The sequence below is a fragment of the Mustela lutreola genome, chromosome 9 (assembly GCF_030435805.1).
Source record: "Mustela lutreola isolate mMusLut2 chromosome 9, mMusLut2.pri, whole genome shotgun sequence".
Classification (NCBI taxonomy): Eukaryota; Metazoa; Chordata; class Mammalia; order Carnivora; family Mustelidae; genus Mustela; species Mustela lutreola.
In genome coordinates, this window is record NC_081298.1 from 136,766,467 (window position 1) to 136,838,555 (window position 72,089).

Below are 72,089 nucleotides of genomic sequence, written 5' to 3' on the forward strand. Positions count from 1 at the left end.
AGGTTTAATAAGCAAGGGGACTTCTATAGGAGGCTTGTCTCAAGTGTTTTGTGACACAAAATGAGTAGATCTGTACATCTGCCTATCAGAATATTAACATTATATAGAGGCCTAAATGGGATTCTGTCCATTAAGGTGGTTTCAACAACAACGTACTCTCTCAAAGCCATGTTCTTGACTCAGTTCCAGCTGTGGGAATGGCAGGTGGAATGTATATTCCAGGGACAGAGAGGTGGGAGAGGAGCCTGAATTATCAGAGTCCGTCCTCCAGGTCAACCAGGAGTCACATTCTCTCAATGATCTCCTCCAGCATTTACCCAGAAATAGAGCCAAAATTGAAATATTTTTCATCCTTGTAAACGCTATTCTAGATACTTTTTTTAAAAGATTTTATTTATTTATCTGACAGAGAGTGAGATCACAAGTAGGCAGAGAGGCAGGCTCCCCGCTGAGCAGAGAGCTCGATCCCAGGACCCTGAGATCATGACCTGAGCCAAAGGCAGAGGCTTAAACCACAGAGCCACCCAGGCGCCCCCAGATACTTCTTTGACTTACAGATGCACCGGTAGAATAAGCTGATACAAATGATTACACAGATTGGATTCTGTATCTTACTACATTTTTCTATTTTTAGAATATTTAATGGAATAAAATGAACCAGAAATAAAGTGATAGGGTAAGTAAGCTTTAATATTCTGTCAAGAGAGCTTTTAGTTCAGAAACAGTTCTAAACTAACTGTTCTAAACAGTTAGTTCTAAAAGTTAGTTCTAACTTAAGAGCAACAAAAACATAAGATGATAAAGATAAGTAAGGTAATATTTTGAGATTTTTGAGATTTTTTTTTCCTTATGGTTTAACTTTAAATGTGTCTCCTCAAATCCCTATTTAACAGAAGACATTTTCCTTTTACGTAACTCTATTCTCCATATACATTGATATTTTTGGTTATGTTATTAAGCTTATGTTGTCAACGCTTTACAACATTATTTTCTCTTTAACTATCATTTACACAAAGTTTGTTCTGTTTTAATTTTATTTCCATATTTATAGAGTTCCTGGCATCATTCATTTTTACTGAATCTTCACATTCTTTGGTCTTTTCATTTCTGTCTGGCTTGACTAGCTTTCATCATTCAGTAAGGTTTAAAAGTAAAACCCATGGGTGTTTTATTCCATTACATTTGCAGGAACACATGAGTGGTTTCAGAATTCTAGGGTCCCATTTCTTTCAGAGTTTTCTACTCATTGCCTCATTGCCTTTTGGTGTGGAATCTTACCGTGGAGAGCCCACCCCAGAGGCATCAAACTTTGGCTATTTCCTCTAAGAATATACTAGACTTCCAACTCTTCTTACTGAATGTTTTGTTAGGAATTGTATTTCTTAATTTTCAAAAAGTTATTTTTTAGTTTCCCCTACCTTTGAGCTGTACATGACGCCATATAGGACACCATCTATTTTCTCTCTGAGGACAACTGCACATCATTTTCTGATATTTTCTTCTGTTCCTTCCTTACAGTGCATCTTTTATTATGAGCTTATAAGTAATAAAGTCATTGTCCAATCTTGTCTGTCTGTTCATATTTAGGAGAGGGCATCAACAATGCTTGTTGGAGGGGCTATGTGTGGGAGATATCTCAGTGGAGAAGTTTCTAGATGGTTTTAAAATTTAGTAACCATAAATGTTAGTACTTTGGCATTTCGACTCAAGCATGGAGGTCTAATGCTTACCACCAGCAAATGGAAGTTGTGAAGGTGGAATACAGTTAGCATCAGTACAGCGTACACCCTTCTGCTTTGCAGACTGGCATCTACTCTTGTGCTGTTCGAATTGTGTTGTCAAGCCTAGAACTCTCCTTATTAAATTCTTCTGGAGAATAAATATTCTATACGTGGTTCTGCAAAGAACAGGCACTTGACTTCCTGGGGCATGGATGGAAAATGGAAGATCTTTCTGCCCCTTAGATGGACTTTCCCACCAAGCACCCTCAGATGCAGTAGTATCTCACTCCTAAGATTTGTTGATTCTGCAGGGCTCACTCTCTTATAACCATAGACATCTGCATTTGTTCTTTCTGATCCACTAAATAAAGATTTATCTCATCGGGGTTTGCCTCTCATAAATTAGAGATGGTGTTTAGCTGCCTCCTTGATATTGTGTGTGTGTGTGTTTAAGATTTTATTTGAGAGAAAGAGAGGGAAGAAAACACACAGGGAGAGTGAGAGGAAGAAGCAAACTCCCCAATACACAGACAGCCCAGTGGGGGGCTGGATCCTAGGACCATGGGGTCATGACCTGAACCAAAGGTAGATGCTTAACTGACTGAGCCACCTAGGCACCCAATACCTTAATGTTTTCTATGCTTTTTGAGGCCAGAAAGAGGCCCAAAGTTCTTTGCCATCATAAGGTCAGATACTCTTATTTTGTTCTGCTATTTTCAAACTTAACAAACTTGAGAAACACAACTTTGATTTATTATCCTTCCCTTTTGTAATGCATGGTACGCAGAATTCTAAGATGACCTACAAGCTTCCTGCCCGTACGGTACATGTAGGACGTAATCCCCTTTCCTTAAGAGAGGGCAAGGCCTATGAATATGGGAGAGTCACTTCTAAGATTACATTCTGCAAGACTCTTTTGTAACATTTTCAGAGAGCTTCTCCTACTGGCTTTGAATAAACAAATGCCCAGTTGTGAGAGGGCAGCCTTCAGGAGCTGAGAATACCCATGGTCAGCATCTGGCAAGAATCAAGAACCTCTGTGTTAACAGCTCTAAGGAGCTGAGTTCTGCCAACATCTGGCTAAGAACCATGGTGCCACTTGAACCTTGACTGCAGCCTGGTGAAGTCTGGGGCAGAGGGCCTGGTTAATCCAGGTCTGGCCCCTTGACCTACAAAAAGAGGCCACTGTGTTTGTGGTCATTTGTTATACAGGAAGAGAAAAAGAATATATGTATATATATATATATATATATATATATATATATATATATATACATATTTTTTTTTTTTTTTCTTTACTTCAGTACTATAGCTCACAGCAGGATGTCTCGTGCTCGTGGCTTACTCAGGTGACTTTCATCTCTGTAATGGTTCAATTCCATTTTTGTTTTCAAACTTAGTATTTACTTCTTCGGTAGTCTGATACTTGTTTTAAACCTTATCTTTCTTCTTCCAACTTAAATTGATATAAAGTTATCTTTCATTTTCTCACAGCCATGAGGAAGTTTTTGCTGACTTTTCCCTTTATTTCCCAGATTATTTCCATTTGGAATATGTGTTCTTCCTTAGTCTATTGATTATGTTCCTTCCTCATCATTGCTACCGCCACCAATCAGCCCTCTCCCTGCCCCCCCGACCTCCCCACCCCCAGTATTTCAGAGCGTGTCTTAGGCAAACATCCGAAAAGAAATCCTCTCTTTAAGTGGAGTCAACTATTTAAATAAAAATAATATCTGAAGGGGTAGTGAAGGGAGTTGGGGAAATCCAGAGATGTCTTTCAGGTTTTGTTTTCATCAGTAGGAAACAATCTTGTCAAATGTTATTCTCTCCCTCGAAGGTATGTCTCATCTAAATTTTAATACATTCAGTTGTTTAATGCATCCTGTATCCAACCAAAAAAGATTTGTTGCTGTGGACTAAAGTACCATGAACTTACTAGTTTTACTCTTCACATACTTTTATTCTCTCTATCTGAAGGTCTCTAGTACTTGATGGCTGCATTAACAGTACTTAAAAATGATGCTCTATTTGTGGATTTGGTTTCTAAGTCACTTGCCTTTGGTTATCCACCCATAAGGAGGCAACCTTTGAAGCGGTTGACGATTTCATACAAAATATTCTGAAGGGCAAATTGTAGCTTATTTTCTTGGGCGCACTGATTCATCCTTTTAGCTGATCTCTGAAGGAATCTATAAAAAAAATCCTTGTTATTATTTTTACCCACAGCAGCATAATTTAAATTCTAGTTATATAGGCTTGTAAAACAAATCCATATAACCATAATGGGAAATGATCTTCCCGGGGGTATAGCTAAACTAATAAAGCAATTATAGCAGGGATGAGCAATTAGAGCCCAAGCCATGTAGACTCAATTCACATGTATAAAACCACAGAGGAAGGGATTGTAGACTGTAGTAAGATCAGAGAAATATGAGGGTGCTAGGAGTCATGCTTCCATATTCTACTGCCCACTTTCCCAGGAGCCCACAGTGGAAATGCCTTCTCTTGAACTCATTGTGATCAAAGATGCAATGATATTTTATGCAAAAACTTTTCTTTTGAAAGGCAACAAAAAAAGTTCTGGGACAGAGGGAATATTTGCTTCAGCAATATTTACAAATGATTTATAGATTTATTTACATAAAGTTTAATCAGTGAATATTTTATGTTGCTTTAGCTACACTACTCTAGCTTACATACTAAGTCAAACACCAAAGTTTAATCCATTTAACAACTTTCAACAAACATTGATTTAAGGACTCATATGTTTCAGGGACAGTATTAGTTGCTGGGGATACCGAGGGAAAAATCCCTGTCTCTACCTAAAAAGTACATGGTCTTTAAAGCTCAAGATAATAGAGCCACAGAGTGTTTTAGAATCAATTTACTCATTATTTTATTCAATAATTACTTTGTGTCTACTATGTGCAAGTTACTGTCTATAGTTTGGTACATGCTCAAATTCTATGCATGTATGTTTCACATTCATTTTTAAAATAAACACGTTTGTTTTGCAATATCATGTAAAGCTTATTTGCACTATTACTCTTTAAGGTCATCACTAGCACCGATACTTTGTTGTTTATTCCCTCATACAATTTTTTTTTTTAATGACTTGGCATCTTTCTGAAAGCTAACTCTACACATGGGTACTACTTATTCTTTAAGACACAGCTCAGTAGCCACCTCCTCCTCCCACCATCATGCCTATGCACATATATACCTTTCTATTGGGAGTAATCTGTTCCCCTTACCAATTCTCATAGCATTGTCTCTGTCTCTTCAAATTTGCCTTGTATTAGAGTGTGTTGTGTCTGGGCTACAGCTGCCCTTTTCATCAGCAATAACACCATGTTGACATCTGACCAAGGACCGAGAACTTGTGTTTCTCTACGGAAAGGCTCATATGTAATTGTTTTTTTCATGTTTCTTGAATGGGGACCAGTTTTTCATACATACTAGAATTCCATTAAATTCTTTTTTGTACATGTATTTTGTGTACAGTTGAATCTTAGGTTGAATTTATAATGTCTTTTAAAATTTTTGACCTAACAATCATATTTTCCTTATATATCCTTTATATACTTAATGATCAAGTTGAAGTGAATGAATTAAAAATGACTATTCACCCAAATTGGCCCTCAGTTCTTTTTGGAAAATATTTGATTAGTAGACAATGAGACTTACCTAATACTGCATTTCTGGACCTCAAAAATCATGAGGGTGCTTAGTCACTCTAATGTCATTAATGTTGTCACAATCCTTTCTTCTTCTAGTCTGGTGTTGAGCTCCTCTAGTGTAGTTTCCAGCTCAGTTATTGCGTTCTCTGCTTTGTGACTTCTGTTTGGTACTTTCTTATATTATCCATCTCTTTGTGATGTTCTCACTATATTCACTTAGTCTTCTCCCCAGTTTGGTGAACATTTTTGTGACCGTTACTTTGAAATCCAGTAGAGAAATTTCTGATCTCTGTCTCATTAAGAATCCACATCTCCTGCCTCCCAAGGTTTTTTATTGTTCTTTCACTGGTAACCTATTCTTTTGTCTTTTCATTTTGTTTGACTCCTGATGTTGGTCTCCACATGGTAGATGAAACAAGCACCTGTCCCCAGGATGCTGTTCTAGCAGGCTTCTAGGTGTGTGTGTTAAATTAGATGCCTGTCCCTCAGGCTCACACATTAATATAAGCAGGTATACCTTTTCCACTTTAAGTCTGGCTACTATTGGCTGCCTCTGAGCCTAGCCCGGGGGGCAGGTGAGTCAGAGTGGACACTCCTATAAGAGCCATTTCTCAGATCACTATAGGCTTGTGGGCCTCAGGACATGAGACCTGTTTGTTTTCAAAATTAGATGCTTTGGAGGCCTGTATGTATCTTAGGTTCAGGTCTTAAAAGTTGGGGTGCCCAATGTAAATACTGAACTTTTAGCTTCTCAAAGAGCAGCTCTGGATTTTGAGTTCCCTCCCAGTTGTGGGTTGCTGCCCTGAGGGTTGTGGTTTATCCCAGCCTCTTACATCTGCTTTGATGTGGTTTTCTCCTTGTTTGTCTAATACGTGGTCATCACTCAGCCAGCCTTTAGGTTTTTGTTGTTGTTTTTGTTTCTTTTTGCTTTATTAAGAGGAAATTCTTCCATATATAGCTGTAGCTGTAAATTTACAGTATCCAGAGGAGGAGGAGAAAGGTTCAGGATATTTTGACATCACCATCTTGAACTGTTCTCCAGGAAAAAAGGAAAACCAAAACCAAAACAAGCCATTATACAATACTATAGAAGTCTACAATAATGTTAACTTGGAAAATTTATGAGTGGTTTCAAAATTTGAAGTGAATATATAATTAATTTTTATATTACTATATTATTATAGAGTTCTCACTCACAATATTACCTAGCATAAATATAGTATATTCAATCCATGCTAATATTCTTTCTCTGCATACTTTAAACTATTGGATGGGAAAAGGTTAATTTTATTTATTTATTTATTTTTAAAGATTATTTATTTATTTATTTGACAGGCAGAGATCACAAGTAGGCAGAGAGGCAGGCAGAGAGAGAGAGAAGCAGGCTCCCTGCGGAGCATAGAGCTTGATGCGGGGCTTGATCCCGGGACCCCTGAGATCATGATCTGAGCTTAAGGGAAAAGGTTAATTTTAAAGCATAGTCCTAGACCATTAGAACTGAAACAGATCTTGGAGATCAGTCTGTACAGTACATTTGTCTGCAGCTACTGAAGGAAAATGGTGGCTCAGGGAGTTACACAATGAAATCAAGTGACAAAGTAACGGACATCTACCATAACCCAATGAGATCTTGGTTCATAGTTTACTGTTGGTTCCAAAATATCATTTTGGAACATAAAACTGTGGACAGTTAATGCCTACCTAACCACCCTAAACTTTCTCAATCTTATTATGACATTTCTTCTTAAATTCAAAGATTTTATGTGCCATAATGATATTTTAGAACTAACAGTGAGCCTGGTGGTGGGTATTATGGAGGGCACATATTGCATGGAGCACTGGGTGTGGTGCATAAATGAATTTTGAAACACTGAAAAGAAATAAAATAAAATGGAAAAAAAAGACATAGATTATGTTTTAAAAATTTAAAGTAAACATTGGGAAGAAATCAATGTAATGGAATTTTAGAAACACTTATAACACATTTATATAATTGATCACATGCTACAAAAGGAAAGTTGGACTCACATATGTTAGCATATTTTCTTATCCCAGGAAACATGGAGGACAAAGCTCTTTATTTTCATAAAAAGATAATTTATTTTTTGTTAATTTTTCATTAACATATAATGTATTATTAGCCCAGGGGTAAGGTCTGTGAATCGCCAGGTTTACACACTGCATAACACATACCTTCCCCAATGTCCATAATCCCACCACCCTCTCCCTCCCCGCCAGCAACCCTGTGAGATTAAGAGTCTTATGGTTTGTTTCCCTCCCGATCCCATCAAGACAATTATCATATGATTTCCCTGATATGAGGAAGTTGAGAGGCAACATGAGGTGTTTGGCGGGTAGGAAAGAATAAATATTTTCATAAAAAGATATTTTAAAAGCATTGAGTGGTGATTCTTTTTTAATAAAATGATACTAATCTTCCTACAGAATTTTCCCCAATAAAAATGATCAATCCCAGAATTATGGAAGGCTCCCCCCTCTACAGCCCAATCATTCCTTTCCTCTAATTCAGGTCATTTACTCAAGAGAAACAAACAAACAAAAAATAAAACAAAAGCAAAAACAACAACAAAACAGTAAGATACAGCTTCAAAGTTGAAATCAACTTTGTTAACCATCATTTTTTTAAAATGAAATAACATTTCTTCTACCAAATTTTCAGTGCAAATGTCTCAAATATATTTGAGATCTAGATTTTTCACGAAAGAGATTTTTAAAGTTTTTCCAAACATTTTTCAATATATTCCTTTAAACTGTAAATACATAATTTACTTTGAAACTGGGAAAATTAATGCTATGGAAAATCTTTTCCTTTTTCTTAGTTTTGATATCACACTGAATGCAAATGTTATCTTTTTTTTTAAATTTTTTATTTATTTTCAGCATAACAGTATTCATTATTTTTGCATCACACCCAGTGCTCCATGCAATCCATGCCCTCTATAATACCCTCCACCTGGTACCCCGAACTCCCACCCCCCGCCCCTTCAAACCCTCAGATTATTTTTCAGAGTCCATAGTCTCTCATGGTTCACCTCCCCTTCCAATTTCCCCCAACTCCCTTCTCCTCTCTATCTCCCCATGTTATCTTTAACTGATATAAGGTTATTATTTAGTATTATTTATCATATAAACCCCAGATTTTTTAATAATTTGATAATACATTCTCATTTTATATAATTTATGATATAGAACTTTTACTGTACAGAAAAATCACTTTCTGATATTTTCTTGATATTTTACACAAATGCCTTTTAATTTGAAATGTCTACATGAAATCATTGCATGACACATACTAGACATTATCACAGTAAAGAATCTGCACTTCACTCTTTACAATACAGGAAGATAGACTTAATTTTTCTAAATTTTTTTTTTTTGCCACTCTCCAACCAATTGAATACAAGCCAACCAAAAAAGAACAAATGAGAAATTATGACAGTGCATTCTGCTCAATTTCTAGAGCAATAAAACGTGACCATATTTGTTTATTAATAATTTTAAGATCCTTTTATGTGCAAGTCAGTATAATAGAATATAATCAAGGAAACAGACATGGTCTTTACATTCTCAAAAATTCAATTATTCTTTCACAAAAGGTATATATGTAAATAATCTGTATGTATAATACTAATTCTTTGTGGTGTTCGGCCAAATGTAAATGACCTTAAAATGTTTTGGCTTCTAGTTTATATGATCTTATTGAGCATGTCCTCAAAAATGGAAGACAAGCAAATATCTAAGAACAACAAAGCAAAATACGGAGCTCAGGTTCCATTTTTGAATTACATTATAGTAGCAATAACGTTTTATTGCTGTTTAAAATGATTTCAGTGTTGTAAGTAATGTTTAGTTTGTGACATGCAATTAACAAATCTATCATTTATATTTTAACAATTTGTTGAGTATAGATAACAAACCCCTGTGACATGAATCTAGTAAATGTGCCATCTTTATAAATTATTCTCTCTCTTCTATTTTCTAACTTTGTTTAGTCTCTCTATCTACTAAAATATTTTTAGCTTTATTTTCTGCAGTTTATAGTTTCTAAAGGAAGATTTGATTGTAGAAGTATGGAATAAAAGATTCTTGGAGGCACCCTACACATATTTTTTGAACACTATTTTTTTTTTAAGCTTGCAAGACATAAAGGGAATATAAAGTGACAAAAATAATTGAGTTGAAACTGAAATGAGAAGTAAGCATATATGAAATCAAGGAGTTAAGCTGAAAACAAATGCTTATTATTCACATTATAATCTGTAAACTATGTCTTTATAAATTATAGTAGTTATAGCTGGAAATCCCAAATTAATCCAGAGACACTGGGAAAGAATAAAATACTTCAGTTCAGTTATGACAATGTTATCCACATATTAGAGAAAGATATCTTATTTTTAAATTTATACTGAATAACCTATTTAAACAGGCCAAGGTATTTTTAAGGAAATAAAACAAACTGAAAATAAATGACCAATAATTTTGGTAAGCAAAGGGCACTAGAGTTTGGAACAGTCAGAAACCAATGAAAATGATAACTAAAAATAGTTAAATAAAATACAAAAACACGAGAATGCAAGAAACTTAAATATCAAAATGGATTTTTAAAAACAACCATATACAAATTTAGAAATGAAAAAAATATTTTTTTAAATTTTAGTATCTGAATGGTATAACAGAAAAGTAATGGGGGAAAAATGGAAACAAAATCTGCTTCTTTGAAAATATCAGTGAAACTGATAAATCTATAGGCTAACCACCCCAACCATCCAAAAAGATTACTGATACCAGAAGTGGAAGACTGGGCATTTTTGTTGATTCCTTTGGCGGTAAATGAATCATCAATGTAACAAAAGAGAATGAAGGAATACTATGAAAAAACATGCTTGACACTGTTAAAATTTATATCAAGATAAATTTTATTTGAAAAAATATAAATCTATGGATCAATAATTAGACACCTTCTTAAGGAAAGCTTGAGAATCAGAAGGTCTCATAGGTGAACTGCTATGGTCTGAATGTTTGCATCCCTGAAAACTTAAACATTGACACCTAAAGCCCAAGGTGATAGAATAATTTTAATAGGGAATGTGATCTTTGAAATAACCATATAATTGTCCCAAAGACCATTGCTTAAAAAAGATAGGTTTTCCCTATGTTTAAATAGAAAACTTCAGAATAGTTAACGTCCATTATAAAAAGATTTAGTAGCTAACAACTACATAGCTCTTACTATGGGCCCAATATGATTCTAAATATTGCTTATACTATAACTCATTCATCCCAACTATTGCCCCAAGAAGGTTGGTAAATGTAATTATCCTTTTGAAAATGAGACTGGGGCACAGGAAAATTTCTCAATTTATACAATTAGGAAATTGCAGAGCCTGGTCAAAATTGGACAGATGGCTCCCAAGTCCAGTTCTTAATTGACTTGGAAAGGCTGGGGCCACATAGGAAGATGGAGAAAACAAAGAAAGCTATGTTTTTACACACATGAACTAATATGGCCCCAGTAGACTCTCTTCTAGTAAGTTCACTGAAGAGAGTTCATTTTCCTTGATCCTCCTGGTATACCATTTTGGCTTTGTTCCATAATTTTGAGATATACATTATCAGTATTGTTTAGTTTTAAATATTTTTTATTTTCCTTTTTAGCACATTGTTTAAAAATTTGTATTTAATTTCTTCTAAAACTATGAATATTTTTTTTATTGTTCTTTTTTAATGATCTGTGAACTTTGGCTTCCTAAGTAGAGTTGTATGGGTCTGTGTTATCTTTTATAGTTTTGCTGGGTGTGCATACTGCACCTTGACCACAAAAATTATCTTTCATATATTTGAAACCTGGTAACTGTTCATTAACTAACAGGTAAAATAACTTTTATTAAAATTTTTTTTTTTTAAGCTTTTGGTTAGAAATGAGCAGATCCAGCATGTGTTCTATGGTGTTAAAAGCAGACATTAGGAAAATTGTTTAAGCCCGTAGAATGCAGTGAATGTCTTTTGTTGCCTTCATACAAGCGACTGACAACTTGGTAGGGTGTAAAATTCTTAGAACACAGTTTTTCTTTTAAACCTCTGTATATGTTGCTAAAATCCTGACATCTGATCTCCTGACTATTTTTCATCTTTTATACATAGTCTCCCGATGCTTACAGTTTCTTTTTCTCTTCATGTCAAGACATTCCTGGTGGTGGCCTGTTTTTACAGATAAGGGTCTCTCCATTAAAACAAAACAAAACAAACAAAAAAAACTATGCATTTTCTGCTTGAAATGTCAATAACTAAGAGGGATGTGTTAATATTTCCAAAGTCAGCTGGGGTTTTGGACACTTCTTATCTTTGACTAGATTATTGCAAAAAAAGAATTCCTGAATATTTTTCAGGTATCAATCATGTATTAGATAAATTGTCAATATAATGTAGATTGACACAGTTCATGCTGTTTCATATTCTTTTACTTATGTTTCTATGACATAAATATTACTGCCTGAACTGTATTTGATTTTACCTAGTGTATTATTGTTTTACTATTTTTACATAATTGTATAAATATCGTGTACCTACTGAAATCAGCATAGAATTTCAGTTTTAAATTTCCTTTTTGACTAGCTTTGTCAAATGTTCCCAGGCTCTCCAGTCAATGCCATAAGAACTGTGGAGCAGAAAGCCAATATTGTAGGAAACAGCCAATAACTAATTAGATTTGGGCATATCAGATTAGTGACTGCCTTTTACTTGAACAAAGAATGTGATTTTGCTGATGTTGAGATTGGCTTTTTGTACATATTTCCTTAAATAGAGAAAATAAGTGCATAGTTAGCTTGTATGAATCTTTTTTGAATGATGATATAAGCTAAAGCATAACAGGACTGTGGCACAGCAAAAAATTAAGCATGTCAGAATCAGCAAGATCACCCTTGCTCAGAATAGACTAATACCAGCTGTAGAGTTCTATTACGGAGTCTGGAGAACTTTGGGAAACTAAACCGGAATAAGCCAAAATCATTTCTGTTCTCTGTGGTGGTACAGTTTAGATGCATTTCTAGAATCATGGTTAAATAAACTGGGATAGAAGTCTGACTTTGCAATAGTCAGCCTATGTTTGCCCTCATTCACGTTCCAGTCTAATTATTCTCTTTCTACCAGGCATCCAGCCAAGAGAATTGGCCTATTTATCTGGGCATGGATTAAAAAGTAAAAGAATTAACACTGTTACCATGCCTCTCCACCTACCTCCTACTCAGAATTATACATCACTTAGATCCCCGTTGTCATCCAGAAATTCTTTGTCTCAAGAGTGTTGAAACCAAAGAGATGTTGGATGGTGAATTTTTGGAGACTTCCTGAAGTGCTCAGGAGGTGTGTGTTTGGGAGGCACACTTGAGTTGAGTTTCTGAGTTGGTTTCAAGTATAAGAATTGTGGCAAAGGATAGAGGCATGTGAAATTCATCATCGCAACTGTTAAAAAAAAAATTATGTTGATGGTAAGACAGACCTTACTTGAATGGTCACATAAAAGCAAAGAAATGGAGCTCAACTATGAATACGAGAAGAGCAAGGAGGGCCTAAGAGCTAACTAGCAGGGTGAGGGAACCAGTGGATGGAAAACTTACTAAGAGCAGCCATCAAGGGATTCTTGCAGAATTCAGGCCAGGGTGATCCCGTAGAACCTGGGTGATGGTGGGGGATGAGGAATGTGATCAGATGTGGAAGGTTATCATGTATTGAGGCTGTCTTTTGAACTAACACTGTAAACTGTATCTTTGAAAGTTATGGTAGCTCTGTAGTTGAGAATGCATTGGCCATTTTTCTATTATGAAGTGATTATATTTAATTTTCCCAATTTCCTATTGTTTTTTTGAAAGTCTTATTTGTTTGAATTTATATATTCTGGAAGCTTGAACTTTGTCGATGATGTATGTTGCACGTAACTTCACTTTGTCTTTCACATTTTTGGTAACTTTTGATGAACTGAAATGGTCAATTACGGATCTTTTCTTTTATGGTTGATCATTCCTGTAATTTAAGGTTATGGAGATAATCATTCAGTTACATTAATTTACAAAAGCTTTATAGTTTTACTATCTCTGTAATCCATTTAAAATAGTTTTTTAATGCCACAAAGTACGATTCTATTACTTTTTTTTCTCCCTCAATTGCCCTACCATCATCACCCACTTCTTGCTTATCCACACTCCCATTTCTGTATGTCATGTATGTTTGGAGAATCTTGGAAGCCTCTACATTATATTCAATTTGTAAGTTTGTGCATACAAATACCACACTATCTTAATTATTCAGAGCTTTACAGGAAGACTTCATAAATTCTGAACTCCTCCCTCTCCAGTCTTTTCCTAGAACATTGTGCTAGATTTTTGTTGTTGTTGTTTCACTGTCACTTCATATTAATTATAAAACTATAGTGAATCTATAAGTCTGTATTAAATAACATTGAATCTGTAAGTCTATATGGGGAGGATTGCGTTTAATATATATTGACTCCTCCAAACAGAACATATTTTACCTCTCATTCATTTAATAATAAATTTTCATAATACGTTTTCTTCATGTATCTTGTGAATTTTTAGTTTCCTCTGTGCTTCATAAATTTTGATATTTTTTAGAAGTATATTTAATCTTTGTCTTCTAACTTATTTCTAATGCATCAAAAGGCAATGATTTTTTATGCATTGATTTTACTAAAAACATCTTACTGTTCTTAGCTGTAAATATATATATATATATATATATATATATACCATAAGATCTTATAAATTTTCTATACAGTAACCATATCACCTACAAATCAGTTTTGTTTTTACCTTTCCCATCTTTTTTTCTTGAGAGAGAGAGAGAATATGTATGCAGCAGAGGGAGAGAGAGCAGGATGGAGCCCCATATGTGGTTCAGTCTCAGGACCCTGAGATCATGACCTGAGAGCTGAAATCAAGTCAGGCACTTAATCGGCTGAGCTGCCCAGGTGCCCCCTTTCCCATCCTTTTTAATTGTGACCTTTTATGCCAACTAGGTATTCTAAACCAATATGAAACTCATGACACCAGATATCTTTGTCTTCTTTTTCTCATAAGAAAGGTTAACATTTAATCATTGAATCATTAAATATAATCATTTAATGATTAATGATTAAGATTAATCATGAAATATACTTGCTATACATTTCTATAAATAACTTTTATTAGATTGATACTTTTCTTAAATCATAAATCATAAATAGATCTTTAGTATTAATTATTGACTTCTCTGTGTTTAAGAAAATCTTACTTTTATAATATGGAGGAAAATTAATATATAGTAATATATTATATATTATATATATAATATATATATTATTAATATAGTAATATATTATATATTATATATTATATATATTTATTTATGTAAGTAATGTTAAACACAATATTTTCAGGGTACAGGCAGATCAAGAAGTATTTTGTTAGTTTTATGCTGCTGAATCCAGTTTGCTAATAGTTTATTCTGATTATTTATACCTATTTTCATGAATAATAATCTGCCATTTTCCTTTCTGTTACTGGCTTAAAGAGTTTTCTGGTTTCAAGTTATGCAAACGCTAGGGACGCCTGGGTGGCTCAGTCAGTGAAGCATCTGCCTTAGGCTCAGATCTTGATCCCAGGGTCCTGGGATTGAGTCTGGCATCAGATCAGGCTCCTTGCTCAGTGGGAAGCCTGCTTCTCCCTCTGCTTGCTGCTCCCCCTGCTTCTCTCTCTCTTTCTCTCTCTCTGACAAATAAATAAATAAAATCTTAAAAAAAAAAAAAAAAACTTATGCAAAGCTCATAAAACAGTTTGGGTTTTTGTTGTTGTTGTATTCTTTTCCAAGCCTTGTTTTTCTCAAATAACAGATACTCAGAGGACCAAATATCTGTCCAAAAAATAAAAAAGGACTTTGATTAAAAGCATATCTTCAAAATGAACCAAAAACCAAAAGAACTTCAAGGAGAGGTAGACAAAATTTAGTATCATATTAAGCCTTTCTTCAATAACGGAACAAGTAGAAAAACAGTGGGAATAGAAGAGACTCCACAAAAGGGCTGTTTTTAGGTGCTCACAAGTTTAAGCTTATTACTCTTGATGAAATGAAACACTTCATCATTAGCAAATGATCTTATTTACTCCTGGTAATTAATCCTTTGATTTGAAATCTTTTGTGTAATATTAATAAAGGAAACTCCAGCTTTCTCTTGATTTGTGTTAATATGTGCATGAGTTTTCTATGGCTACCTTAACAAATTACCACAAATTTAGCTTTAATGCAACACCCGTCTGTTTCACAGTTTTGTAGGTCAGAAGTTCAGACATCCCATGGTTCAGCTGGTTTTTTGCTTTGGGTTTCACCAAGCCCAAGTCAAGGCATCAGCCCAACTGTGTTCTGTGTAAGGGCCCAGACTAGAGATGAATCTGCTTGTAAGCTCATTTAAACTCTGGCGAAATTTGGTTCTATGTGGTTAGAGGTCCTCTTTTCCATTTCAGTTGTTGGTGAATTGTTCTCACCCTTAGAGGTGCCTCCATTTTTTGGCTTGTGGCTTCTTCCATCTTAAGACAGCAACTGAAAGTTGATTTCTCAGCTTGGAGTCTCTCTGACCACCCCCTCCACATCTCTCCTTTCTCTTCTTCCTACTCTCTTTTCTACTAACAAGGGACTCAGGGAACAACATTGGGCCCGCACTGATACCCAGTGTATTTTTCTGTGTTAAAGTCAGCTGACTGACAAATCTCTACAGTACCACCTAGATCAGTATTTGAATAATTAGAGGGAATCATGGGTGTGTGGGGGATCTGCTTCTCTCAGTATGGTACATTTTATCCTTCCTTTCAAATGACTTGTGACTTCGTATTTAAAGTCACTTATACCACGTAAACTTATACCTCTGCGTTAGAGGTATAGACTGGGTCTCTTTTGTTTTGACTGTTTTATAGTCCAGTGGAAAGGTCTTTTAGTTGAGATGTTTAGATAATTAAAATTTACTGTGATTATTGATATGTCTTTGTTTAAATCTATCTTTCTATTTTTGTTGGGCCCATCTGTTCTTACTTCACTCTTTCTTCTCGGTTTTCTTTTGAATTAATGATGTGGTTATTTTTACTATTTCATTTTATCTTTGGGGGGAGCTTATTGGCTATAATCCATTATTTTTGTGTTTTATTGATTTTTTTAGGTAGTAGTTAGGAGTTTCACTTGTATTTTACTTATGCCAGCCTATGTTCAATTGATGTATACGTTCACTTATAGTGTAAGAAATTTAAAATAATTTACTTCCCTTCATGCCACACTTTGTGCTACTGTTGACATACACTTGACTCATATATATTACGTAGCCCTCCCTAAAGAATTATTATTTTTAAGACTTAATTAACTTTTAAAGAGTTTTAAGTACATGGTAAAATTTGTATATACAATTTTATATACTGTATCACAGTATCACTTGAGCATGGATTACATTTGTTCTTTGTGGGATCTTCTTATATTTGGAGACCATTGATTATCTTGAGTCAATGTGTTCATTTTTTTTAAACTGAATTTAATACACATTTAGACTTTTAAGAAATATTCTCCTTCCTTCACCTTCCTCTTCTAGAATGCTTGAAGATTTTCCATAGTCCATGAGTTTTTTTGTTATTTTTTTTCTGAGTTTTTCTCTAAATATATTTTGATTGCTACACCTTCAAGCCTTTAATTTATTTTTGTTTTGGTTTGTTTTTCTGATACTGTCTAGGTGACTTTTAATCCTGCCCACTTATTCTTTAATCTCAAATATTTTAGTTTTCATGTCTAGAAATTTAATTTTTGTCCTTTCAATCTATAACATTTATGTATCTACTTAACTTTCTTAAACATATGGAATACATTCATTTCTTTGTCCCCTCTTTCTAACATGTGCTAGATAATTGGACCATTTCAACCAATTGATTTTTCTCTTTATTGCAATTCACATTTTCCTATGTCTTTTGCATGCTTGGTAATTTTTAACTGGATCCATACATATATTTTAAATAATGCATTGCAAATAGAGTTTTGGGTATTTTTTGTCTGCCTATGAAAATTCTTGAGGTTGTCAAAATCTAGCCACTGTACTTCTCTCTTGGACTTTATTTCTTTAACTCTGGGTGTCAGCTGGATTCTGCCTGGGTTCCCCTTCTCTATGGTATAACCACTCTTTTTAAGCCTTAAGCTAAGGCTTTTATACAACTGACTTGGTTCCCATCTTCCAGAAATCGGCGTTCTGCATCGCTCACTTGCCAGCATCTTGAAAACCACTGTGTCCTATATTTTGTCTTTGTGCATTTTTCTTTTTTTTTTTTTTTTTTTTATTATTTTTATTTTTATTTTTTTATTTTTTTTTAAAGATTTTTATTTATTTATTTGACAGAGAGAGATCACAAGTAGGCAGAGAGGCAGGCAGAGAGAGAGAGAAGGAAGCAGGCTCCCTGATGAGCAGAGAGCCCGACGCGGGACTCGATCCCAGGACCCCGAGATCATGACCTGAGCCGAAGGCAGCGGCTTAACCCACTGAGCCACCCAGGCGCCCCTGTCTTTGTGCATTTTTCTAAGTGGTTAAATTAGATCCCTGTTCTCTTTATCTTGCCTCCTCTTAGTATAATACAATTTTGAAGTGTTCTTTTCCCTTTTGCCTTAAGTTTTAACATGACTAAAATTTATTTTTATTAATGATGTGAGGCAGGAACCTCAGATGATTTTTTCCCATAAGAATAAGCAATCATCAGAGCATGTTATTGATTATTCTAGTCTTATGACACTGGTATCTGACATTTTATAGCCAATTTAAATCCACATTGCTCCTATATTATTTCATTATATTCTTTAAGTAAATTTAAGTGAGGTGTTATCCTAGCAAGCTTATCATCTTTTTTAAAAAATATTTTATTTATTTATTTGACAGAGAGAGATCATCAGAGATAGGCAGAGAGAGAGGAGGAAGCAGGCTCCCCTCTGAGCAGAGAGCCTGATGTAGGGCTCGATCCCAGGACCCTGAGATCATGACCTGAGCTGAAGGCAGAGGCTTTAACCTACTGAGCCACCCAGGTGCCCAAAGTTTATCATCTTCTTAAAATAGCTGTGGAAATTAAGGATCATCACAGTTAAGTTACTTGTCCAAGATTATGCTGAATTAAGTGACTGAATTGGGAATATAATTCATACGAATGAGCTCTGACTGAAACATATGTCGTATCATTAATCTCAACATTCCATTCCCCTCATCTGGTTGATGAAGTGGTTTCAGTCTTAATGTAGAACTATTCAAAACTGTGACCAACTCTTAAAAGCAGGAAACACTCATTTGATCAAGGAAATTTACTTCTAATCCTTCTGTTTATTACATTGTGCTGTATTTTTCTCATTTCTTCATTTATCATTCTCAGTATATTGTATCCCTTCATTGAACGCCATCAAATTATAACTGAATAATTGTGTCAGTTATAGAACTTATTTCCCTCATATGTTTATGGCTACTGCTTTTAAGTTAATTATTTAAATTGTAATGAGTGGTAAATTAATGTATTTCAAATTTATTTCTAAAGTAAAGGGTTATTAACTGATTTTTAGACTTTTATTACATCTATGTATGCTGTATGCTAGCATGGCATATAACTGTTTGTTTCTGTATATTCTCATATAGATTAATGGTCAAAGGTATAACAACATATGCAAATAAAAATAAACACCATTGTAATAATATCAAAAATAGTAGTACACCCCTATGTGCCATCTTCTGTGTGACATGTAAATATTAACTCTATATAATTTAATCTTATTGGGTAAATGCTATTTTTCTATTTCACATAGGTGAATCTCAGAAACATTAATTAGCTTGTCTGATGTCATGCAGCCAAAAAATGCTCTTTTAGAGACTCAAACTCAATCTTTTCTGGCTCTGCAACTCATGCTGTTCTCATTTTTCTGCGCTCAAAGGTCATAGACTGTTATTACAGCTCAACAAAATACAGAGTACCAGTAGGTATAAAACCAAAATAGTAAGGGCAGTTTGTGACACAATTCACTGAAGTCCACAGTAGTTTTCTCTCATAGTGTATGCTAGAGCTAGAGCAAATTATCTTTAAGATAGCATCACCTTTTCAACAACTGTTAGAATTTTATTTTTCTACTTCCCTATGCTGTGTATAATAAATGAGTTGAACTAGAAAGATGAGCTCATCTGGAGAAAGGCATACCGATGCATTTCTGACATTATCTCCCAAGAACAAATGTTTCCATGTTTCCTTATGCTATCAAAACACACACACACACACACACACACACACAAGGATGTGCATGATATCGAGTATCCGTCTTGGTGATTAGATCTTATACATGAAAAAGCAGTGACACAAGATCAGTCCTAAGACCAGGGACACTGAAGAACTACCACGGAATGCCTAGGACGGGGAAGTGATTGAGAATCCTGCTTATAGGAAGAATCATAGAAGGAACTGGAATATCTGTGTAGATTGTTGACTCATGGGAGACATTAAATACACATTCAAATCTCTGGCTGTCCTGTGGATAAGAAAATACTCTGTGTTTTTGTCATCCCATAAATCTCACATGAAGAGATTAGAGGGGGTCACTATTGATGTAGTAAGATGAAGTGATGAGCTACACCTGCTCCTTGAGATGGACAAATAGAATCTGGATAACCACAAGCCCTTCACAATCCTCGATCCAGGATTCTTTACTTTTTAAAGGACCGAATATTTAAGTGTTTCAGGTTCCTTTCGAACTCCGGTCTTCTGTGATTTTGTGAAGTTAAGAGATTTGGCAATTTCTTTCCATACTCATCCACAAATGGCAAGATAGGAATGTATCCATAGTCTGGGAGTTGATTGGGTCACCTTTAAATTACATCTTGAGGGTCTCCTAAACTTTCAACACATGAGAAACACACTGGTTCTAAACCATCTGGAAATTAACTCTGGTATTCTTGGAGTGGGTAGACAGACTTCTATATTAGTTGACTTGGCATATGTAAGACCAAAGATGTGTGGAGAAAATAGAAGCAGAATTTTGACCTGTAGTCTGAACTTTGAACTGGTCAGAATAGAAACTAATGGCGAGCCGAAGAAGCCCTGAGGCATTCTGGCTTTTGTGAAGGTAATTTTCTTGGAGCCCTTTATTTTGTGGACCTGTCACATGGATTTTTCAGTCTATTACAGTGTTTCCTTTCTTTAGAATGTTTTCATTGCCTCTCATCATTTACAATTTGGATTTTAGAAGTTCTTACCTTCCAAAGTTTGACGCTTCTGTTATCTCTGGGGACTCGGATTCTCTTTTTATTTTCTTGATTTTTGTTTTGTTTTGTTTTGTTTTTTTTCCTGGCTACTTTGAGTCAAGACCTCACCCTATAAAATTCCATCACGTGGACACCAATCTGGGCTGAGCTTTCTATTGTAGGGGGCATTTGTCACATTCATCCTGAACCTTGTGTGATAAAGACAAGATAATATACATCAATTTAAGGGTAGATGAAATAAAGTTTACTAAAATTTGAAGTATACCTGGCATTAGAATAAAGTCATACTTTGACTATTTATTGTCTACTCTAATAGTTCTTAACTTCCCTGGAAAACAGGGCAAGCCTTATATTTTGCATTCTCATTTCTTTCTTTCTTTCTTTTTGATTGTTTGCATTCTTAATACTTGGACTTGAATTTCTCCAGGAGAATTTCAACTTTCTGACAGTCACTACATCCTCAGAGGAATCTTTTTTGTGCTCTAAAGGCAAAGTGAAGTGACAAAGAATATCCACTATGGTATAAAAGGGTGACTTATTGAAATAGTTACAAAGGGCAGACAATCTTCCTTTATGCTTTCTGAACTAATTTTCTAAGTATAGAAAAAATAACTTTGTCTATCTAGGTCTGGCTGTCTGTCTACCTATCTATCATCATCTCTCTCTTATCCTTTCATCAATGAGCAGTAGAAATTGGAGAACTAGATGGATCTTGGAGGACAGTACAGGAGAGAAGGGCAAAGCAGCTTCTTGTGCTTCACTACGAAATTTGACCTGTTATGAAAATTATTCAAGAGGCATTTTGAAACTTCTATGTAGCTTAGTTCAAATTACCAAAATTAGAGGCCAGGAGAGGAGTTGGAATGAATAAAAAGAGAATTTGAATGTGAGCTTTAACATGCATTTGGGATTAGTACCAAAAGGAGATTCAGAAACTTAAAACCTTTGTTTTACAAAAATGTTGGCATAACCATGATCTGACCTGATATGGAAAAATAAATACTTGGGTGCCTGGTGACTCAGTGGGTTAAGTGTCTGCTTTTGACACTATCAGGATCCCAGGGTCCTGAGATGGAGTCCTGCATCAGGCTCCCTATTCAGTGGGGAGTCTGCTACTCCCTCTCCCCTCCCCCTGCTCATGTTCTCTCTTTCTCTGGATCTCTTGCTCTCCCTCAAGTAAAATCTTTTTCTTTTTTAAAGAAAAATAAACGCTATATTCCACAGATTATATGAGGGTGAGATTGCAGAAATGTAGAGAATGGCAGATATTCAAGTTCACACATATTAATTGGATGGTGGCTCTAGGTGAAAGATCATTTGCAGCATAAGTGCCGATGATAACTGGGATCTTAAAAGATAGATATTTGCCTTTCTAGGTTATAGGGACAAACCTAAGCCAGGAATTAGTTCTCAGCCCTAATATGAGAAGATACATTCTAAGAAAGCAATGACTGACTATGCATGTAATTAAGAGAAAAGACCCGTCCATCCTGTGAAAGGGCAATGCACAGTAGAGGGATAAAGGCAAGGTGGACACATTTTCAGTCTGAAGACAACAATAATTTGGGATCCAGCCACTGTGGAATGTACTACCCTTCACATACTGAATGCCTTAGTTATGAATGATTCAAGAGCTGAATGGAGCTTAATCCAAAACACAGATTTCAGTGGAAATAGCTGGAAAAAGCAGGATCTGCTAGTAAAGATCCTGAATTAAGCTTGAACTTTAACTTGTAGATGTGTACTAATAATCCTAGAGCCTGTAATACTTAATTTAAGAAATGAGAGTTTTTAGCAAGAAGTAAAAGACCATCTCTAGTCTAAATGTTATATAAAAATCCAGACTGTGTATGCAGACCCAGAATAGGACAACGAAAGATTGTTCTTGAATGAAAAATCAAGAAAAACATAACTGACTGCTCACCAATTCCCTAGTACCTAATATGAAGAGTAATTAATAGATATCATCATACCAAATATATATAATTGTTGTTAGTAATTATTCTTTATTCTAAAGTTAGTCTTTACTACATATCCAGAGTTGAAAAGCAAATAAAATTTAAATTTTAAGGACAAAAGGAATCTAGATAAAGTTGGTTTCAGAGTTTTTAAGAACTGCTTTAAATAAGTATAAGCAATAATCAAATACATGAAAGTCTGGATGGGCCCATTCTCCCTGTCGTCATTTTCAGAGAAATCGTTTTCATTTTTGGAATAAAGGCTTATCCAGAAAAATGACCTTGGGGAAGACACTGGGGGGAGGGTGTGCAGGGGATGGGGGAAACAGAAAGGGGCCTTGTTCTCTTAATCCCTTATTTTTGTGACCAAAAATAAATAAGGTCTTTTAATTCTTTGTCTTGGTGTTGTTGTTTGAGAATCTATTACAACTCGTCTCACTGAGTTGTGGGATAGATAACAGGGAGATAGAAACTGTGTCTATAAAATGTTAATGCATAACTCTTGCAGGATCTGGGTTTAGTAGGTACATTAAAAGCCTGTAACAGGCTTACATAGTACATATGTACAGTTCCATATGTAAGTTCCAGAATTGCCAAACCACCTGTGGCTGACTTCTACTGAGCCTGACTTCTAGGTGATATTTTAGACGTTTCTTGCTGGGGTGCCTGTGTGGCTCAGTTGGCTAAGCATCCAACTCTTGATTTTAGCTCAGGTCATGGTCTCAGGGCTCTGAGATGGAGCTGCACACTGGGTTTTGTGTTGGGCATGGAGCCTGTTTAAGGTTCTTTCTCTCCCTCTCTGCCCCCCTCTTTAAAGAAAAAATGTTTATTGTTCTTCACTTTCTTATCTCTGCCTTTCTTTATAAAATGTAGGTATGTTTGATTTATTAGTTCTTCCTCTCTAGTCAATGACTTTATTGTGAAAACAGAAAAAAAAAAAAAAGACTAAGAAAGTGCTACTTCCTTCTGACCATTTTAAAACCTTTTGTTAGTTTATCAGAAAACCATGTCAAGTGTCTGTGTTGAAAATGAAGACCTGCAAATATCCATGTTTCATCATTTTTGATATTTTGCCAGTGGAGAGTTTAGTATCTTATTATGAGCCATAAAATTGCCAGTAATTTGGAGATTAAAAACATGGACATTATAAATTGGATTGCATAAAAACTCACAAAGCCAATGAGTGATAACCTCCCTTTGTGGAAAATTTCCGAGATTAAGTGAGAATGTAGGGCATGAGAGATTCACCAATTAAAACATCTTTAAGTGTTGAAATTGAAAGAGCTTTTAGAGAATAACTAATGCAATTAATTGCCATTATTTTCACCATTTTTTTAGAGTGGTAATAGAATATCAGGAAGGAGTTGCAAACTGAATTCAAAACAATATGAATTTGACACTTGCTTCCATTATGTGCCAGAGGTTTGACTTTGGACAAATCATTTACCCCTGATTTTCAAATCTCAAATTCGTAGGAGAAAATGAAGCCCAATTTTAAGGCTGTTATGAAGATTATTACTAATTATATTGGTTCTTGGCACAGGGACAGACTGGTTTTCATTATTAGTCATGGAGCTATAACTTGGGTAGTGGTAGTTTAATAACCCCTTCATTATATATAATGTTTATTTTTTTGAAGCTCTTTTCATGTATAATCCCTAATTTATAAAAAGGTTCATTAAAAGGCATATTAACAGCAACTTTCTTGACTGCTTGCTATAGGATAGGCACTGTGATCATAATCTTATTTCCATTACTTCATTTTATTCTAAAACATCTTTGGTACAGGCATTATTATTATAATCTCTGATAAAAGGCTTAGAAGAAATTAGTAAATTAGTCACTGGAGGCTACGGGCACGTGACAAGGAAAATTCAACATGTCATTTCTGACATTCCCGAGTTCATACGAACTGAGCAGTATTACTTGCTTAAAAAGAAAAAAACAAAACAAAACAGATTGATTGAACCAGAATATAAGCCTCATACAGATGACGCTGAATTTAAGTGACTTGAGTGATATTTGCATTTCTTTCTGCATAATGGGAAGATTTTAAAATATTCAAATATTTTCATAGTGTATAATGACCTCCTGGAATTTAATTTTTAATTTAATTTTTTATTTATTTTCAGCATAACACTATTCATTATTTTTGTACCACACCCAGTGCTCCATGCAATCCGTGTCCTCTCCAATACACACCACCTGGTACCCCAAACTCCCACTCCCCGCCCCTTCAAAACCCTCAGATTGTTTTTCAGAGTCCATAGTCTCTCATGGTTCACCTCCCCTTCGAATTTCCCCCAACTCCCTTCTCCTCCTGGAATTTAGAAGCTGTAGAAGAATTGATCACCTTATCTGATCAATTTTTAATATCTTATTCATCATCAGTTTTACCATAATTATATATAGTCTGAGAGATATAGCTGAATGTAAATTTAAGAAATACACATTTGCTAATATTAGGTTAAACTATTTTCTACATGCTTCTTAAATTGTTCTTTTCTAATAAAAATAGATGATTTTCCCCATAATACATGGCTGTGAATAAAGAGGTCCCTTAATTTGAATTTCAGTTTTTAAGCTTGTGATTCACTGAATTGCAACCCACTGACTTTGCATTTTCAGGTATAAAGTGCTGGTTCATAAAAAAGACTATTGCATAAATGATGACATTGCACAATACATATTAAATAGTGATTATAATGATATATTTATGGCATTTGAATTACCTTCATACACATTTGTGGATATATTTCTTATGACTACTATTTTTTTTGTGGTGTTTCATACAATTTTCTGCTAGGAACAGACCTAAGTGAGATCAAAAAAACTTCCTTGCTTAAAATTCAATTTTTAAAATATATTTATTGATTTCCAATATGAATGGGTAGGTTTCTTGGGGAGCAAACTCTCGAGATGGAGATGAGTGTGCAGCAAGTCTATTGGGGTATATTCTAGGAATTAGCATCTGCAGTAGGGAGGGAAAGACTATTTCTCTTTCTTTGCAGAAAAAGAAGGGCTCTGTGAAGCATTAATGGCAAGGATTCAGGAAAGCCTCCAGGAACATTAAAGCTAAGAGAGCCCTGCAGAACTGTGCTGAACTGGGACAAGGTGACAAGCCCTTTATATCTCCCTCAACAAGTCATTGAATGTGGCCTGTCTCTGGAAGGAATCATGCCTTTGTGAGGTGGTTCTCCTCAGTGGATGGAAATTGCCCGAGGGAACAGAAGACTGGTGCTCTGTAAAGTGCCAAAGGCAGGCAGCCCTCAATTATTTGCCAGTTTCCTTGGAAATCACCTCAACTGAAGAGAACGCCTTTGTCCAAGGCCATGATACATTCCATTTGGCCTATATCCAATTATCAACTGATGTGGGTGTATAAAATCCTGCCCCTTTGCTTATAGATTTGTGTGGAATTGCATATGATCTGATTTATATGCTAATGTCTTAACTCCCCCATATGTCTATATTGGAGATGGGGCATCTAAGGAGGTGGTTAGTGAGGTAAAATGAGTTTACAAGGGCAAAGCCCTGATCTGGTATAACTGGTGTCCTCATAAAAAAAAAAAGACAAGATACCAGAGCTGACTCTTTCTCTGCCATATGAGAACAAAGAGAGGAGGGAGACTTCTGCAAGCCAGGAAGGTCACTGTCACTAGAACCTGAACCCTGTTGGAACTTGGATCTTTCACTTCTCAAGTCTCCAGAACTTTGAGACAATTCATTTCCACTGTTAAAGCCACCTAGGTTTAATATCATTGGCACAGCCTGAGCAGACTAAGGCATCGTTTCATTCTAATAAGCAGGAGTTCTATTTCCTAGGGAACCCAAATTTTGCTGGTTGGAACTAAGAAAGATATACAAGAGCAGCCACTGGGATGGAATCTGGGGCTGAATCATCTGCCTCCCAGCTTGTAAGGAGGACCATGCTGCAAGTGGTAAGTAAAGCAGTGCCACCCTTGGCACAATGCAACAATGTAACTGTTGGATTTTCCCACCAGGGAACAGACATGGCCTACCAATGGAAAGAAATCTGTTGGCTAGTACAATTGATCAAGGATTTGAACAATGTGGGTGGAATATTACTGCAGTTGCAGTGGAATTGATGACTACTGCTAAGGGAGAAGAAAGGATAATGGAAAGTTGATGGATTAACTGGCAATTTGAAGCTAAGTGTTAAACTCTTATGGCTTCCTTCAGAACATTTAAAAGGAGTCCTCATCTCCTGCAGTGAGAAGATAGACAAAGCTTGGGGACCAGAACTTAAGAGTAGATGAGCCCCAAAGAAGCTTTAACTACTAATACAGGCTGTTTTGCTATGTCAAGGTCAATGAGCTGGTTAAGATGGAAAGGGGTTCTGACATACAGGATGGAAACAGCAGGGGAGATTCCCCAGAAAATAATGTAATCCCAGGTTACTTGGGACCCTCTGAGTTTGCATAAGTGGTGCAGGGAGGTTGCAAAAAATATATTATTTACCAAAGCAACATCTCGTGCTCTGATGGGAGGTCAATATCATCCCTTAGAAGCTAAGTGGTGGTTTTGCTCTGTATGCCAGGGCTGATGGTTGGAGATCCTGCCATAGAATGACTATTGGCAATGGATGTGATGGGAACAGCACAGCAATAGAGGACTGGGTGTATCACTCACCATCAGAAAGTTGCTGGTCACAATGATCACAATGAAGGGAAGAATTACAGGTGCAGCTGAGTGACCTGACCTTCAAAGTGTCAGAGATAGGTAATACGACATCCCTAGGAACAAAATAAATGCGCAATCAGGAAGATACAAGTCAATCTATGCAATCAAACGAAATCAAGAACGGAGAGTCCAGAGGCTGAAGGCCATTTTCCCACTGAAAAGTTAATATTCCTTTCTTAGTGTGAAAATTTGATGGAGCCTTCAGACTCCCAATGGACAGATTAAAGACACTAGATCAGCAGTAGGAGAAAGCCTAAACATTGCAAGGATATGTCACATTGCTTCACAGTCTTTGCCTACAGGGAGTATAGCATTTTGCTTGCTTAATTGGACACTAGGTGAAGAGGAGTGCTCCAAACTCATCAGCACTGTTGGACACAGGAAGAAAGCTCAAAATATCATCAGGGTTATACAATTAGAAAGAGAATATTTTGGGATCAGGTCATAAATTACGTCTTGCCCATGTTTGGCTTATACTGGGTCCATTTGAATTTTAGGCCCAACCTTTAGTCATTTATACGGTCTCCAAGTAGTCATACCTACCTGTTCATTAACATAAACACCAAAGGCATTCCTTAATCTGGGTTTAGAGCTGTGATTTTAGTTAAGGCCAAGGGGAAGCCTCTAATTTTCAGCAAGATAGAAAAATGAAAAACAACCTTACATCTCAGGTTAAATGACAGGGATTAAAGATCAGATGCAAGAGTTGTTTTCTTTCATATCTCCATGAATGTCAGTAATCCCTAGGGATGTGAGGGGAGACAGAACCTGGAGAATAACAGAAGATTCCTGCAGACCCCACCAAGTAGTTAGTAGTTCCAATTACAGCTGCCAAGTCAGAGGCAGCATACTGGCTGGAGAAGATTAATGTGACCTTTGATCCATGAACTACATCCATTGATGTAGCAAATGAGTTCCATCTCTATCAGAAGATTAAAACCTGCATTCATTCACATGGAACTGGCAACTGCATACACTTTACGTTTTACTCCAGAGGTCTGCTTAAGCCTCCGGAGTCCTGTCTCAACATAGTCCCAAGAGATCTGGACTATCTGGTAGTTCCTTAAAACAAGAAAGAGGGGCACCTTATCAGTGACTTCACATATTTGGACCAAATGAGCAAGCAATGGCTAGCATGTTGGAGGTCTCAGGAAGACATTTGTCCTCTAAAGGGTGAGAGATAAAAGACTTAAGGGCCTCCCACGTAAATAGAATTTAAGGGAGTTTAGGGGTCCGGGGCACGCCAGAGTATCCTCCAAAGGTAAAAGACAACTTGTGCATTAGAGACCCTGTTTCTGGTAAGTTGTTCTGTTTCTGAGGTAGAATATTACATTTTACCTCTGGGAATACTGTTCTGACCTGCCTACTGGGTGACACACAAATTTGCCAACTTTGCAAAGAGCTCAAAGGAGCAGCAGGTTTGGAGCAGATGCACGCTGTGCTGGAAGTAGCCCTGATGCTTGGCCTCCATGACCCAGCAGATGCCATGATGTTACAAGTACCATTCATGGGAAGGATGCTTTGAATTGTTTAATTCAAGCAGGGATGCCTGCTCCTGATATTTTGGAGCAAGACCGTGACAAGTGCATCAGGGATGATACACGTTTGAAGAATAGCTTTCGGCATGCAGTCAGGTCCATGCTTTCAGTAAGACAGTCTGAACACAAGTCATCAAATAACCATGCAGATGTAGATGGCCGTCATAAGCAGGAGCTTTGTGAGACCAGCCGAGTCATAATATCAGGGGATCCCAACCAACAACTAGATAAAATGACACAGCTACTAGATGTCACTTGGCCTTCCTTGACCACCACAATGTTAGTACAATGCACTTATGTAGTAAGTGGCCATGGAGGCAGGGATAGAGGCTATGTATGAGTCCAAGACTATGCGCTCCCACAGGACCGATTAGCTCCTGTGTCAGCAAATACCCACACTGCTTGGAACAGAGAACAAGTCTGGGTCCCCACTGTGGTATTACCTTTCTAAAAGACCAACAGGTTTCCAGCAGGTTACTCATAAAGGGCATTTTCTATCCTAGAAGATCTAGCTTTTTCTATATATTGGGCATGGTTTCGTTTTTCCTATCCTCAGGGACTCAGCACCACTACCTGAGGACTTAAGAGAACTTTTCTTCCAGTTGTATGTGGTATCACATTGATCCAAGGATGCATTTTCTAGCCACAGAGGTGTGGCAGGGGGCCCCTCACTTGGATTCTACTGGTTATATCATAGAGCCTCCTACCTGGAAGCTGCCAGCCTGATAGAAAGTTTGATAAGGCCATTGAAACCTTGGCTGAAGCACTGGTTTATAATCAAAACTTCATGAGAAAGGGTGATATTTCCCTGGGTGCAGTCCATTTTTTGGGTATTTTCCCCCATCTTTTTTGAGTACATAAATAGAAAAATATTTTTATATATTTTATATAAATACATATTATTTATATGAAATATATTTTATGTATTTTTATATATTGTAGAATATGATAAAATCATTTTATAAAATATGATAAAAATTATATATATTTAAACAATGTGATGTTTTGATATAAGTATATGTTGATTCCCACAATCATTAGATAGTATTCAACAATGGTTTTGTGTGTGGTGAGATCTTGAGAGTATCCTATTTCTGATATTAAGCAAAACATACCTCCATGTAATTGATTTCCTTGGTAATGACATAAGGTGAAGTGAGAGTATCACAGCAGTCTTATTAAGAGTTTCACTTTGGAAAGGGCTTAATTGTTGTAATATAGTTATAGTTTTGGAGCTGTAAGGCATCTTTGGGATTGTGTGGTATAATCGCAGTATTTTACATAATAGGAGACAGACCCAGAGAAATCAGGGGGATGGTTTGTTCACTTCCAGGGCAGTGTTATTTCCTCTCCTCTGTCTTACTCCATAAGAAGAAACACAGTGAGCAGCTGCTCGCCCTGCTAAGATTATTTTTCTTAAAATTGAGTCTGGCCCCAATCAATCTGGATTTTTGAGTTGTTCTGTGATTGAGCTTTTTTATTGACTTGAAGGAGAAACCCATTGTACTTAGCTGCTACCTTTTATCAGCAACAGCTTATCTTTTTCATCTGCCTGGCTTTCTAAATACCTCATCAATAGTTAATGTCCTTTCCAGATTGCTCCATAAAATAAGTGAGGTTTTATAAAAGAAGTTGTTCAATACACGTCTAAACCAAATGATAGTTTATATCCTTTATTTTTATATGAGTAAGTTTGGGTTTTTTGCAAACACGTCGAGATGACTGCCTCAAATACTTTCCACCCTCCTTACACTTTCAAGATTACCCCCTCCCTTCCCTGCCTAGTTGTTTCTTCTCCTGTGGACCAGTAGGTCTGTGAAGGTGGGTGTCTTGGGACTATGCTACTCTTAGTCGTGAGTAAAGAAATTGCCCACACTGAACAGGATCAGTTATGCTTCTCATCTTTGTAAGACACTTTGCATGGCATGAATAATTTTACTGAAACTTCCTGGAAAATGCATAAGGATTTAAACAGTCCAGATAACTTTATAGGTGGACAAACCTACAGAGAGTTTAAGAACCTTACAGAGAAATAGGAAGTAAGTTTGGTTCGTTGTATCTGGAGGGAACACTCATTTATCGAACACTTGCAACACTTGCTGGTTACTGTCTAAGAGAGAAGTAAGTAAAATGCGTGTCACTGTCCTTAAAGAAAGGAATTGCATTCTTTTATTTGAGGCAGAATCTTCCTCTCTCTCTCTCTCTTTTTAAGATGTATTTATTTATTTGACGGTGGGGGAAAAGAAAAGAGAGAAACACAAGCAGATTCCGTGCTGAGTGTGGAGTCCAATGTGGGGCTTGATCTCACCACCCTGGGATCAGACCTGAGCTGAAACCAGGAGTTGGTCACTTAACAGATTTTGTGACTCAGGTGCTCTGAGGCAGACTCTTCCTCAGATTAAAGTCATGTGAAAGAGGAGAACATGGGTTGTATTTTCAGAAACTGATTAAGACAATAGGTAGGATACACATAAGGATTTTAAATGGAAAGTTTTGGAGGTGATGGTCTTATGGGAGCCAAAGTGAGATTTGTAGGAAAGGTTGGTAATCAGCCCATGAGATGCCACTGAGGGAAAATATAATAAAGATTTTTCTTTAAGATTCTATTTATTTTGGGGCGCCTGGGTGGCTCAGTGGGTTAAAGCCTCTGCCTTCGGCTCGGGTCATGATCCCAGCGTCCTGGGATCGAGCCCCACATCGGGCTCTCTGCTCAGCAGGGAGCCTGCTTCCTCCTCTCTCTCTGCCTGCCTCTCTGCTTACTTGTGGTCTCTGTCTGTCAAATAAATAAATAAAATCTTTAAAAAAAAAAAGATTCTATTTATTTATTTGACAAAGAGAAAGAAGGAGCACAGGTAGGGGAGCTGCAGGCAGAGGGAGTGGCAGAAGCAGGCTCTCTGCTGAGCAAGGAGCCTGATGTCAAGCTCTGCACTCAGTTTGGAGTCACTAAAGATTCTCTTTTCCTCTCCCTGCCTGTCCCACTTATGTGCTATCTCTCCCTAAAATGAATTATTAAATCTCAAAAAAAAAAAAATAGAGAAAGTAGAAGTGAGCAGAATGTCCATTCCTTGACCTGAAAGACCAGGACATTAAATGGGCTGTCCAGTTTTATTTTGTTGGTAGAAAGGACTCAACTCCTTAAAGCTACACAAAATCTAATCGATAAAATGTGGGTTTGGATGATCCTTATGATTAATTTCAGCTTTAAACATAGTGTGAGATTATGAGCATTACTCAAGTCTGTTTATGATCTATGTGCGTACAAAATGATTTCAGTTTTACTCAATCCCTGAAGTTCCTTAGACCAAAAAAGTTGATACATGTATATAATTCTGTTACTTAATTGTGTTTATTGGCTTATAGAGGAAAATTAGGAGATTTGTTGGGGGAGTGTGGGGGAAAGAACTTTAACATATTTATATTTGTGAGAAGCAGCAGAAAATGCTATCTAGTTATTTCCCTGTAACATATATATTCATATTTACTATTTCTTAAATCTACTGTATAAATCTTTAAGATTAAGTTTAGGGAGCTATTTGAAGAGCCCTCAAAAGACAATAACAACAAAGTGATTCATGAGCACTAAAAAATTAGAACAACTGAGGTTTTTTTGTTGTTGTTTTTTTTTGTTGTTGTTGTTCTTTCAAAGAAACAATTACATCAAACTTGGGAGCCAAAAACTTCAGTTTTTATGGTTTTATTAAATTGTAATTATCAAAAATGGAGCTCACAAACAAGAAGACATTGAAAATTCTCTCTACAAAAGCCAAGTAGCAAGTTGAATAAATTTAATTTTCTGAGTCCAAATGATATGGAGAATTTAATTTGGAATTCTATAATTGCAGTTTGAAATGTATTGACTTTTAGAAAGAATCTTCTGACAGAGCTCTAATTCCTAATACTTAAGCTTATATTCTGTATAGATGTAAAGTGAAATTGAAAAAGCCAATGATTTTTCAACATATAATTTGGTAAGACGTTTAAAATCTCATAGATCACAACTAATTTGACAGGCATTGTTTTATGAAAGTATATTTCAAAGAAAGATACACAGAATAGAAGTAAAAATATAGTTCTCATGAACATATTAGGAACTAAATATACATTTCTTATAAAGTAATAGATCTCATAATAGCTTCTTTTAATAAATGCTTTGAACTTACCAATGTCTCCCAGCACTTACATAAATAATATTTTCTCAATTAGGAGTATGATCTGGAAAAAGAATAAGCTGAAGGAGGAAAATACAATACTAAAACCATATAGAATAAAATGTACCTTGCTCAGTAAGATACCAATAACATGTGATTAATAATGACCAATATGACTGAGAAACTGATTGCAATATGTTGAACATGTTCCAAGATGATTACTCTTCTATTACTACTATGTTCTAAATAATGGAAAGTTGTTTAATTTACTTTATCGTGGGTACATTTTTATTTAAAATTAGCTTGAGGGGCACCTGGATGGCTCAGTCATTAAGTGTCTGCCTTTGGCTCAGGTCATGATCCCAGGGTCCTGGGAGGGAGCCCGTGTCAGGCTTCCTGCTCCGTGGGAAGCCTGCTTCTCCCTCTCCCACTCCCCTTGCTTGTGTTCCTTCTCTTGCTGTGTCTCTCTCTGTCAAATAAATAAAAACTTTAAATAAATAAATAAAATTATAATGAAAATGTAATTTGAATAGAGCTATTTTTATGTTCACCAATAAAATAACACCAACTTATCAATAATTACATATTTTAATTGAGATATAACTGCCATAATATGTATATTGGTATATAGCATAATGATTTAATAACTATATCATTTTAATTGTTATGACACTTTTTATTCTCGCAAGGTCCTAGTTTTGAGAATAAATTGTCACCCTGTTCTGTTTTGGCATTGAGGAGCTTAACATAGGCAATAGAGAATCACTGGAGAAATGCCTGTGATATTGCTTCACTTTCGTACCTAGAGAGATAACTGCAGTTTGTACATGGAGGAGAATGGAGTCAGACTATTGAGGAATTAGCACAGACAGAGATGTATTGCCTTACACTTCTTAAAATAATTTTTTAATGATTTTATTTACATATTTGACAGAGAGAGACACAGTGAGAGAGGGAACACAAGCAGGGGGAGTGAGATAAGTAGAAGCAGGTTCCCTGCAGAGCAGAGACCTGATGCGGAGCTCAATTTGGGGGTTGATGCAGGGCTCAATGCAGAGCTTGATCCCAGGACCTCGGGACCATGACCCCAGCTGAAGGTAGACACTTAACGACTGACCCACCCAGGCACCAGTCTTCTTAAAAATTTTGAGAGAAGGGCACATCAAGGAATTCAAACAAAACAAACAAAAAATTAAAAATATACTTCAGTTAGAGAAGCATCCTAATATATTTTGGGTTTTTTTGCTCTGAAAATTATTAGAGCTATTTTTGTGTCTTTGGACTGAAAAGCATCCAGATGTTTTTTAGTGGATGTTGCAAATAAATCATCATTGGGCAAAGCGAAGTGTTCTAGCTCTACTTCACTTTATTCTGAACTTGTAAAGTCAGAGCCTATTGAATTTTAATTGAACAATTTTAAATCAACCAGGGAATAGCATTTTAAAGGAACATTTTCATAATGGAAAGAATCCTTTGGTAGTGCAAATTACAACTCATAAGATGTGTTTTGTTAATTCAGATTTACAAAGCTTTTAACTTGCAGACTCAGTGTGTCCATATTCAAGAATGAATGTCTTTCCACAATCTGTTTTAAAAAATACTTCAATTTTGCAAGAAAAAGGGAATGAATGTCAATTCATTACTTTAGTGTCACTTACATGGTCTGAAAGGTAGTATAAAGGGAAGTTCCTCGTGCTAAGGAGGGATGATCATGAATATGGCATCAGATTTGTCCTTGAGTGCTTCACAAAGTATGCAAGGAGGTAGATAAACCTATGCGCCTATGAAAAGCACCATAATATGTTTTGGGTAAGTGCAAAAGAATAGCTAGGAGGAAAGAAAGAAGGAATTAATATTGCCAATTTCATTAATTTCAGATCCAAAAGAGTCTCCTGGAGAGCATAAAATATAAATAAGTTTGCCAGATAAAATATAGGAGGCACACTTCAATCTGAAATCCAAATCCAATGAATGATGCTTTAGTTTAGATATGCCCCATATGACAATGACTGACTTATACTACAAGTTTGTTGTTTGGTGTTTGAATTGAACTAGATACATTCTACTTTTATTTGCTAAATCCGTCCATCTTAAATGTAAACGGATTTTGGAAAATAAAAACTTCCAAAATTAATAGCTTCATTTTTTAAGCATCTACTATGACATGTGGTAGGCAGTCATATGCATTAAGTCCCATAGCTCTTAGCATCAAGTATGAATTCTGTTTTAAACTCCATTTTCTGGGGCCCCATGTGGCTCAGCAGGGTTAAAGCCTCTGCCTCTGGCTCAGGACATGATCCCAGGTTCCTGGGATGCAGCCCCACATCAGGCTCTCTGCTCAGCAGGGAGCCTGTTTCCTCCTCTCTCTCTGCCTCTCTCTCTGCCTACTTGTGATCTCTCTGTGTCAAATAAATAAATAAAATCTTTAAAAAAAAATAAAATAAACTCCATTTTCTAAATGATGACAAATAGGCTTGGTGAGGTTAGGTAAACCAAACATCGCACAACTAGCAAAAGGCTGAACCTGACTCTGAACTGAAGGCTGAGGCAAGATTTGTTATAGATTAAATGAATTTTTAATAAAAAAAAAATTCCAGCTCTATTGAGGTATAATTGACAAATAAAAATTGTATGCGCTTAAGGTGTGCTACCTAATGCTTTGATATGCATATGCATTGTAAAATGATTATCCCATCAAGCTAATTAACATGTCCATCACATCACTTACCTGTCCTGTGTGTGTGTGTGTGTGTGTGTGTGTGTGTAGTTACAACACTTCAAGATACAGTTTCTTAGCAAATTTCAAGTATACAACGTAGTGCTATTAACTATAGTCAGCAAATTGTATGTTAGCTCCTCAACATTTGTTATCTTATAACCCAGTTTACATACTTTGACCAATATCTACCCATTTTACCTACTCCCCAGACCCTGGTAACTATCAGTTTATTTTCCGGTTCTATGAATTTGACTTTTATAGATTCCACGTATCAGTGAGATGATGTCATGTTTGTCTATGTCTGGCTTATTTCACTTAGCACCATTTCTTCTAGGTTCATCCATGTTTCCCAAATGGTAGTATATTCTTTTTAATGCCTGAATAATATTCCTGTGTATGTGTTTACACACACACCACATTTTCTGTATCCATCAGTCCACTGACAGACACATAGTACTTACGTTGCCTCTATAGGTTACTATTGTGAATAATGCTGCAGTGAACACAGGGGTGAACACAGGGGTGCTGATGTCTTCTCAAGGCATTGATTGCATTTCCTTTGGGTCTATATCCAGTAGTGGGGTTGCTGGGTTGTATGGTAGTTTTATTTTTAATTTTTTGAGGGATCTCCATACTTTTCTCCATAATGGCTCAACCAATTTACATTCTCACCAGTAGTTTACACGGTTCCTTTATTCCCCCATCCTCACCAACACTTTTTCTCTCTTTTCTTTTTGACAATAGCCAACCTAATCAGTATCATTGGGACTTCATTTGCATTTCTGTGATGATTAATGATGCTGAACACCTTTTCATGTACCTGTGAGAAATTTGTATGTTTTTTGGAAAAATGTCTACTCAGGTTTTTTGATTATTTAATTATTATTTTTACTATTGAGTTGTATGAGTTTTTTATATATTTTGGGCATTAAAATGTCAGTGTTATCAGATACATGTTTTACTAATATGTTCTCCCAATACGTAGGTTGCCTTTTCATTTTTGTTCCTCTGGTTAGGGCTGCCAGTACCATTGTATATGATGTTAACTGTGAGCTTATCATATGTGGCCTTCTTTATGTTGAGTTGCATCCCTTCTATACCTAATTCACTGAGGACTTTTATGATGGAAGGATGTCAAATTTCATCAGTGCTTTTTCTGCATCTATTGAGATGATCATGTGATTTTTATCCTTCATTTTTAAAATATGGTGCATTATTTTTATTGATTTGCAGATGTGAAATCATCCTTGCATCCCAAGGATAAAATCCCACTTGATCATGGTGTATGATCCTTTCCGTGTGCCATTGTATTTGTTTGATAACATGCTGTTGAGAATTTTGGCATCTATTCCATCAGGGATGTTGGCATGTAATTTTTCTTTTAAAGTGTCTTTATCTGGCTTTGGAACAGGGGGAAAACTGATCTTGTGAAAAAAAAAAAATGGGGGGTGGGTTGCTCCCTCTTCAGTTTTTTGAAAGTCTTTGAGAAGGATTGACGTTAATTCTTCTTTAAATATTTGGTAGAATACACCAGTGAAACCATTTGGTTTTGGCATTTTCTTTGTTGGGAGGGTTTTTCTTACTGTTTCTATTGTCTTACTCACTACTGGTTTGTTCAGATTTTCTATTTCTTCATTATTCAATGCTGTTGACAGGTTGCATGTCACATATTTGTGAATTTTTCACTTTTTCTTATGTTTTGATTTCTAGTTTTATACTATTGTGGTCAGAAGGGATGATCGATATGATTTAAATCTTCTCAAATTTGTTAAGACTTGTTTTGTGGCTCACCATATGATCTATCTTAGAGAATATTCCATGTGCACTTGAGAAGAATGTGTATTCTGTTTTTGGTAGCAGTATTCTGTTTATGCCCATTAGGTTCATTTGGTCTAAAATTTTAAAATGTAATTCAGGTCCAGTGTTTTTTTTTTTTTTTTTTTTTTTTTTAAGGCAGGACAATGTTGGAGGGACATCTGGATAGCCTACCCATTAATGGACTTGTGGTATTAAGGTCCCTACTCTTATTGTACTGTTGTCGATTTCCACTTTCAGTTTTATTTGCTTTGTATAGTTAGGTGCTCCAATGTTGGATGCCTATATGTTTATATATTTTTTTATTTTTCCATGATTATATCTCTTTACCTTTATATAGTAGCCTTCTTTGTCTCTTATGCCCATTTTGACTGAGTCTATTTGCCTGATATAAGTAATTTTTTGGCTGCCATTTACATGGAAGCCATTCTCCATCCTTTATTTTCACCCTCTATGTGTCTTTAAAGCTAATGTGGAGAGTCTCTTAAGGTAGCATATTGTTGATTTTGTTTTGTTTTTTAATTGAATAGCTTAATTGATTTATGCTTGAAGTCATTAATAGCTAAAGTCTTACAATTGCCATTCTATTAATTATTTTTTCCACTGCATTTCTTCTTCTACTATTGTCTTCCTTTGTGATTCATTTTTGAAGTGGTATACTTAAGTATCCCATTATCTTTTGTGTATCTATAGAGTTCTTTATTTTGTCTTCTTTGTAGTTACAACAAAACTTACATAAAACATCTTATAATAAATAGTCTGTTTTAAGCTGATAAGAACCTGCCTTCAATTACACAAAACTCTGCATTACTGCTTCTCCTCCATTCGTATTTTATGCTATTGACATCACACTTGACATCTTTTTATATTTTTGCATCCCTTAACAAGTTATTGTAGCTACTTTTAATGGTATTGTATTTTAACTTTTGTATGAGACACAAGTGATAGACTCCTTACCATTAGGGTATTAGAGTTCTCTGACTTTGACTTCTGTATTTATCTCTACCAGTGAGTTTATACTTTTGCATGTTTTTACGTTTTGGTGTCTGTTCATTTCAAGTTGGAGAAATTCCTTTAACATTTCTGGTAAGTTGATGAACTCTCCAGTGGTAAACTCCCTTGGATTTTGAATGGGAATGCATCCATCCTTCCGTTTTTGAAGGACGCTTTTGCCAGGCATGGCATTCTTGGTGGAAGCTCCCCCCACCCCCAATGCTTTGAATATATTTTCCTACTCCCTCTTGGCTTATAAAGATTTTGCTAAGAAATAACACTGAAAGCATCACAAATGGGAGTCTCTTTTACATGACAGGTCATTTTTGTTGCTGTTGTTGTTGCTTCTTTCAAAATTCTCTTTTGTCTTTAATTTTTAACATTTTTATTGTAAGGTATATTGTGGTAATCTTTTGGGGTGGTTGATGTTGCTTAAAGTCCTTTGAGCTTCAGGTACCTGGATGTCTACATCTTTCCCAAGATTTGGTAATTTTTCAGCTATTAGTTCTTTAAATGATGTTTCTTCCCCCTTTTCTTTCTCTTCTGGGAATCACTTTTCTTTCTCTTCTCCTTCTGGGAATTCCTGATATGAATGTTTGTTCCCTTAAAAAATTATTCCATAATTCACAAATAATTCACAAAAACTTTCTTAACTCCTTTTTATTCTTTTTTGTTCCTCTGACTAATTTTAAATGATCTTTCTTCAGGTTTTCTAGTTATTCTGCCTAATTGAATCTGCTGTTCAAGCACTTTATTGAATTTTTTCAGTTCTGTTATTGCATTCTTCAGTTCTAGGATTTTTGTTTGGTTCTTTTTATGGTTTGTATTTACTTATAAAAATTCTCCTTTTACAATTATCATATGATCTTACTGATATGAGGAATTTGAGAAACAAAACAGAGGGTCACAGGGGAAGGGAGGGAAAAATGAAACAAGATGAAGCCAGAGAGGGAGACAAACCATAAGAGATTTTTTTTGGTAAGGTTTTATTTATTTATTTGACATACAGAGATCATAAGCAGGCAGAGAGGCAGGCGGAGAGGGGGGGAAGCAGAGCAGGGAGCCTGATGTGGTGCTCGATGTGGGACTTGATGTGGGTCTCAATCCCAGGACCCTTAGACCATGGAGCTGGACCTGGAGGCAGAGGCTTAACCCACCGAGCCACCCAGGGGCCCCAACCATAAGAGATTCTTAATCTCAGGAAACAAACTGAGGGTTGCTGGAGTGTAGGGGGTTGTGAGGAATGGGGTGGCTGAGTGATGGACGCTGGGGAGGCCATGTGCTATGGTGAGTGCTATAAAATGTGTAAGACTGATGAATCACAGACCTGTACCCTTTGAAACAAATAATACACTATATGTTAATTTGAAAAAAATTCCCCTTTTGTTCATGCATTTTTTCCTGACTTTGTCTAGATGTTTATATGTGTTCTCCTTCATTTCATGGAGCTCCTTTAAGTTTGTTATTTTGCAATCCTTCTCTATAATTCGTAGATCCCCACATCAGTTCCTGGAACTTTGTTTGATTCTTTCTTGGTGTCATATTTGCCTTATTCTTTGCGATCTGTTTATACTTCTATTTGTGTCTGTGCATATGAAGGAGCAAACCTATTTCAGTTTTTTACAAACCAGTTTTGGCAAGTAGAAACTTTCTTTGGTCAGTTCCTAGACAAATGAGATGATCTCTGGGATCACAGTTGCTCTGGGTTGGAGCTGGGTCATGAGGCTGTTGCTGGGTTACATTTAGGCCTGCTTTTGGAGAGCCTGTTACCAGGGGTATAGGCAAGCATGATTCCTGTCTGGATGTTGGGCAGAAAGTACTGGCCTTGTTTAGTAGGGTGGTATACTGGTTCCACAGTTGAGTATTCGGCCTGGCCCCAGGTTCATGGATAGGTGTGACTCCCACTAAGCTCTTGAAAGACTACTCCAGGTCACTGGATATATCCCTGGGTGGGCAGAAGTAGCCCTAGTATATGGCTGGCAGAGGCTGGAACTGAATCCCAGGTCTGCTCTAGGTCGACGATCTAAACTGAAGAATACTTCCTGTCAGGTCCTGGGTCTGCTGGGAATAATCCCTCACTATGGCTGGGAAGAGCTGGAGCTGAATTATAGGGTTGTTTCAGGATCTGCTGTCAGTCCCATTTTGGTAAACTTACTATTAGGAGCATGGATGACTGTGTCTTCTGGTGGCTCTGTGTGTGGGCAGAACTGCTCATGGACTCCAGGTGAAAGGCATTGGAGCTGAGTCACAGAGCCATTTCAGGTTCTGCTAACAGACTAAGTTTGGTTGGCGTGACCCCAGGGGCACTGAATGCACATCTCCTGAAGAGGTCCTGGGCTTCCAGAACTGCTTAATGAACTGCAGTTGAGAGAGGCTAAGGTCAAGTATAGGGCTATTTAAGGATCTTTGAGGATACTTTCTGGGTGTATCTCCTACTGGGACACTGAGCCACCAGTACTACTTGTGGACTGTGACTCATAGGTGCTAGAGTCCAGTTATGGGGCCATTGTAGAATCTACAATCAAATTGAGTTTGCAGACCTGCCTCCAGGGGCTCCTGGATCACAGCCAGGAGGGGCCAGGGGGAGCTAAGGACCAGATCATAGTCCACTTTAGAGTCCACAGCTGGGATTGAAGTCTGTGTGCCTAGTACCAACTCACTCGCAGGTGTGACTCCTCCCAGGTCCCTTGATGCCTGCTGCTGCTGGTGGACAAAGGACAGTTGGGACTGTAGCCGGGTTCGTGGGTATAGAGCTGTTCCCGGGTCTGTGCTGGGACCACTTGCAGTGAGTCAGACATGTGGACATGAGACTGCCTTCTCAAAACAGTCCTGGTAAGTTTTGGACTCCGTCAGGGTTTCATGATCTTCTACTTGGATCCTAAAGCTCCTTCAAAGGTATTTTTGCCTGTGGATGGCTGCCAAATTATTGCTGATGGGGGATACAAGTAGGGAACTTCCTATTTGGACATCCTGATGAAGCAAGGTTGAAGGAAAATGATTTATAGTAAATAAAAAACTAGATATTTTAAACTCATAAAGAAAAAAAACCTCTTAGAATGAGTTCTATCTATGATTCATATATATATATATATAGTAAAATTTCAATTTATAAGCATGTTTTTATATATTTATAAACTTATAACATCAGAACCCAAATATTTTCATCTATTTAAGAGATCGTTTTAAAGATGTTTTTCTGCAGAATCATTTGGAGTGAATACTACCAGATATTTAGGACAGAGTGAATCTGCATTCTTCTCAAATATATCTGGAAATATAAAGTAATCTTTTCAAATATATCTGGAAGTATAAAGTAATCCTTACACTTGGTGACATCAAAAGAGGAAGAATATCTTCATAAATGAAAACTGAACAATGTCCTAATTGCATGCCTGTCACACATAGAGAGCTATTTGTTTATTCTAGCTAATGGAATCTATTTACCAAATTCTAATAGTCTATGTTGAAACATATAAATAATGCAAATCAAATGAAAATATGAATAACATGAAGTTATTAACTAATAAAAATGAATCCATTCCCATCATAAAAAATGTCTATCAGTAGGATACAAGGGCAGGACACCTGGATCGTTATGCAAATGGAACCAGGGAACTTTGAAATAATTTAACTTTTAAAAAACTTGCTCCATCTAGAATTTCATCTTTGGTCCTCACTGAGGGACACTGCTAGCTTGTATGGTGTCTTTAGAAGAAAGATAAAAAATATGCAATCTTGCAATCTTCTTTTTTCCCGTTCATCAGCAAGTGGTAACAATTTTAGTGGGGTATTTTCAGACACAGACACACTCCTGCCAAAAAAATCCCAGGGAAACACTTGACAAGAGACCCATGGATTGGATGAAGGGTCCCCTTCCAGAAGGCATCTTCCGGAAGCCACCACTTACACAATTGCATGGGCTGCCCAGGACTCGCTGGGTCTGAAGCTTCCATTGATAAGCCCTTCTCTACTGTCATGGAAGCAGATAAAGAGGATGGGTGGCAGTGTGTAAGTACAGGAGGATAGCATTAGCTTACCAAAAACTCCACACTCAGAAAGGCATACTTAGATGCACACAGGCACACACCACGCAAATTGTGATTTGGCTTCAATAAAAGTCGATTTTCACATAGCAATTTTCAAGTGACAGGAGAGACAGAATTGACAGGAAGACAGGCTAGCAAAGCAAAGGTTACAGTATTGGAAATGAGAGATGATTAGCACACGGAGGAGCATTTTAGCAGGAGAGAGATAGAGAAAGGTTGAACAGAACTGCATCTCTTTTACTATGATTGCTTTCTTGAAATCCTCTTAACCCAGAGCTAAGTGGATTGTGAAATGATTCCCTGCTAGTCACCAGAATCATATTCCACTGGCACTACCTATACCACTGAAAACAGGGGTACTTAGGATTCAGACTTGCAGATGAATGGGAAAAAAGAGAAGATTGCATATAGAAAGAACTTATGAATATTTCAGCAAATAGTCACCAAAAATTTACCCTGTTTCTTAAAAGCTTTTATTTATCAACTAAAAATATTTTCAGTCTAATTTACAAAATGGAATTAGCATACACAAGTAAGTAAGGTTCTATAAATTTCAAATGATTTTTTGACATGGTTATTATATGAAATTAAGAGTAGTAAAGCAAGACCTTCATGGAAAGCAAGAGAACTATTGAGCATTACCAGAAATGACAAGCTTCTTAATATAAAACAAACAAACAAAAAAACTAAAAAAACATAATTTATTTTCCTCATTCCTGTGTTAAGTCTCTTTTTCTCTAATCACTGTCTTCTGTCGAAATAAAATGTTCCTAGGAACAATTGACAGTGCAGTCAATAAAATTCGTGGGAGGAGGAAGTCAGAGTGGGGATCAAGGTTCTCAGACAGGACTGAGAGGGTAAGTAGCCCTGAAAAAGGTGTTCTGACAGTCAGGCGTGTTTATCATTTGTCCTGCTGGGATGAAACCAATCAGCAGAAGTTAATTCCTTCTTGATCCCTAGGCAAAGGTTTCATTGTGCCTCTTACAACCACACTACCATGGAAAAGAGAAGGGTGCTCACCTTCTCTGGTGACCTTTGGAAGAGAAACTTGATGAATGTGCACTTGAAGCTGACAGGGATAAATCAACCAGTCCCTGACTTCATTAATAGTATATTCTTTTGTCTCTTCATGGCTCATAATTGCCCGTTGAGAAGAATGAATAGAATAATTTTGGCAATATACAAATTTAGAATGCAACTTCCTGAAGTTAACTGCTTTATAAAAAATGATGACAAATTGATTTTAGAAAAAGAAAGGCCTAATGAGAGTGTAGGCAAGTCTCTTGCATTCAGTTCAATACAGCTCCACAAATATTGAATGGCAACTGTTTTCAGGGCACAGCAGCTTCAATTTCCTTGCCCCCGTGGACAATTCTCCATGGACGTGGGGTTACAAATCACTGATGTGAGAAACCGTCATATCTGAAACCCAACTTCAATGCTGAGGTTTACTCCCTAGGATAAAGGTCAGTCAGGTACCTCTGGTCAGTGTCCCGAAATGGAAGAACCCCAGTATGTACTCTCCAATATCCAAGAGTACATTCTCCAAACTTGAGGGCAAATAAATCATTAATTTTTTGCTCTGGTAACTGTTTAAATACCAAATATTGGGAATCAAGAGGTTAGTAGTATAGATTGCGTTAGAAATGTAATTGGAAGGCAGCAATATGGTGTAGCATCTCTCTCAAATGTAACAAACACCAGGGTGTCTTACAGGTCAGTGAGATAATTTGTATTGAGAAATATGGTCTTCTCCTCCTTAAACATAATTTGAAAGGTCTTCAGCATTCATTATTGTTTTCGTGGAAGACTTGTGTCCCTAAGAATCTGAAGATGACTGTTCTAAATTGGGTGTTGTCCATGACGGCCCCAATATCTGGCAAAATGTGTCCAGTGTGATGGGCAGTACTTTCCCCAGGAAGGGAAATCAATTCATTTATCCATGTATTAATATAAACAACACACACGACATGAGCCAGGCATCAAAAGGACATTGGGGAGAATCAGGATATGACTTGAGTCTTGCCTTCAAAGGACATTAATTCATTTCATTGAGGGGAAAGGGAACAAGTTGATTATTACAGTCGTAACCCAGAAACATAACAGGCTACTTCAGGAATACAGAAGAGACCTCTCTACATTAGACGTGCTGGGCCTATTTTGAGCCACAAAAGATGAACAAGAGTTACCTACTTGAATGTAAAGTGAAGAACAATTCAGGGACTGGAGGGCATGGTGTGTGGATTTATCAATCCCATCGGTCCTGCTGGCATGCTTGAAAGGGCTCCTCTTAGGCATATCCAACCTCATTGCTCCAACACAGAATTTACCAAATAGTGTTTTTGCCCCATCAGTTTCTCCCTCAGCAGTGCTTCCAAACTGTGGTTGGGGTGTCAGTCTATAAACTATAAATGGATAGTGATGAAAAGACAAATCAATAATGTTTAAGGTTTCAATAAACATTTGCATTGCTTAGATATTCAAGAAGCTGCTGAATGGCCTTGAATTAGGCCACTTGAATATCCTAATTCTCCTTGAATTAGCATATTGACAAAAATTATCCATATGCTGTTGTCATGGGTCAAACTGTGTTCCCATCCCCACAATCCCCCCCAAAAAAGATACGTCACTTCCTTACCTCAGTATCCATACCTACATCTTTGCGGGTGTAATTCAATTAAGATAAAGTTATTAGGCTGGGCCCTACTCCAATGTGACTATGCCCTTATAATAAGACGTAACATTGAGCACAGCTGGACACAGAATGCCATCTGAGGGCAGACCCACAGAGGGAGAATGGGGCTACAAAAGACAAGGGAGAATTCCCCTCCACAGCTCTAAGAGATAATGGCCCTGCCAACACCTTAATTTTGGACTTTTAAGCCTCTGTAATTGTAAGACAGTGAAGGAGACTAATAGAGCTAGGAATTGAAAAGTAAAAATATAATCACCTGTCCTTTCTCACAAATATTTGAGAAGTTTGGTCATAGAGCAGAGGAAAAATTAAATCAGTGGTGGTAGAGACAGAGGCCATAAATAACTCAAAGATAAGCGGAGTCTAAAGAAAATGAACAAAAGCAGCAGAATCAGACAGTCATTAGAACTGAACTTCTCCAGCAAGGCGGGGCAAAGCAGAGAAGGTGACAATCTATCTGGGACTGTATTTTTGTTGTTGTTGTTGTTGTTTTAATTGTTTTTTACTTATTTAAAATTTCTTTTCAGTGTTCCAGAATTCATTGTTTATGCACCACACCCAGTGCTCCATGTAATACGTGCCCTCCATAATACCCACCACCTGGCTCCCCCAACCTCCCACCCCCTGCTCCTCCAAAACCCTCAGATTGTTTATCATAGTCTATAGTCTCTCATGGTTCATCTCCCCCTCTGATTTCCCCCAACTCCCTTCTCTTCTCCATCTCCCAATGTCTTCTGTGTTATTCATTATGCTCCACAAATAAGCGAAACCATATGATAATTGACTCTCTATGCTTGACTTATTTCATTCAGCATAATCTTTTCCAGTCCTGTCCATGGGACTTGATTATCAATGAGAAAGGTGTTACCATACTTCTACTGGCTCCTGGCCCCATACATTTCTAAATATAACTTAATTTTATCCAGGACATCTTGGTATTTTCAGAAACGTTTGGGATGCCTGGGTGGTTCAGTCACTTAAGCATCTGCCTTCAGCTAAGGTCATGGTCCCAGGGTCCTGGGATCAAGTCCCATATTGGACTCCTTGCTTAGCGAAGAGCCTGGTTCTCCCTGTGCTTGCCGTTCCCCCATCTTGAGTTCTGTCTCTCTTAAAAATAAAACCTTTAAAAAAATGTTTGTGAGAGGAATACATGAAACATACAAATTGTTATAAAAGTAGTTATATTGTAGGGGATAAAAAAGGTCACAGATCTTCCTACTAGGCATCATACACTATTACAACCCCTTATAGATATTCTCACTGATGTCCACAGTGATAAATTATGTTAATTGTCTCATTTCGGAAGGGGAGGGGTGCTTGGATAGCTCTGTTAGTTAAGATCTGACTCTTGATTTTGGCTCAGGTCATGACCTCAGGGTCCTGGGATCAAGCCCTACATGGGCCTCCACAGGGAGTCTGCTTGAAGAGTCTCCCTTTCCCTGTTCCCCTTCCCCTGGTCACTCACAAGCAGCTTCTGCTAAAAAATTTTAAATAATAATAATAAAAACAAAATAATAAAATAAAATAAATAAAAATAAATTACAAATAATTAAAAACAATAACAAAAGGAGAGTAGATGAGTAACTTCCTCGAGATAAACAATCAGGTCATGGAAGAGCAAAGTTCCAAACCCAGATTTCTCTGGTCACCTCCCCAGAAAAGTTGAGTGAAGCATTTTTTATCTACTGGAGAGACTTCAGAATATGTGTTTGTATCTTTGCATACATATAGATCATTATTAGGGACTCAATAAATGCATGGCACACTAAGAGAGAACTTTGTTCTATCAATTCTGACTAGCACTGTATTTCTTTTCTTTTTTTTTTTTTAATTAATATATACCACATCTTCTTGATCCATTAAATGCATTATTTGCCTCAGGGGTACAGCCTTACACAATTCACAGGACTCACCATAGCACATACCCTCCCCAATGTCCATCACCCAGCCGCCCTATCCCTCCCCTCGCTACCCCCAGCAACCCTCAGTTTGTTTCCTGAGGTTAAGAGTCTCTTAGGGGTCTAACACTCCATTTTTAACCTCACTTTATATATGGAGAAGTAATTCTGGTTATTTCAACGTTTTTAGAACTTAAAGAGAAAGAATTTAAACATGAGAATCCGCCAGGCAATCCCTTTCCACAGCCCCAGTTTTCTTCTCAGTACCAGGGTCGGTCCGATAGTGAAGGTGCAAATGTCGACTCTTCTCAGGAGGGCCTGCCTTGTGGAATGCCGTAGTTTCCCCATCAGTTATTCTGTGGTAACTTCAGGCATATGCTTTCAAGTAGTTTGAAGGACATGGGTGCAGTATGAACATTTTCTCTCAAATTGATAAATTCTAATTTAATTACATTCCACATTATTTCCTCTGTGAGAAGGCACTGTTTTCTTGCAACAACTGGGGCACACCCAGAGGCTCTCAGCTGTTTGGAAGGAGAGACCACAATGTAGAGACTCATCATCCTCAGATAATATAAGTCCAAAATCTAGCGACTGAGACTTAGTTTGGAGATTCTGTATAGTAAAGGACCTTCTTAGAAAATCAAAATAGTAGAGTACTTGTAGGCCCCGATGATAGAATTCCTAGGTTCAAATCCTGGGTATATTTGCCACCCGATATAATCTTGGAATAGTCAGTTAACCAATCTGTATCTTAATTTTATTATCTGTAAAATGGGGATGATGTCTTCCTCACTGGATAAGGCAGTGTTGGCATATAGTTCATGTTTTATAAATATTTGCTAATATTAGGAGCAGCTCTCGGGTATCAGTAGGAACTGGTGTTTGTAAAACAATTTTATAATTCATAGTAAAAAGGAAAGAAAACCCTCTACCTGTCTGGCAGTGTGTTTTTCTTAGTCGTGTCTTCTCTAAATATTTGTATTTTTTACCTACTCAACACTGCCGACCTCAGACAACTGACGCAGCTCAGTGTGTGGGAGTTTGCTTAAAAGTAGAGCTGCATCTTCCATGTGTTCAGTGTATCTCTTATCTTTACAAACACATTTTCTACTGTACCTTTGCGATGTTTTTCTTGACTTGTGCCTGCTGTGCCAGCAGAGTGGTACATATTTTAAGACCTGGGAGTTAGAAGATCCAAGTTCTGCTTGTATCGTCCACATTTCCGTTGCCAGTGTAATTCCATTCTCATGTTTCCTTGGTGGAAATCGGACTGACAAATCCCTCCCCGCTTATTTCAGAGAGTTTTTATTAAGACAGAAGTGAAATTACTTTGAAAAATGTGCAATAATAAACAGAGTAGATAAGCCTAGAGAATCTATTTATTTCGTCATAAAGGCCAAAAGAATGCAGCTTTGCTGTGAATAAAATGGTGTGTATAAAAATTGTGTGGTTTGTGCTCACTTGTGTGCTTTGAGTAAAACAGAATGAATTTTAAAATGTATCTTAAAGGACTCCTAATGCAGTGTGTACCATTTGGAGCATCTCTCTACGCTAGCTAGCATATTACCATTGTGTTTTGATTAAGATAGGATACAGAAAGAATTTTTTATGGAGTCATTTTTTTTATGAACAAATGTACCATGAGTGGTCAGATCTCTAGTAGTATGTTTATCAAACAGTTATCAAATGCAAAGAGCCTGCTTTGTGCAAGGCAACATAAGGAAACAAAGTAGAGGAAAGGAGCTGTACCATGAGAAAAAGATGAGATCACAAGCACAGAGCAAGTTTCTTAGCATTCATCTTATAGATCCTAAAAATAATACTAAGGCATAGGTATTATTCCAGTTCTACAGACAAAGAAGAGAAATAAGAGAAGTCTGACAACTTGCTGAGAGCCACAGAGCTAATTCTAAGAAGAGGCTGGATTCAAATCCAGGTTTCTGGAGGCAAATCCAACAGCTAGTTCATCCCTTGGCATGGGGTCGTGTGTCATGGACGCTTCCTTCCAGTTGAAGAGTGATCATAAAAAAATTAACCTCAATAGCGCTATTGATGTCAAAGCAATGAAGTACTTGAAAGACTGTAAGGGCTTTGGAAATAGTAAAACTATGTAAGAAATATGAGATATTTTTAAGGACAAGGGCAATGATAGGCAAGAGAGCTTGGAGGAATGGACAAACATTCCAGCAGTGATGGGGTTTAAAAATACAGCATGAAATTCGGGTAAGATAACCAAAAACTGGTGGAGATTTCAGACATTCCCCACAGGATTTAGAGGCATAGAAATGGGAAAGATCAGAGTGCTTAACTTGATGGCTTACTTGAAGACATATTATGTGAGGTTTAATTGAAAATTGCAGGCAGAACTATGACAGTAAGTTTGCTTTTATGCCTTTTTTCTGTATAGAGATTTTGAATCAGCAAAAGCAAGACATCATACACTTGTATCAACATATCAGAGTTTTCCCATCTAAAACCCTGTTTTTCTGCCTCAGTGAGTAAGCAGCTGGAGCCTGAAATGGGAAAGATACACTTATTTCTCATGCAACATACTATAATGACAGGACGCTCTTAATAGTCCAATCAGAAAGGTCACTGGAGTTATTCAAGTCACCCTTTCAGAGACCACTTTATATAAATTTGGAAAATTGAATGCAGGCTTCAACCCTAATAAATATACTATGTGTTTGACCCTGAATAAGGCACTTAGTAGCCCATAGTCTAAATCTGGCCCTTTTATTTTATTTATTTATGTATTTATTTATTTATTTTGCAAGTGAATTTTTTTTTCCTCACTTGCAGAAACACATTCAGTTTCATATTATTTATTGCTATTTTTATGCTGCAGCAACAGAATTGAGTAGTTCTTATAGATATGGCATCACCTGCAAAGCCTATAGTGTTTGCTTTCTGGATTTTTATAGAAAAGGTTTGCCAACCTCTGATCTATAGCACATAACCTCTTTATTCCTTACAATAACACCATAGCATAGATACTGTTAGTATTCATGTTTTACACATGAGGAACCTGAAGCACAGAGATGTTTTGTAACATGGGCACAGTTGCAAAGCTATGAGGTGCAAGAGTTCATATTCAAGTGACTACAGCACTGAAATTAAGATATTCTGCTGTCTATGCAGGAAAACACATTGCAAAGCAGAAAAGATTCATGAATCAGCTCTTGAAAGTTAATTGTTGAAGCCATACACAAGAGTTCTCAAACTCTAGCTTTTCCACTTTGGTCCTTGTGACTCTGTGCCAAATGCTTAAACTGAATCTCTGTTACCTTATCTGTACATCTGGGTAATTCCTTGCAAAATTTTGCTGTGAAAATTAGAGTCAATGCAAGACACCGCATAAAGAAAGCATGGTACCTTGTGAGTAGTAAGGTAAGGCTTCTACTGACTTATTAACCTTTGTTTTCACAATATTGGCCTCCATTACAATATTTAGTGATATTTAAACCAATATTTAATTTTATATCCTTGCCTACCTTCCTTCTTCCTTTGGTAAACCATGAGCCTCTCAGAGAGAAGAGATATGGCTTATTTGTTTCTGTGCCCCCAGATTTTTGCAGTTTGGTGCAAGAGTATTGGTAAATATTCATTGACTAAATGACCAACTTCTAGAGCTCTAAGGTGGTAGATCTTGTCATGCTCATTCCTTGCTGGGCCACATTAGAGAGGAAAAGATACTCTTTTTCCAGTTTAATATTTTTAGGATATAGAGAATGATGCTTCATTTGTTGGCTCTGAATTCTGACTAGGCCTGGGGTTCATTGTTGCATTGGGTAGTCTGCTGATTATGGCCATTTTTATCCTTCTTGGTAGAATCAATTAGGTAATCAAGATGAAACGTGTCAATTATTGGATTCAGACATTCCATACTATTTCTTCAAGATACTTCTAAATCACCCAGGGATGTACAACCAATCAGAATGCCTAATTTGCCAAACCCTGATTCTTCTCACTGGGGAAGAAAATGAACATATGCTAAAGGTCGTTGGGCAGGGCTGTAGTCCTTCCCCTGTGAAAATTTCCCAAGATGGTGTCTCCTCTATCACCACAGGCTGCTTAATTCACTTCAGAGTGATTACTTTTTCTTATGTCCTGAGGCCATGGACCAATATGTATTTTCTGGTCCACAGAGCATCTGTCAGTGCAAGCAAGGGCTCCTTATGCAGGTCTCAGCCATGCTTCCATCTGTGAAATGGGAGTCGTGATTCACCCCTCACAGATTTATTAGGAAGGTGAATTCAAAGTACAAATGCAAGGCAACTGGGAAGGTGCCTGAAAATTATAGTTCATAGTAGATAATGATTTCTTTTCATAGCTTTTTTTTTTTTTTAATGAAGGATCTTTGAGAATGAATTCATTACTTATATAGCATATCCTTTCCAAGGAAGCCAGACTAATGACAAAACAGACCAGACTGAAAAAAAGCCACTTAGATTTCACATAATACATCTGATGTGTGTATCTGTATGTAGGTAAGTGTGTGTGTGTGTGGGTGTGTGTGTGTGTGCTCAATTATATGCATATTAATTTCTGTCATTCATATCTTTCTCAGATTAGGCTGCTTTTATGCAAATCCTCACTCTAATTAGCTCTATGATCTCAGTTGCTATTCAGGAAAATTTTGTAATCGCTCTGTAATTGTTATCCCTTAGACTATTGATATATTTAAAGTTTTGCTGACTTGGGGCACCTGGGGGGCTCAGTTGATTAAGTGTCCAAATCCTGATTTTGGCTCACGCCATGATCTTAGGGATGTGAGGCTGAGGCCCCTGTTGGGCTCTGCACTCAGCAGGGAGTCTGCTTGAGATTCTCTCCCTCTCCCTCTGTCCCCAACCCTGCTCGTGCTTTCTTTCTAAAAATAAATAAATATCTTTAAAAAATTAAAAAAATAAAGTATTACCGACTCTTAAGCTGAGATACTTTTTTCTTTTCGTTTCTGATTGTTTCCTTTTAAATCTCCTTTCCAAACATTTCAAAATGTTTATTTGTACCTTATATCAGTCAAGAACTATGGAGATAGAAAAACTGTTGTATATTCTTAACCTCAAGAGAAATAAAAGTCACCTCAAGTACACCAAAGAATTGTCAAACCAAAGAATTTAAGGCTTGATCCTGCTAAGGGAGAGTTGTTTAATAACTTTAGTCAGTGTTATGACATGATTATATTTGAATGATCAAAAGATGATTTCAACAACAGGAAATTTGGCAACAGGTATTTGGAAGATTTGTGAATATAAATGTAGGGTGATTGTTATTGAGTTTTTTTGCAAAAGAGTCAATGGCATCCAGAGGGAGCTAATGGTAAAGGGACAAGGAGTGTATATATACCTCTAATGCCAGGGTTTTGTCTGTGAGTGTTTTTAATGAGCCAATATTAATAGAACCTGTTGTCTAGTTAGATGCTGGGAATAATGAAATATGAAAATAAAAAATAAGGCAAATAAAATTACTTCCTGACGTCCTTATAATATCTCAAATCTCTTATTACATTATGCTGCACTTGTGAGGGCATTCATCCTATTTTCTATCTTTAAGCGAAGCAGAGTGCCTAGAATGTTTTAGTTAATCAATGAATAGTTGTTGAATGAATTAGTGGTGAAATTTACAGATCTGAATAGTAGAGGACAGAAAGTAGATTCACGGAAGCTAGATAGAGGTCAGTTTTGGAAATATATGACATGTCTGTGGCTCCATGTTTTATACTTCCAGCATGGAATTTTATGCCCAAATGAAGAGCTCCTGAGAGAGCAGGACATGGAACCATGAGATCATTAACATTAAGTGGTGATTTAAGACACCAGTATAAAGGAGATCATTTCAGGAGAGAAATGCTGTTCTTCCTCTTCTTTTTGTAGTCAGGTGCTGTTCCACTAACCTGTCCTTTGCCCTTCCAATTCTTCTTTCCTTCTGCACCTCTTTCTACTTTGCTTTTTACCCAAGGACTTCATCGATCTAGAGAAGACCACTGTTTCAATGGAGTAGAGCACGCCAAATACCCTTTCGGTGATAATTCACCCTCTACTGAAATGCTTTATCAAGTGAAAAGTCAACATTCTGCATCCTGTTTATTATGAGTACAAATATCCTATCCACTTCAGGAATAAATAAAATGACTTCCATTGATTTTTTTTTAAATTTTTTATTTTTTTATAAACATGTATTTTTATCCCCAGGGGTACAGGTCTGTGAATCACCAGGTTTACACACTTCACAGCACTCTCCAAAGCACATACCCTCCCCAATGTTCCATTGATTTTTTAAATTTCTTTTTTTTTTTTAAGATTTTATTTTAAAAAAGGAGCACAAGCAGTGGGAAAGGGAGAAGCAGATTCCCCACTGAGCAAGGAGCCCAAATTGGGGCTCAATCCCAGGACTGCGGGATTATGACCTGAGCCGAAAGCAGATGATGAACTGACTGAATTACCCAGGCGCCCCTATTTTCTTATTATTATTTTCATTTGAGTATAGCTTACGCACAATGTTACATTAGTTTCAGGTCTACAACATAGTGATTTGACAAGTTTGTACATTACACCTTGTTCACCACTGGTGTAGCTACCGTCTGTCCCCGTATAATGCTATTACGCTATCATTGACTACATTCCTTCTACTGTGTCTTTCATTCCCATAACTGATGACCTGTATCTCCCACTCCCCTTAACTTCCTTAATCTTAACTCTTCTGTTGTGTAGGACCATGCATGCCTGGTAACTTTTTTAGAAATTAGGTTGTGATGATTTACAGTGAAATTTCTGCAGCATCAACACATCTAATTAAAGCCAAAATTAAAGCTTCATGCAATTATTTCTGATATACTTCTTTCCGGTCAAAGGTAGTGAAAAATTAAACTAATCACTTCCTTTTTTTTTTTTTAAACCAATCACTTCTTGTAGTACTTTAAGAACACATTCATTGTTCATCGTTTCATTCAATGCGTGTTTAATATTGTTAGTTTTATGAGCCATGATAATCCTATTCTAACTGAGTCAGTTAGACTGCTCCACCCAATTTAAAACCCCATTTATTCATAGGACTCATAATTGTGAAATCAATGAAAATTACACTGAAATAATTAAAATGGAAATAGAATATTTAGCATCTTCATAGTACTGCACAAACATTTATTCCTTTTGATCCTGAGCTTTAAAATAATACCCTGAGTATTATGAAGAGCATTGCTTCCTATTGTAGGTAACTTTGGTAATATAGTAAAGCATTTGTCCAATTCATACAGTTAGTAAATACTGGACCTTAAATCTGAATAAACTCAAGTTCCGTTTTCTGTTCTTTTTATTCATCATGCAACCCCTTAGCAGAGACAACTTGTCTATTGGAAATTCTCACGGATGATTATTAACTGGAAATGCCATTTGACTCCTCTGATAATATTTAATCACAAATTTAAATTCATGACTTATTTTACTGTGTTAATATTCCTAAAACTTTTGATGAATGTGTCTAACTTCATTGCATTGATGTAATTTGACATGAAGTACTTACTGGAGTTCTAAAATCAGCAAAGTGCAGCAGAATTTCAGTGAGAAATTGCGGAAAGAGTGAGAGGAATTGCCATGAATGTGCGACACTAAGCATGTCCGGTGCAAACAAGAAAAGACCCTTAGGATTGGCCTAAGGAGAGAATAATTCATCTGAAAATCTTTCCTGCTTTCAAAGAAAAATACAGAAGCGCTCAGGAGAGAGACTTTGGGAGCCCACTGCCCAGTTCTTTCACCTTTCATTCAAATTCTATTAATGTCAAGTCTAACTTCTGAAAGTTGATTTAATGATAATATTTTCCTGCAAGACAAGTGGCTGGTAAACTTGGTTTTCAATAACTCATGTACTTCCAAAGAGTAGATACGGAACTTTTATGTCCTGCACTTGGAGTAAGACAATCGTGCCCCATTTTTATTGCAGGTATAGGAGGACCACAGCATCTGGCAATTGGTAGATATTAAAAATGCTCAATGAATGACGTCATACTGTTACGTTTTTGGAGTAACCACTTTCCCATTCTACTCCTTACACGCACATTTGTTTTCAAACACAGTATGACCCAATCGAATGAATGAAAGCCAGAACACAGCTCAGCCTTATCCAAAAGCTCATATCCAAATTAGCTAAATAAACAATCCTTATATGGCATTGAAAATGCCCAATGTAGGTGTACAGAGAAATCAGGGAGCGTCCGTAAACAAGTACACCTCATGTCAACCGGCAAAATGGATGTGATGAGGACTAAGGAGAATTTATGAACATTCTTGGGCTCTTTTAATGTTATGATCACATGAGTTTTTCAAAAAGAATATTACTTTCGAGAAAGATAAGCACTATTGATAACAGAAAAACCCTACTCTTAATGGCTTACTCGAGAAAGAAATAAGAATGGCTAAAAATTGACAGTGCAGAAGAGGGAAATGAAACCCAGAGAGAGGGAATGAATGAGATACCGTAGACATCAAACCGTTGGTGATGATGGGCTTCATTCCTTCGGAGTGTACTTTCCTTATCTGCAGTATGTTGTTCAGAGCTATTTCTGATCTGTTTTTCTGTAAGCAATAATTTTGTTGAGATTAGCCATTCTTTGTTTTTAGAATGGGGATACTTCATGACATAGAAAGATCCACTCTGGTAGAATAACATTCATGGTAAGTACTGGAAGTAAGATCCTGTGAGTAAAGACTTTAACCTGGCCCCCAAAGCGATTTGGCTTTTGCCCTTGCCTCCCGAGAAGTAATCTTTGTTTGCCTGGGAGCTTTGTTGTACACAGTAAAAGTGTGATTTAGAGTTGGGGCTGGATATGCCAGAAAGACCAACAATAAAATTTAGGTTGAAGGCTTTGAGTAATGAAGTATTAGTCGATCTAGAAACTGAGATTAACCACTCCGACGTCCAATCAAGCATGCCTACATAATGAAGCCTCAGTAAAAATTTTGAAATCGAGGCTCAGCTGATCTTCCCTGGTTGTCATAGCTCTGCCTTGAACACATCAGTGCCAGGAGACTATCAGGAGATGATGATGGAGGTTCTGTTCTTGGTACTTCTGGACTCTGCTTCATACCTCTCTCTTTTTTGGCTGAACTTAGTCTGTATTGTTCTCTTATAATAAACTGGTAACTGTGAGTATTATAGCTTTTAATCAGTTCTATGAGTCCTTGGAGTGAATTATCAGACCCAAGAGTAGTTTGAGGAAACTTTTGAACTTGCAGTTGGTTTCAGAAGGGAGGGTGTTCTTCCGTGAACTTCTGTGGTCTCTATGAACTTTGTAGCTGGCCAATGCTCACTGTCAGCCTAAACTTTTGCAGGACCATGATAGAAAGAGCCATCTTTGAACTTATTCCTATGCAAATCAGTAATTTCTTAACACCTATTATCTGGAAGATCCAGTAAGTACTATAGGTTATGGGTGATATGCAGGAGAATAAAAATTAATACTGGTGTCTTAGGATCTCAAAATTCAGTAAAAGAATTAAGCATACACTGCAAGTGTAACGAAAGACTTGCTGCAGCACGATGTGTTGCGGAGAGACAAATAGAGAAGAGAAAAGCAGCCCCTGATGGCAGAGAGCCAGTTTGGACAGACCTTGGTGTTTCTAGAATCCTGCCTTAATATTTCCTTCTGTTGTATATGGATAGTTTCATAGAACAGTAATGTCAGACAAGACCACGCTGTGCTCTGATGAGAAGACCAAAGTGAGATGATTCTATAATCATTTCCGAATAAGGAAAAAATCAGGAACACTGTTCAAAACCTCCAAATGGTCAAACATCCTTTTTCATGGCTAATGTGAGCAATTAATGCTCTTTGTTGGTTAATGATTATAGCTTTATGTTTGTTTTATTCCTCCTGCCTCTAAGATTAATAAAGGCACATAAGCAAAAAATAACCTGCTTCCAGAATATACCCATTAAAGAGCAAAAGTCTTCTTTCTGAAACCCTCTCTCGAATCTAACACTTCCCTAAACCTTTAGTAAGTCCCTTTAACTTTTTTTAAAATATTTTATTTACTTATTTGTCAGACAGAGATCACAAGTAGGCAGAGAGGCAGGCAGCGAGGCAGGAGGAAGCAGGCTCCCTGCTGAGTAGAGAGCCCAATGTGGGGCTCGATCCCAGGACCCTGAGACCATGACCTGAGCCAAAGGCAGAGGCTTAACCCACTGAGCCACCTAGGTGCCCCCTTTAACTTTATTTTACTGAGAAGCCCACTCTTCCAGTGGAGCACTCTGCCCTCCATTATCAGAAGTCAATAAACCCAACTTTATTGGACTATAGCTGTGTTCCTGGCAGTCTTCAATGGGCCACAACAAAGCTGTGGTGTGAGTATGGTTTTTATAGGAAAGAGGTAACAGTCGGAACAGTGACTCTCCGTTTTAACAATACTGCTGTTGCTATAGTACTTGCTGTTCCTGAATAAGGGGACTTGGCAAAGCCTGCACAGCTGCTCAGTGACTGAACCAAGATTACAGTTATGAGAACTTCTGTCTTCCAGAGCAGTGCTCTGTGGATTACACCATTCTGTTTATTTATTTGCCTAACTCTTTAGACAACACAGTTGAGAACTAGAATAAAATTTAAGACAAGTTAAGATGCTATAATGTTCAGTAAATGAACTGACTAAATGACTAAAATGAAATTAAAAAAAAAAAAACCCTAAGACTTGCTGATTATGAAGTAGAAATTTAAGACTATTGATATTCTTAAATCAGAATGTTGAACCTGGAAAGACAGTTTCTATGTCTCTATGTTAGCCCTGTTTCAAACTACATAGTTACTTTTTCATACCGACCCAGACCACGCAATTTTATGCTTCCCATAATTGAATATTTATATTCATGCTTGTCACATGTAGTTCTATTAATATATTAAATGGAAAAGGGGGGGTCAGTAATCAAATAAATCAAAGAAATCCTAGGTCCTTTAAGAGAATATTTCTCAAGGACGCCTGGGTGGCTCAGTTGGTTAGGCAGCTGCCTTCGGCTCAGGTCATGATCCCAGCATCCTGGGATGAAGTCCCATAACAGGCTCCTTGCTCAGCAGGGAGCCTGCTTCTCCCTCTGCCTCTGCCTGCCTTTCTGTCTGCCTGTGCTCACTCTCTCTCCCTCTTTCTCTCTGACAAATAAATCAATAAAATCTTAAAAAAAAAGAGAGAGAATATTTCTCAGAGCCTTTAGTGTATTAATGTCTATCATGAATATCGAGGACAAGAATAGAACGGATTCTTTCAGAAAGTATCTGACAATTGCTCCTGTACCTCCTTTCCCTGACAGGAGGCTTGCTGTGAGATTGGTAGTGTTCAGAACAAAATTTGAAACATAGTGACCAATTTATTTATTTAATTATTTTCCCTCTCACAAATATTTACTGAACTGTTTGTGATACTTGGCTTTTGGCGGGAACTGGGGGAAGGCAATAGGGAGATGTGCAGGAATTCCCAATCTAATTGAGCTAAAGACATGAAAAAATGTGATATATTTTCTTAGTATACACACTTACTATATGGGTGAAGGGGGAAACACTGACATTTTCCCTATGGTATTTGTTATCATTTTTCTGCATAGCAGAACATCTTTTGATATTTTTCTTCAAGGAAGTTTCAGTTTTATTTACGTCAGAACACTCATAATAGTAATAATTATTATAATAGTAACAGTTTGAGGGATCACTGTGTGCATGACACTGCAATGCAATTTGCATATAGTGTCTGGTTACTTCACAAAACCCTTTAGGATATAGATTCTACAGAAAAGAAATCTGAGCATTTGAAATTAAATTTTGCTATAAACTATGGTTTATAAACAAAAGAACTAAAAACTCTCAGCCTTAAAACCTGTGTTCTTAATCTACAATCATGATTCTGGAAATATATGATTCTTTCAACTCTACATTCCCATAAAAACTCACCCTTAATCATTCAGATCTCATCAATCAATTCAAGATTTAGAAGACAATGGGCATCAGAGATCAGGTAGCACCAAGATAGAAGATATCGTAAGTTGTAATTTTTCTTTGCTGTCAAAGTTATGAGGGAAAAAATCATTTCCCCATATTTGCATTCTTTTAGATCCTAACTAAATCTAATTATTTAATAGCAAAAATATCTTTTGAAGTCTAGAAACATTTTATAAAATTTGAATGCTGCTCCATTAATTTGCATGCCACATTAATTTGGAATATTTTAATCAATAATTTTAAAGCAAAATGGATTGCTTGCAATTGGGCAACATTGTAAATCACTGAAAGCTGTAATAAATGGCAAAGACCTAATAGGTCACTGAAATGAACTGAACAGTGCAGTCAGATGAGAAAGAAAAGTTAGAAAGGGAGATAATAGCTCTTCACTATCTTGAATTTCATTAAATTGAAAAATAAGCATTAGGCAATAGCCTCATTTAGTATTACTCTATCTGGGTTTCACTACTAATGTGGCCAGGGTACTTAAAAAATGGGAATATGATGAAGTTCAAGGTTCACAAAAGTAGAGACAAAAAATGAAACTTTGGTGAGTGCTGTGAAGTGTGTAAACCTGGTGATTCACAGACCTGGGGATAAAAATATATGTATATAAAAAATATATGTTTATAAAAAATAAAAAATAAAAAAAAAAAAAAAAAAAAAAAAAAAAAAAAAATGAAACTTTCTTTTCAATCTTGTCCCTGTTAGTAACTTTAATATGAGCAAACTGGTAAACCTCTGATCATTAGCAGTAGGTCTTGGAAGGGCAAAGGGAAGAGTTTTTGTAGGTTGTTTTTTGGTTTTTTTTTTTTGTCACTATTTGACCCCAGATTTCCTCCAGGATTCTCTAGGATTCACAGGAAAACTTTAAAGAAGAATATTGTGATAAATCAGTGAGGTAAGAGACATAGGTAGTAGTAGTAATAGTGAGAAGTAGTAGGATTCTGAATATGTTTTGAAGTTAGAGCTGACAAGACCTTTTGATGCTTTTAATAAGAGGGAAAAATACATTATGATGACCACAGTAGATTTAACTTGAGCAACGGGTAGGATGGACTTGGTCTTTTCCTGAGATGGGGAAAAATTTGATAAACTCAGGTTTGAAGTGTGAGGGAAGGAATTAAGAATTTGGTTTGGAATAGAGTCCCTTTGAAAGGTCTTTTAGATAGCCAAATAGAAATGTTCAGTAAGCAGTGCACATGCATGTTTTGAAGGATACACTTCGAGATTATGTATAAATCAAAATAGTCCTTGTGTGTAGTTAGTCCCATGATAAGACACTTAGAACTTAATTGAATGAAACACATAGAACTTAATTGAACCAAACACATTAAACAAGTATACTAATTATAATAAGATTATGAGAATGCAAAAATTATAAAAAGGGGGGTTGATACAAAAAGTGTAGGATGAAATAAAACAGTAAGAGCTTTTAGAGTCAAGGTGTGTTTTTGTTTGTCTGTTTTCTGTAATGTAACAATTTACAGATTTAACACCAACAAGGATACCTTCCTTGGATCCCTACAGTTTTTCCCTAACTAACCCCCACTCCCAATTGTTTTTGCCCAATTCTAATCTAACCCATACGGAATGAAAACAATACTTTAAAATGGGCGGGGGGTGGGGGGGTGGGAAGCTGATCATGTCTCTTCCAGCCCAACACTTCAACACACTACTCTGGGTCATATTTTCGACGGCTCTTGTATCAGCCAAAATCTTTTCCACAGTGAAAAGTTCCTTCATCTGTTCCCTGCCTTCTGACCCCTTTCACTCAGTACATCTCCCTACCTCCCTGCTCCTTTTAACTCTGCTTTCATTGGCCTTCTGAAATTCCTTCAGTGCTTCAGGGACCAACATCCTTCTCAAGGACCTTGAACCCAAGGTCTTCTATGTGCTTCTCCTTCATGCTTCATCCTACTGTTAACTTTCACATCCTTCAAATCTTCTCTCAGAGTATTTCCCTCCCTCTATACTCTAAATTAATGTCCACCCTTCAGGTACAAAACCTGTTGTCACTCTGTACTTTTATAGATCTTATGGAGATTGACTAAACAATGACTTATGACGTAATCTGCATAAATACCACTTACCCTGTGGGATGGTCAGGTCCTGTAAGGGTGGGGTATTTATCTAATGCACTCTTTTAGGTCTAACAATTAGTGAATGGTAGCATTCGATATACATGCAAGAAAAGGAGGAACTCTTGTTTCAATACAACACCAAGAATTGATGAAAGAGAGATTTTAGAAGTAAGATACAGGTGGAGAGCTCCCAAATGTCTTAGTCTGAGAGAGGCAATGGAAATATGTATGGATGGGTCACTTCATTACGTTGCTTCAACTCACACGGAGAACAATAGTGGTTCTTACAGAGAATGAACAGTGATAAAAATCACCTTGTGTTTCGATGCTTCTGTTGGTTCTAATTTAATCATGGTTTGAAGGTTTTGGAAAACATGTATATTTAATTACTTTTATTAAAGCTGCTTGATTAGGCACACTTTAGGGGGTGGGGAGAGAAAATTCATGGAAATGGTCTGGTGCAAAGATCACAGATTTCAGAGTCAGGTTTTGTTCCCATCAGGATCAATAGTTTGTTGATATTGGAATACCCATATTTAGATTATCATAATTTTGGCTTTTCTTACCTGCAAAATGAGGAAGATAGACTTTAACCAGATCTCTCAAATTCTTTTAAAATTAAAATCCCATTATTTTGTTTTTAGCTCTAGTTCAGTCAACCCTTAACATCCAGCATTTCACATGTTACTGCCATTCTTTCCAGTAGTTAATCCATACTTGTAGCTAGCTTTAGTCTTTTTTTTGTCATGATCTGAATAGAAGTGTCTAAATTAAGGAATATAAAACAATCTGTTAATAATCTTCTGTAAGTATAAAAAAAAAGTTCACAGGTACAGCTTGATGGATAGGATGATTAGTGAATTAAATTAAAAAGGAATTGAAGGAATTTTCATTAAAATTACATTAATATCTATGAATGTGAATCTATTGCATAAATCCTTATTAATATTGCTACCCATTTAAAAAGGAAATGAATATGACTAAATTAGATTAAATTAATAATCCAAAGATAGTTTAATAATTTTGAGTTTTGTTAAGAGTGAAACAAATAGAGATATAAGAAATGTAGATAAGACATAAGAAATTATGGGAAGACTTAGGAAATTTTATAGATTGTCAAAGCAAAACTTGTGCTAGACAAAGTTAAAGAGACAAATTGACTTTATTCAGGGCTATGGCAACAGAGGAGAAAGCCCAGAATGCAGTCTTATCTCAACTTAGCTGGAGCAAAGGGTCAGGGGGAAATTTTAAGATGTGGGGTGAGGGGGATCAAAGGTCACCTTTCTTTGCTTATTGGTGTCACTCAAAGGAAAAGTAAACTTTTTCATATTTTCATGATAGGAGGTTGTAAGGTTGTTAGGCTCCAACTCTACCACAGAACCTGGGAGATAAGAGACAGAGGTGCTATTTCCTTTGAGGACTTTTTTTTTTTTTTTTTTTTTTTAAGAGAGAGAGGATGGGGAAGAAGGAAAGAAAGAGAGGATCTTAAGTGAGCCCCATGCCCAGTGCAGAGCCCAACATGGGACTTGATCTCACAACCCTGAGATCATGACCTGAGCCGAAATCAAGAATCGGATGATTAACCAGTTGAACCCCCCAAGTACCCCTGAATGACTACATTTTAAAGAGATGGCTCTCAGGCCTTTGAGAAGGACAGACCTAAGGTCACAAACCTGGCAAGAACATTTTTAAAGATTTATATCTCCAAGGGACAGAGGATTTTCAATCCCAAGTTTTCTGAAATAAATGACCTAAGAAAAGGGAGAAGGCGGAATCTCTGTGCTTAGAGCAAGTAGATTCTGTAGGAGCAGGGGTGAGAAAAGGGAGGTCAGTGGCTAAGAGGTATAGAGGAGCTGCAGGTTTAAAATTAATTGAACTGAGGAAAACTCAAGGGCATCTTGGTTAGGATTTGTGTCTGAGAAGACTGTGGACAAGGGATTGTTTTATTTCACATAAGACGATGTGATAAAATGTGTCAGTGTCAATAGTGTGGTGGATTCAGGAAATAGAGAAACCACTGCATTCTGCTGGGTATTGAAAATGTTAATCATTTTAAGGTGCCACTCAGTGCATAGAGAAGGCAACATTTTTGAAGACTTCTATCAAAATGGGATTTTAAAGGGATAGGTAGACACCACTGAAAGCTAAGTGTTGACAAAAGGAATAATTTTGCAGATCATATCCTGATAATAGAAAACTCACGGAATTCTGCAATCTGGAAAACATTCTCTAAACTTAATGCTATTAACTGGATGAAATATAGGAATAACTAGATATTGACCCATCATCCATCTATCTTCCTTCAGAAATTTATCTTTCTCCTAATTTCAGAATTGATAATCTCTCAAAAATCTTCAGAAAGGAAACATTCCTTCTTTCTTAGTCACTGACTACCGACTACATCTTACCAGGTTTGCATAGCTATCAGCTTCCCCTTCCTTTACTAAAAGGTTTATCAAAGTGGGCTATGTTGTTTTATAATGTAGATGCTGGGATGAACCAATCAAAGTTCCATTTCAAGACTGAGACACACATTCTTTCAGTTTCTGGGGAGGTTAACTGGCTGACCCCTGTCAGCTGTCAGCTGGAACCTGCTTTGGGGAGCTGTTGCTCCCTAATATACCACCTCACCCAAGACTGAGTTGCTTCCTGGGGACATACTAACCCTACCAACTGGTCCCTTATGGAGAAGGATGGGGTTATAAGGAATATCCTCTTGCTCAGCTGTGGCCTTTTTTGCAAATGCATTTCAGTTCAGGTTCTCTTGCTGATCCCACTTTTTTTTTTTTTTTTTTCCAATGAACAGACGCCCAAAACACAAATCTCAGCCTGAGTTTGCTACCCAGGGAACCCAACCCTTGGTAGTTAGTTCCAGAATGCGTAAGGAAGCAAACTCTAGAAGGGCATTTTAGAGTTGGATCACTCCCTGGCAGGTTTGCAGTGGGGACTCCTTAACCACTGGTAGGAAGAGTGTGGATAGTGCTGCCATTCTGCAGCTCTACATTTGTTAACATCTTTACCAGAAGTGATCTGGCCCGTGGACTATCTGGGGCTTTTGAGAGATTAAGAGAAAGGATTAATTATGACGGAAGTGGAATCTGATGGCTGTGACTGAGTTCCATTAATGCACCGCAAGAAGAAAAGGCTAAACTAAGAATGCTTATTCAACAGTTGATGGCAACGTGGGGAAGTCAAAGGATCTCCCTAGCAGAACATAAACAGACTAGATCTCAAATCAGAGAGCAGGAAAAGCTGAAGATGAGGCCCAAACCTTAATTAAACCAATAGCAGAGTTCCACAGAAGGTGCATTCTTGGTCATAGCTAAGTCCATAAAGTCAGGTTTAGGGTCCTCAATGGGAAGGAGTGGATCTGAGACTTGAAACTGGGATACCTAAAGTGATAAACCTAAAGAGCTCAAAATCTGAAATGTCTCTAGATTCTTTAGCCCTGCAAGAGTGGCCCATTTCTTTCTGGTAGGAGCTAACACATCGCCATCTCATGAAGATGATGTAGAGACCGACGCAATACAAGGCAACGTATGACCCCACTGTTATTTTTTCTGGCGACCAGATCACAGACCATGATCAAGTCACAGCATCATCTGACAAGGTTCTTCTAAGTCTACTACAGAAATAAAGGAACTCTATTACAAGTATCTGTAGGACCTAGACAAATTGTAATTATAAACTTGGAACAGGGCTCATTCCTGAGGATGTTGGGTCTAGAATTTTCTTCACTTGGTAATAAAATGTAAAAAAATTGTCTGACTATAGAATTATCTGTAATACCCAAAAGAGAGAGTTGTCCAGCTCATGTATTTAGGCATTTAATTCTATAAGAAATAAAAGAAACATCTATGAACCTCTCCTAATCTCTTTCAATGGTAAGCTCTCTATAGGATTGGGCAGTGAAATTCACATAAAGTTTTTTTTCATATATAAATTTATCTCAAATCTATTTACATAGGTGTTATTACCAAGTATTTATAAGAAAAAAATCCTTATGGAAACTAAGACTTTGCACAGATGATGTCAGTGTTAACGCCCCTCACAAATCATTTTAATAAAGTTATTTTTTATATCTCTCAGTCATTGTTATGCAGAAAATTTTTTGACATGACAATGATTTTGAAATATATGTTGTTACAGCTATAGAAATGACAAAGACAGGTAAGGCCTTAGGGAGGGTGATCAGAAATATGACTTTTCCCCCTGCTATTCCAGACACGAGCTAGGCTCTGAGGGACTATCCATGCCACACATTGTCAGTGTTTACTCACTTAGAAACTAGAAAGCCAGTTGATTTACAGTTGGAGATGCACCTAGCGAAGGAAACAAAACCTCATCATGTCATTTCTGGCCAAAACCACCCATTGCTTTCTACTAGCCTTAGGGAAGAATCCACACTTCTTGGCTTGTCACGTGGGCTCCTGTATAGTCAGCTTCCTGTCACCACTGTAAAGCATTTTTCACAGTCCCTCCTCACCTCCCCCACACAGCCTCGACAAATGCCGTGGTAAGAACAAGCCACACTCTCTCATCTTCCTGATTTTTCAAATGTTGCTTTGCACCTCCTCAGGTCTGTGCCCTCGATTCATTCCTGTGTCCACTGGGGTACCCCCTCCAAGGTGCACATTTGGTTCAGTCATCTTGTGATTATTTTCCACTCGGATGGTCTCTCTTTGTGGAAACCTGCCCCATGGGAGTTCCCGTTCTGATGGGCAACAAACTGAAAGCGTTAAAATGGGTATGTTCAAGGTGGGCAGTTAAACATATCTCCTTTTCTGACTCTAATGATGTTCCATCAAGGCGTTTTGACCATGCTTAATAAATGGTAATAAACCCTTATTTGTCAGGTCCCCTTTCTGTTAGTCATCATCAAAGAACCTCATGCAAAGAGAGCCTAATCCAGCTGACTCACAAGAAGAAGGGAGGTTTCTCGGGACTCTGTGGAACGGAGCATGGGTATCTTCAAGAGGGCCTGACAATTCATCCTTTGGGATGGACTGTGTTTCCCTATAGGACCTTGTTTTATTCCTTTTTCTTTTTTTTCCATTTTGTGGTGATTTGATCAGTTTTATTTTCAGAGGGTAACTTTGTTTCAATATTCTCAAAGTGTCTTTATCATTTCTACATTCCCTGACTCATTAGATGTGTATATATGATTTTTTTTTTCATCCTTACACAGGCATCATGATCTGGCAAGAGAGCAGAGGCAGTGAGTGTCGTCTGTTCCATGTGCACATGATGAGGGCGTTGTCTATAGAGAATTTGAAAGAAATAATAAAAGCAACTTGTTTACAATAGTGTTACATGCAAACCATGGCATACTGACTTTGCTAAGTGCAAATTTTAACTGCAAAATATTTTACTGAACTGGAATAATACCTTTTAAATAGAAAATGAGGGTTTTTTATTTTTAAAAAGTAACTGCATATTTTAAAACTTCCATAAAAAGTAAGTAGAAATTGTATTGTTATTATCATGACAGACCATTAAATATATACCATTTTTTGAAAAATTAATATATGTTAAGTCTCAATTTATTAAACCCTTTGTTTCCTGTAATATGTATTTTACAGATTAACTTTATGTTTTCTGGAATGGTTACTGAAATTTATTTTCTAAATATATAATAAAGGATCAAAAAATGACCCACCCCAGCATGAAATTTGCTAGGTATATCACAGCACAGATGGGGTATTGAAAAACTACGGCATATGTTTATTCATTCATTCACTCATTTACTCACTGTGCACCAAATATATACCAAGCACTCTGCTAGGCCCTGCAGATATAAGGTAAGTAAGTAATCTTAGAAATTTTTAGTATGAGAGTAGAAGAGAGACAAAAAATTCAGTAATTAAAACACTGAGCAGAAATGTTTGTTCTGTTTATCAATTTATCCCAAATGTCTATTCCAGCAGGCATTAGATAAATATTTTGAATTAATCCCTGCTCTGAAAGAAACATGCACAACAAGGGAGCTCGGGGAGCATCTGAAGAGCATTGGCAGTTGGCATTTTGGGGGGTTCAGGAAGAACAGATTGCATGGAGGAGGTGACATGAATTACCCAAAGTTGACAGCTAAGTAATAAAAAATTGTAGCTTCAGCCACGACATTTTTGGGTGATTCTTTACACCGTCTTTTTGTGACAATAGCTGAACAGTGCAGATGTAGGACAAGGTCGGGAGATGGGGATGTGGGGAACTAGCAAGAACTGGAGTAGCCCACGCAAGAAATAATCAAGGCAGCAGCCCTAGTAAATGAAAAGCGGAGACCAAACTCGGGAAGGAAGCCCACTCTATGATCAAAATGAAATTAGGTGGCTCCCATTTGAGAATTCTATAAAAGTTAAAATCAAACAAACAAACAAACAACCCTCTCCAGATAAAAAGTACTAACTCCTTCTTAGAAGTAGTACTTTTTGGAGAAAAGCCAATATCTACACGAAACTTTAGAATGTCACTGTTGGATCTTCATAATTGATCTGGGGCCACTGTGTGGGTCCCCGCGTTCCTGGGTGTGAACGTTAACAGGATGTGATTTCACACCTGTTACTAAACCAGCACAAAAATACCAGACCTCCCAACACTATAAATACTTTACATGTCAAGAACGAAATGAAGCTATTAAAAAAGAAATGCAGATATAGTCCAAGACAAACAGAGTTTTCTTCCCTAGGGGGAAAGTAAATTATAACCTTTCATAATGAAATTAATGTTTATAAGCACTAGCACTAAAATCAAATTCATACGCTAACTCCTTTAAAGATGGAATACTCCTTATAATTTTTCAAAGATTATTCTGTTCCAGTTTTTAAATGATTTCCTGATGACTTGTAATAGATTCTTATTTCTTTCCAGCATATATAATTTGCATTAGTTTCCCTAAGAATTTAAAAGGCAGTTTTGAGTTTGGTCAAAATAACAAGAATTAAGATCTATGAATTTCTCTTAGATTTGGCATTTTCTCTGACCTTTTATGGCTGTGTAGAATCATTCCTTTCGATGGTTATTTTATTTTGCACTTTTCTTTGTTCTGCAGAATCTTGTTTCTGAAAGTGTAGGGTTATGTCATCTAGTAAGTAGCAACAGAGGGTTCAAAGATCCTAAGTATCTGCAAAGGCAGGAACCGGATTTAAGAGTAATGTTCCACAAACCAAAAAACCTAAATAAAATTACATATTAATACTCGTAATGTAAGACAGGTGTAACTGAACCTGCTTTTTTTTTTTTTTTTTTTTTTTTTTTTTTAGTTGAGCTGTATTTACATTAACTCTGAGTAGTCACACAAATGATCTTGTTGTTCTGGGCATTTTATATTTACAGTTTGATATGTTTTTACAATGTGGTTAAAAACTACAGAAGCAAATTAAGTAAGATCTAAATGTAGACCTTATGAGCTGCTATACAAAGCTGATCTCCTTAATTTACTTGAAACTGTGGTCAAGTGAGGAACCAAATTATCTAAGTGTTTGATAGTTGATACTGAACGATCTTACTGATTGTTGGTACAGATGAAAACTTGCAACTTTGGTACTATGTATTAAGAATGTTCATACATGTCAACCTACATGGGTTTTCAATTCTTCAAACTTATCCTGAGAAAGTAATCGGTTTTTATACGGAAATATTTTCTTTAACTACAAATACATATTGTAGTAGGTAATAATAAACCAGAAAACCATTAAACAGAAAAAGAAAGAGTAATTTTAACGTAGTATACAGGGGTGCCTGGATGGCTCAGTCCCTTAAGTACCTGCCTCTTGGTTTCAGCTCAGGTCATGAACTCATGGGTGGTATTATTGCCCACATAGGACTATGTGCTCAGAGGGGAATCTGCTGGAGATTTTCTCCCTGTCTGACCCCTACTCTCTCTCTCTCTCAAATTCTCTCTAAAATAAATGTTTTAAAAAATATAGTATGCAAATATAAGCTGTATCTATCCGAACATGTACCCATTAAATAATGTTTAGTTAAAGCATATTATAATATACAAAAAGCCCACTCTAATTTTAAGGGAAAATTACAAAATTCAAAATATTCTTTGATTACATAATAAAAAATAATATCTGCAAGTTAGAACAGGAAGTAAAATATGTAAATACATTGTGCGTAGTTGGCCTATTTCCTTTTTATGATTTTCTATATTTAATAGATGAACTTTTCTCCAGTAGTATATATAGCAAATATACATGATATTTCAAGACAGTTTCCCAGTATACTTTCATAACACCTGGTTAATGAGAGGATGACATTTCACTCGGCCTACTTCACAGAGGTTTATCAAATGACTCCTGTAGCACGAGTTTCAGTCAGAACTTTTTTTTTAATAATTTTTAATTTTTTATAAACATATATTTTTATCCCCAGGGGTACAGGTCTGTGAATCACCAGGTTTAAACACTTCACAGCACTCACCAAAGCACATACCCTCCCCAATGTCCATAATCCCACCCCCTTCTCCCAAACCCCCTCCCCCCGGCAACCCTCAGTTTGTTTTGTGAGATTAAGAGTCACTTATGGTTTGTCTCCCTCCCAATCCCATCTTGTTTCATTTATTCTTCTCCTACATTGTAGAGCTCATGTGTTTTTCAGAACATGCCTCAGTGTCCGTGTTGCAGTTTGGTATCTACCGCTAAATATATTTAAAGCATAGAATTTTGCCTTATTTGAATTTTATGCCAACTTCATTGATCATATTCATCATTGAATTTTCTGGGCATATGAATCGCTGTTCATACCCCGTCGTTCATATGATGAATGCTGGGAATATTTCTGAAAGAGTTCTGCTTTAGATTTTACCTCTGTGCCCTATCCTCTCGGTAACCATAGGCAACCAGGTAAGTAGTCATGCACTCACCTGAGCTAGGTATTATTTATTCACATTTTGTAATTGAGTGTTGGGGTTCCCTCGGAGGGGTGGAGGCGACCGGACCAGCCGGAGGCCCCTTCCCGGGGCTGAGCAGGATGGCGAGTGTCGCGAACCCGGACGCACCAACGGATGACACCAGGCTCGGGGGATCTGTCGAAGCAGGATCTCACTTTATTGTGCGGGGGCACACCTTATATAGAGCAGCAGAAGGGAAGTGAGGACAGAGGGGGAAGAGCCAATAAGATCGGGCGAGAGGAGGAAGTGCCATAGGTTTCAGGAACCGAAACTGTGAAATTGGCGCCTTGTTGGCCGGAAGAGACGGCAAGCCGGCGCCATCTTTATTCTGGGCCGCACCCTGTGGAGGCACCTCTAGTTATGTGCCTTATAATTGAGGAGATATAAGCCTACAAAGGTAAAGTGCTTGTACAAATTCACATTAATATGTGCTCTGGACAAGTCTAATCTAAGCTTTAGGGTTCACAGATGACAGGCTTTATGATGACTGTTTACTGACTTCTGAGGCTAAGTTCCTGCATATGCAGAGTAAACATAGTTACTTATATGGGGTCTTCATGAAACAGCCCCAGGAAATAGCAACTACTTAGTTACATGTCCACAAGTAGTAGTAACAGTAATAATAGAAATGGTATAAACCTTCTCATTTTAATACACAATCAGTTTGAGTTTTCTACCAGACCAGACCCATTGTTAGAAATACTTAGTAGTTTGAGGGAGCCACGTGGTGGGTATTAAGGAGGGCACATATTGCATGGAGCACTGGGTGTAAAAAAGCACAAAAAAGTGCAAAAACAATGAATTCTGTTACACTGAAAAGAAATAAAAAAATAAAAGCTATTATAAAAAAAGAAAAGATTTTCTCTAAAAAAATTTAAAAAAAGAAAGAAAAAGAAAAAAAATATAGTAGTTTTAGTAGTTTTGCCTTTTTTTTTTTTTTAAACCAAGAGTCCAGGCCAAAACCAAAAAACGTTTCTTTCTGTACCATTGAATAGAGTGAACTGCTTTCCCTCATAGTTAATATTTTCACTCAGTTTAAAATGTTTGACTCTCTCAGATTAATGTAGGGTCTTATTTCCAATTCTGTGCCACAGATAGGCTCAGATTTTTGTCTTCTTTCTCCCTGTGATCCTAAAGCCAAAAATCCCTTTGTTGGAATAATAATCTCTCCAAAGTAACCACTGACCGTATGGTCTGGTTTATACTTTATGGTCTGATTTTTTTCCGGCCTCTTTTCATTTACAAAAGGAAGATCGTTCTTCATCTGCACATTAATGCTTACATGTATTTTATTTTCTCACACTAATGCTTACATATATTTTATTTTCACACATATACGTAACAGAAGAGGGTCAGCTGGAGCACAAAACTTCTCTCACACTTTGACAACAAAATTCAGTGTCAAATTTTAGATTTTACAAGATGATTTTTGTTGCTAGACTGACATAAACTACTGTTTGAAACCTAGTGAACAGGAATATTTTATCCTGATCAAACTTTTTGAACTGATTTTAGGAATTTCTGCAAGTAGTTATCTCATTTTTTTTTTCCTTTTTAAGATTTTATTTATTTTTTGACAGAGCGAGGGAGCACAAGCAGGGGGAGTACTAGAAGGAGAGGGAGAAGCTTGGCTAGGAGCCTAATGCAGAGCTGAATCCCAGAACCATGAACTGAGCAGAAGGCAGATGCTTAACCAACTGAGTCACCCAGGTGCTCCCTTCTTCTACTTTTTCACTGAACTCTGGTCTCTTTACTGAGACAAAGTTATTTATTTTTCATAGAAAACATACTTTTTATGGAATAGATTTTAAATTCCTTTGTGATAAACTCAGCAACAGAATGACATCAAGAGATAATCGGGATAGAGATTGGACCTCACTCTGAAGATAGGAAAATATACAGAGATACAATGAGGA